Raw genomic sequence first — 72,089 nt, forward strand, 5'->3', positions numbered from 1 at the left:
TGGGCACTGAGTCTTACTCAATCTCGTACCTTGTAGAACTGGCAAGAACCCTTTCTTGGACTGTTCCATTTTGAACCTCTTCAAAACTTTATCAAGGTATGTGCTTTGTGAAAGTCCTATCAGGCGTTTTGATATATCCCTATAGATCTTAATGCCTAGAATGTAAGCAGCTTCTCCTAGGTCCTTCATAGAGAAACTTTTATTCAAGTAATCATTTATGCTCTCTAAAAACTCTACGTTGTTTCCAATCAGTAATATGTCGTTGTTTCCAATCAGTAATATGTCATCCACATATAATATTAGAAACGCCACAGAGCTCCCACTCACTTTCTTGTAAATACAAGATTCTCCAACCACTTGTATAAACCCAAATGCTTTGATCACCTCATCAAAGCGTTTGTTCCAACTCCGAGATGCTTGCACTAGTCCATAAATGGATCGCTGGAGCTTGCACACCTTGTTAGCTTTCTTAGGATCGACAAAACCTTCGGGTTGTATCATATACAACTCTTCCTTAAGGAAACCGTGAAGGAACGCCGTTTTGACATCCATCTGCCAGATTTCATAATCGAAAAATGCAGCTATTGCTAACATGATTCTGACGGACTTAAGCATCGCTACGGGTGAGAAAGTCTCATCGTAGTCAACTCCTTGAACTTGTGAAAAACCCTTTGCCACAAGTCGAGCTTTATAAACGGTCACATTACCATCAGCGTCCGTCTTCCTCTTAAAGATCCATTTGTTCTGAATGGCCTTGCGGCCCTCAGGCAGTACCTCCAAAGTCCACACTTTGTTCTCATACATGGATCCTATCTCGGACTTCATGGCTTCCAGCCATTTGTTGGAATCTGGGCCCACCATTGCTTCTTCATAATTCGCAGGTTCATTGTTGTCTAACAACATGATTGATAAGACGGGATTACCGTACCACTCTGGAGCAGCACGTGGTCTTGTCGACCTGCGTGGTTCGACGGAAACTTGAACTGGAGTTTCATGATCATCATCATTAACTTCCTCCTCAACCGGCGTTGCAATGACAGAGGTTTCCCCTTGCCCTGCGCCACCATCCAGAGGGATGAAAGGTTCGACAACCTCGTCAAGTTCTATCTTCCTCCCACTCAATTCTCTCGAGAGAAACTCCTTCTCGAGAAAAGCTCCGTTTTTAGCAACAAACACTTTGCCCTCGGATTTGAGATAGAAGGTGTACCCAACTTTCTCTTTTGGGTAACCTATGAAGACGCACCTTTCCGCTTTGGGTTCCAGCTTTTCAGGTTGAAGCTTTTTGACATAAGCATCACATCCCCAAACTTTAAGAAACGACAACTTTGGCCTTTTGCCATACCACAGTTCGTATGGTGTCGTCTCAACGGATTTTGATGGTGCCCTATTTAAAGTGAATGCAGCTGTTTCTAATGCATAGCCCCAAAATGATAACGGCAAATCGGTAAGAGACATCATAGATCGCACCATCTCTAATAGAGTACGATTACGATGTTCGGACACACCATTACGCTGTGGTGTTCCAGGCGGTGTTAACTGTGAAACAATTCCACATTGTCTTAAGTGAGCACCAAACTCGAAACTCAGATACACCCCCACGATCAGACCGCAGGAACTTGATCTTCTTGTTACGATGATTTTCCACTTCACTCTGAAATTGCTTGAACTTTTCAAATGTTTCAGACTCGTGCTTCATCAAGTAGACATAACCATATCTACTCAAATCGTCAGTGAAGGTGAGAAAATAACGATATCCGCCGCGTGCCTCCACGCTCATCGGACCACACACATCGGTGTGTATAATTTCCAACAAGTCACTTGCACGCTCCATTGTTCCTGAGAACGGAGTCTTAGTCATCTTGCCCATGAGGCATGGTTCGCACGTGTCAAGTGAATCAAAGTCAAGTGACTCCAAAAGTCCATCAGCATGGAGTTTCTTCATGCGCTTTACACCAATATGACCTAAGCGGCAGTGCCACAAAAATATGGCGCTATCATTGTTAACTCTAACTCTTTTGGTCTCAATGTTATGTATATGCGTATCGCTATCAAGATTCAATATGAACAATCCTCTCACATTCGGTGCATGACCATAAAAGATGTTACTCATAGAAATAGAACAACCATTATTCTCTGACTTAAAAGAGTAACCGTCTCGCAATAAACAAGATCCAGATATAATGTTCATGCTCAACGCAGGCACTAAATAACAATGATTTAAGTTCATCACTAATCCTGACGGTAACTGAAGTGACACTGTGCCGACGACGATTGCATCAACCTTGGAACCATTTTCTACGCGCATCGTCACTTCATCTTTCGCCAGCCTTCGCCTATTCCGCAGTTCCTGTTTCGAGTTGCAAATATGAGCAACAGAACCGGTATCGAATACCCAGGCACTACTACGAGAGCCGGTTAAGTACACATCAATAACATGTATATCAAATATACCTGATTTTTCTTTGCCCGCCTTCTTATCTGCCAGATACTTGGGGCAATTGCGCTTCCAGTGACCCATACCCTTGCAATAGTAACACTCCGTTTCCGGCTTAGGTCCAGCTTTGGGTTTCTTCGTCGGATTGGCAACAGGCTTGCCGCTCTTCTTCGAATTGCCCTTCTTGCCTTTGCCGTTTCTCTTGAAACTAGTGGTCTTATTCACCATCAACACTTGATGCTCTTTACGGAGTTCAGACTCTGTGACTTTCAGCATCGCAAACAACTCGCCGGGAGACTTGTTCATCCCTTGCATGTTGTAGTTCAACACAAAGCCTTTATAGCTTGGTGGCAGTGATTGAAGGATTCTGTCAGTGATAGCTTCTTGCGGGAGTTCAATCCCCAGCTCAGCTAGACGGTTTGAGTACCTAGACATTTTGAGCACATGTTCACTGACAGATGAGTTTTCCTCCATCTTGCAAGCATAGAATTTATCGGAGGTCTCATACCTCTCGATCCGGGCGTTCTTCTGAAAGATAAACTCCAACTCCTGGAACATCTCAAATGCTCCATGACGCTCAAAGCGACGTTGAAGTCCCGGTTTAAGCCATACAAGACTGCACATTGAACTATTGAGTAGTCCTCCTTACTTGCTAACCAAGCGTTCTTAACATCCTGATCAGCCGTAGCGGGTGGTTCATCTCCTAACGCAACATTAAGAACATAATCCTTCTTCCCAGCTTGTAAGATTAGCTTAAGATTACGAGCCCAGTCTACAAAGTTGCTTCCATCATCTTTCAACTTAGCTTTCTCTAGGAACGTATTAAAATTCAGGGTGACTGTCGCGTGAGCCATGATCTACAACACAAATATATTTGAAATGGACTTAGACTATGTTCAAGATAATTAGAGTTTAACTTAATCAAATTATTCGCTAAACTCCCACTCAAAAAGTACATCTCTCTAGTCATTTGAGTGGTTCATGATCCACTTACACTAGCTCAAGTCCGATCATCACGTGAGTTGAGTATAGTTTCAGTGGTAAGCATCCCTATGCTAATCATATCATCTATATGATTCATGATCGACCTTTCGGTCTCATGTGTTCCGAGGCCATGTCTGCACATGCTAGGCTCGTCAAGCTTAACCCGAGTGTTCCGCGTGCGCAACTGTTTTGCACCCGTTGTATGTGAACGTTGAGTCTATCACACCCGATCATCACGTGGTGTCTCGAAACGACGAACTGTAGCAACGGTGCACAGTCGGGGAGAACACAATTTCGTCTTGAAATTTTAGTGAGAGATCACCTCATAATGCTACCGTCGTTCTAAGCAAAATAAGGTGCATAAAAGGATTAACATCACATGCAATTCATAAGTGACATGATATGGCCATCATCACGTGCTTCTTGATCTCCATCACCAAAGCACCGGCACGATCTTCTTGTCACCGGCGCCACACCATGATCTCCATCAACGTGTTGCCATCGGGGTTGTCGTGCTACTCATGCTATTACTACTAAAGCTACATCCTAGCAAAATAGTAAACGCATCTGCAAGCACACACGTTAGTATAAAGACAACCCTATGGCTCCTGCCGGTTGCCGTACCGTCGACGTGCAAGTCGATATTTCTATTACAACATGATCATCTCATACATCCAATATATCACATCACATCATTGGCCATATCACATCACAAGCATACCCTGCAAAAACAAGTTAGACGTCCTCTAATTTTGTTGTTGCATGTGTTTACGTGGTGACCATGGGTATCTAGTAGGATCGTATCTTACTTACGCAAACACCACAACGGAGATATATGGGTTGCTATTTAACCTCATCCAAGGACCTCCTCGGTCAAATCCGATTCAACTAAAGTTGGAGAAACCGACACTTGCCAGTCATCTTTGAGCAACGGAGTTACTCGTAACGATGAAACCAGTCTCTCGTAAGCGTACGAGTAATGTCGGTCCAAGCCGCTTCAATCCAACAATACCGCGGAATCAAGAAAAGACTAAGGAGGGCAGCAAAACGCACATCACCGCCCACAAAAACTTTTGTGTTCTACTCGAGAAGACATCTACGCATGAACCTGGCTCATGATGCCACTGTTGGGGAACATCGCATGGGAAACAAAAAAAATTCCTACACGCACGAAGACCTATCATGGTGATGTCCATCTACGAGAGGGGATGAGTGATCTACGTACCCTTGTAGATCGTACAGCAGAAGCGTTAATGAACGCGGTTGATGTAGTGGAACATCCTCACGTCCCCCGATCCGCCCCGCGAACAATCCCGCGATCAGTCCCACGATCTATTACCGAACGGACGGCACCTCCGCGTTCAGCACACGTACAGCTCGACGATGATCTCAGCCTTCTTGATCCAGCAAGAGAGACGGAGAGGTAGAAGAGTTCTCCGGCAGCGTGACGGCGCTCCGGAGGTTGGTGATGACCTTGTCTCAGCAGGGCTCCGCCCGAGCTCCGCAGAAACGCGATCTAGAGGAAAAACCGTGGAGGTATGTGGTCGGGCTGCCGTGGAAAAGTCGTCTCAAATCAGCCCTAAAACCTCCGTATATATAGGTGGGAGGGAGGGGACCTTGCCTTGGGGCTCAAGGAGCCCCAAGGGGGTCGGCCGAGTCCAAGGGGGGAGGACTCCCCCCCAAACCGAGTTGGACTTGATTTTCTCTTCTTGGCGCATAGAGCCCTTTTGGGCTGTCCCACCAGCCCACTAAGGGCTGGTGTGCCACCCTCAAGGCCTATGGGCTTCCCCGGGGTGGGTTGCCCCCCCGGTGAACTCCCGGAACCCATTCGTCATTCCCGGTACATTCCTGGTAACTCCGAAAACCTTCCGGTAATCAAATGAGGTCATCCTATATATCAATCTTCGTTTCCGGACTATTCCGGAAACCCTCGTGACGTCCGTGATCTCATCCGGGACTCCGAACAACATTCGGTAACCAACCATATAACTCAAATACGCATAAAACAACGTCGAACCTTAAGTGTGCAGACCCTGCGGGTTCAAGAACTATGTAGACATGACCCGAGAGACTCCTCGGTCAATATCCAATAGCGGGACCTGGATGCCCATATTGGATCCTACATATTCTACGAAGATCTTATCGTTTGAACCTCAGTGCCAAGGATTCATATAATCCCGTATGTCATTCCCTTTGTCCTTCGGTATGTTACTTGCCCGAGATTCGATCGTTAGTATCCGTATACCTATTTCAATCTCGTTTACCGGCAAGTCTCTTTACTCATTCCGTAATACAAGATCCCGCAACTTACACTAAGTTACATTGCTTGCAAGGCTTGTGTGTGATCTTGTATTACCGAGTGGGCCCCGAGATACCTCTCCGTCACACAAAGTGACAAATCCCAGTCTCGATCCATACTAACTCAACTAACACCTTCGGAGATACCTGTAGAGCATCTTTATAGTCACCCAATTACGTTGCGATGTTTGATACACACAAAGCATTCCTCCGGTGTCAGTGAGTTATATGATCTCATGGTCATAGGAATAAATACTTGACACGCAGAAAACAGTAGCAACAAAATGACACGATCAACATGCTACGTCTATTAGTTTGGGTCTAGTCCATCACGTGATTCTCCTAATGACGTGATCCAGTTATCAAGCAACAACACCTTGTTCATAATCAGAAGACACTGACTATTTTTGGTCAACTGGCTAGCCAACTAGAGGCTTGCTAGGGACGGTGTTTTGTCTATGTATCCACACATGTAAATGAGTCTTCATTCAATACAATTATAGCATGGATAATAAACGATTATCTTGATACAGGAATTATAATAATAACTATATTTATTATTGCCTTTAGGGCATAATTCCAACATGTTATGGGGATCCCCTCGATAAATCGCGTAGTGCTAAGGCTTGTGCGGCAGGACCCAACATTGGTGTTAATTTGCTAATCACTTAATAATAATCTGCATAGGGAATGGCCTACCCGAGGAATTTAATCAACAACCCGGGCCAGTGCTCCTCATGAGTGTTGGTCCAACCCAGAGCAGGTTATTACGCTCCCCGGGGCAACTCGGTGTTTTGGCATGGTAACCATCGCTCATCTGGCGTGTCCTGAGACTGAGATACGCGGCTCTTATTATTGGGGAACGTCGCATGGGAAACAAAATTTTTCCTACGCGCACGAAGACCTATCATGGTGATGTCCATCTACAAGAGGGGATGAGTGATCTACGTACCCTTGTAGATCGTACAGCAGAAGCGTTAGTGAACGCGGTTGATGTAGTGGAACGTCCTCACGTCCCTCGATCCGCCCCGCGAACAATCCCGCGATCAGTCCCACGATCTAGTACCGAACGGACGGCACCTCCGCGTTCAGCACACGTACAGCTCGACGATGATCTCGGCCTTCTTGATCCAGCAAGAGAGACGGAGAGGTAGAAGAGTTCTCCGGCAGCGTGACGGCGCTCCGGAGGTTGGTGATGACCTTGTCTCAGCAGGGCTCCGCCCGAGCTCTGCAGAAACGCGATCTAGAGGAAAAAACCGTGGAGGTATGTTGTCGGGCTGCCGTGGAAAAGTCGTCTCAAATCAGCCCTAAAACCTCCGTATATATAGGTGGGAGGGAGGGGAGGAGGCAGCCTCAAAACCTAAAGGTTTGGCGAAATTGGAGGTGGAGGAGTCCTACTCCAATCCTACTTGGAGTAGGATTCCACCTTCCCACTTGGAAACTCTTTCCACCTTGTGTTTTTTCCTTCTCAAACCTTATGGGCCTTAGTGGGAATTATTCCAGCCCACTAAGGGCTGGTTTATCTCTTCCCATAGCCCATGAGACCCCTTGGGGCGTGACACCCCTCCCGATGGTCCCCGGCACCCCTCCCGGCACTCCCGGTACACTACCGATGAGCCCGAAACTTTTTCGGTAATGCACGAAAACCTTCCGGTAACCAAATGAGGTCATCGTATATATCAATCTTCGTTTCCGGACCATTCCGGAAACCCTCGTGACGTCCGTGATCTCATCCGGGACTCCGAACAACATTCGGTAACCAACCATATAACTCAAATACGCATAAAACAACGTCGAACCTTAAGTGTGCAGACCCTGCGGGTTCGAGAACTATGTAGACATGACCCGAGAGACTCCTCGGTCAATATCCAATAGCGGGACCTGGATGCCCATATTGGATCCTACATATTCTATGAAGATCTTATCGTTTGAACCTCAGTGCCAAGGATTCATATAATCCCGTATGTCATTCCCTTTGTCCTTCGGTATGTTACTTGCCCGAGATTCGATCGTTAGTATCCGCATACCTATTTCAATCTCGTTTACCGGCAAGTCTCTTTACTCGTTCCGTAATACAAGATCCCGCAACTTACACTAAGTCACATTGCTTGCAAGGCTTGTGTGTGATGTTGTATTACCGAGTGGGCCCCAAGATACCTCTCCGTCACACGGAGTGACAAATCCCAGTCTCGATCCATACTAACTCAACGAACACCTTCGGAGATACCTGTAGAGCATATTTATAGTCACCCAGTTACGTTGCGACGTTTGATACACACAAAGCATTCCTCCGGTGTCCGTGAGTTATATGATCTCATGGTCATAGGAACAAATACTTGACACGCAGAAAACAGTAGCAACCAAATGACACGATCAACATGCTACGTCTATTTGTTTGGGTCTAGTCCATCACATGATTCTCCTAATGATGTGATCCCGTTATCAAGTGACAACACTTGCCTATGGCCAGGAAACCTTGACCATCTTTGATCAACGAGCTAGTCAACTAGAGGCTTACTAGGGACAGTGTTTTGTCTATGTATCCACACAAGTATTGTGTTTCCAATCAATACAATTATAGCATGGATAATAAACGATTATCATGAACTAAGAAATATAATAATAACTAATTTATTATTGCCTCTAGGGCATATTTCCAACACTTATCAGGGTCGTCGACACGTCGGGAGGTCCTGCTAGTCTTGTCTTACCTTAGCGATATATCTTGCGTATAGGAATCCCAGTGAAGCTTTGGTTCTCCCCAGAGTTGAGGTTTTCCTCTAAGGAATCCGACGAGATCACAAGATTCGTGATAGAGGATTACTTTGCGGCCCGTGTACGTTTGTGATGGACTAGTTGGAGCACCCCTGCAGGGTTTAATCTTTCGGAAAGCCATGCCCGCGGTTATGTGGCAACTTGGAATATCTTGTTAACATCCGGTAATAGATAACTTAAACATAAGCTAATAAAATTGCCAACTGTGTGCGTAACCGTGACTGTCCCCTCGAAGATCTCTCTTCGATCGGGAACACGGTGGGGTTATGAATGACGTAGGTAGGTGTTCAGGATCACTTAGTGATCAAGTATTCTCGACCGTTAGTATATAGTCCACCTTCATAAATGTTCTACATAAGTTAGCTACCATATCAAGCTTAGGATGATGCAACCTTAAACACTCTATGCTATCCAACCTAATAATTTGACTAGTTCTGGCACCAAGGTCTTAGATTGCTGAGTCCCCGTGGCTCACGGATTCCTCCACAATACCAACAGGTTCAGGTACCCCAGAGACAGATGATCCCGACGGCACGCAGCTGGCGTGGCAGTATGATGAGGAGACAGACCTCCTGCACATGAACTATCCAGAAGATTGAGGTGTGGTCGTGATCGTGGGCCAGCAGGCAGGGTAGCATAGCCTTTTCTTTGTTTTGTAGTCCGTAGCGGAACTACTTTGGTTGTATGTGTGATGTACTCTGATATTTATGAGAAGGCAATTGAACCCCTGATTGTCTATCTTTATTATTATGTATGTGATGTGTTACCTGTTTGCGAGACGCCTAGATGTGCTCCTTTCCAATTCAGGGCCTCGATCCCCAAATCGGAAAGGATCGCATCTTGGTTGTTACAGCTGCAGACCCACACCACTCAAACCCCCTACTACAGAGAACCATCGATCATTACCAACCAATGTAGAGTATCACGTCTCCATCAGACCACTAGTACCCCAGTCCAATCCACGTGTCTCTCGCTATCCCACTGAAATAGGCTACGATTCTCCGAATTCTTACGCCATAGCCCCTCCATCAGCATGGAGTGAAGTCTTCCGCTAGACTCCAGCTCCACCTTCAACATGACTCCATGTAGCTGGCCGTGCTACCCCACACCCTGTCGACTTCAAGCTCTCATGTGTACACAACCTTGAATCAACCCCGCGCCATAGTCTGTCGAAGCCGCACAAGCCCTCATGCTTGCACCACGTGTTTCCACCTCCCAAAAGTTGGCCACCATCAGCATCACGCTCCTATGTCGTCGTCGCTGAAATCACCGCCATCTTCTGCTTTGACCGACATCCTCGTCGATCCGTCAGACAATCCCATCCGACCCAGCCAAAATTATCGGACTGCAATCATGCTCCACCCTGCGTCGTTTCCGCCCGCATACCTCCGTGCATTGCTTGACGCCTTGTGTATACATGATCCTGACACGAGGCACTTCAGGCTTCCCAAAGCATCTCCGGCGAACTCTCATTCATCACATGAAACTTTCATCTTAACTTGCTTGACTTCCAACGGAATTTTCATTTTGTCCACCATAACGGTCAACCCATGAAAAATAACCATGCTGCAATACTACCCGAGCATGTGTCGAAGTGTACCAACTAAAAAAAAGGACAAATTTAATCCAAGCCATGCTCCAGGTACTGCGACTTCCACACACAACATCTGATGTCTTTTTTAATTGCTACCGAAGGGTCATCTGATGGGTTTTGCCATGATGAATCATCTTTCCGCCAGTTGATTTGCTGCCTTTGTCCGCGTCGCTCGTGAGGACTTGGTCCTTTTTTATTTCCAAACAAATCTCACATGTCTAAACCTCGGCTTGCACACCATAGCACGTAACAACTCAACAGCCATCCCATGCCTTGGGCCACACCAGCCGATCCTCTCTAGCCCCCCCACCCCCCGCCGCCTGGGCCAAACGTGCTTGCTGCCCGTACGCGAGTCTTTCTGGTACCGCTTGCGTCCTGCGCCCGATCGAGTGCCGCCTGCGAACGACGCCTCTTGGTCCATGTGTGGCACGGTTTGCAACCGCCAACGAGTTACGACAGATCGTCTTGATCCGATCCGCTGCCGTCGTACCCGCCGAACACTTCCATTGCTTCTTCCGATCTTCAGCTGCTGCAAGCCGCCGCATGCCCTGAGCTGATCTGATCCGCAGCGATCTACCTCCAGCGTACGCGCACAAGCCGATGACCTTGCCCGCTCCGATTGCTTCTTCTACTCGCCGACCTTTGCTGCTTCAGAAAATTCCATCGATCGTCTTGGCTTTCCCGTTGACTATCACGAGATCGCTCCCTATCGCCTGACACACCATGGATCGAACTAATTTCTTTCGCAGCCTTCGGCATCATCACCTCTAGATCAACAACCACAACCTCAAATCGAACCTTGCTCTGATACCACTTGTTAGAATTAATCCAAGGCACTTCGTTGATCACTCGAGGACCAAGCAATCACACAAGCCCGACATCGAGATTTGTTAACGAGGTTCACCGGTATGGCTACATCTCCGGGGCCTGACTACGGGCGCTCCTCCCCGTGACACCGTCACAATACCGCACCTCGGTCGCCCGGGCGCCGGCACACGTCGCCGGCTCCTCCGCACATCCGTGCTATTATGTTGGCATAGGTTACATCGTGTGTCTACCCCCGCTATATATGAGAGGCCTAGGATACAAGTGTCCTATCAGGACACGACTCCAAATCCTGTGTAAACACAATACTACTCAGAATCCAACTGTAACCTACCTTATACAATAATATTCGACACAACTCTAACAAACAGAAGAACAACAAATGCCGCCGAAGACGATGTAACTGAATACATGGAAATCAGGATATTCCTTAGGGTCAGAAGTTACCGCTTTAGCGATTGTAATGGGAATGAGAGAATGTAAGAGAGGGAATAGCTAACTAATTACTTTATGTGCACCAGATATATACTTCATTCTCATCTTTTTTTAGTATAAGTAAAAGTTTGGATTGGAGTAGTACCTGCAATGATTTTTACACGCGAACCTGCAAATACCAAAGACGCGAATAAGATTTGGTTGTTTGTTTAGTACGTAAAATGGTAATTAACTTGAGAGATAAAAGTTAGATCCAACATTGATATATGACCACTGGCAGTGGGGCCTGGAGAGGATGGGACGAGGATTAGAAGAAAGCTTCCATTACCAACTCTGGTAAGAGAGGAGTCTTTAGTGTCAATTGAAAATCATAAGGGTGTGCCCTGTGTTGGTATTTGATCTAAGGCCCAACGGGCTGTAGAGAAAAGAAAGAAAGAAAGAAAAAAAGGCCAAAGGATAAACATGAAAGAAACGAGAAAGAGAGGGCCACGATCCAACGAACGTGCCCTCGTCACAACAGAAGCGCCCTGATCGGGGGCACCCTAACCAACGTGGTTTTGGTCCCCTGTCGCCAGCGCACATAAAAGGGTTGGGGGCAGCCGGCACCTGCGTGTGAGATCCTATTCGCGTACGGACTACTGCTACCCCCTACATCCCTAAAACCCTAACCGATCTGGGGGAGCGCTGCACGACGGGAAGACCATCACCAAGCTCTGCCCCTGTTCCAGGGCAGTGCCGGTGGCGCCCGGAGGGACGCCGCTTCCCGCCACGATCCTCTACCCCGAGCCTGCATCACGCCTGCATCGAGCAGGCACGGGACATCGCATCGGCCACACCAATGGCCTCAACCATTGGTGGTAAGAACCAATCTCTCTCTCTCTTATATTGTTTAGGTGGTCTAATTACTAGGCATAAGATCCAGTCATATGAATCCTACGGGATTACATCTAACAATGGTATCTTGAGCCGTTTAAGCCTAGATTAGATCCCTAAGATCGATCTGGTTCATGATTATTGGTGTTGTAATGCCACGGGACTGTGCTAGTTTTCCCAAGAATGATTAAACCATGTTCTGTTGATGTGTTTATGTCACGTTTCCGCGCTACGTTTTGATCTCTAGGCACTGTTTTCGGATCATGACTAAGAAAATAGAAGGAGGGGAGTCAAATGTTTCAAAGAAATCATGCCAAAATCCCAAATCAGAGGCAAAGTTTTTGTCTCACCTATTAACGTCGGCTTTCGGATCCGCGCGGCCGTCGCCGTGCGTGCATCCATGGCCGAAACGCCGCTGTCCTCCGGGACGGCGTGCGGGAGGATGCGCGGGGCGGCTGCATCGCATGGCTCTGCGCCTTGCACGTCGCCGTCGCCGATTAGATGAACCACCGGAGCCACGCTCGACGGAGGAGCGCGCGGGACGAAGTCCCCTGCACGCTGCTCCAGCGAGCGCAGCTGCCGCGGCGCCACACCGTGCGCAGCTCCGGCGAGCGAGGCTGCGAGCCGCAAAGGCTGCTGCTGCGGTGCTGAACCCGCCGTCACTGCCGCATGCTGCGCGACGCGAGGGAATGGGGAATGGGGCTAGGGTTCCACCCCTGTCCCGGCTTTCCCTCTGCTGGGATCGTTCCGAGCTGCTCGCTCGATCGGACGGTCCTGGCAGAGCGGTGCCCAGACAGGCCTTCGGCCGCTCAACGGGCCGGTAGCGCGCATGGGCTTCGGCGGCCAGACAGGCCTTCGGCCGCCTAACGAGCCGGTTGCGCGCATAGGCTTCGGCCCGAGTTGTTTTAGGCCACAATAAGATTCTGCGCATTTTCTGTTTTACTCAGTGCATTTTCTAAAGTTGTTCTAAAAATGTTTTTTGCACTGTTGTAAATAGAAAATTAACAGAAGAATAATGTTGACAAATTATGTTTAAGCTTTCTGAATAAAATGGAACCAACGAGAAATTTTATTTGGAATTTTTTTATGAAAATAATGTCTATGTCCTTTATGGCATATTAATGTGATGTTTTCTTTTTGTAATACAACCAACGTTGTTTTACAATTCTGATTCATATATATTTTATTTTATGTTAATTCCTTATTATTTTCTGCCCAACGGTGATATATTTTGGAATTAAATTTTTGCATGAAAATTGATCAACCAACGTAGGTTAATTTTTCTGCAATTTAATTTAGTTATGATGTTCTTTCCCTTTACTTATGATATTTTGAAATTATGACAGCTTCCGGTCCTCGTGGTTTCGAAAACATCGAGCCACGAGCCACTAACAGGAAACAACTTCCAAACATGGAAGGACTCGTTGCTATTGCACTTAGGTTGGCATGAGGTTGACCTCGCGCTTAGAGAAAGTAAACCAGAGGAACCTCCAAAGGGTGCCACTGGGTATGCTGAGCTTAAGAAAGCCTATGACACTAAAGTTGAGCAGTGGGAGAGGTCGAACAGAATGGCACTCCTAATTATGAACTTCTCCATCTCAACTGAGATTAAAGGGGCTATTCCCACTAAAGAAAATGCCACCGAATATTTGAAATCGGTGGAAGAACAATTTAAGGGCTCAGAGAAAGTGTATGCTGATGAGCTTTTACACAAGCTGCTTGCAAAATATGATGGGCAAGGAAGTGTGAGGGAACACATATTAAGTATGAGCAATGCCGCGGCAAAGCTTAAAACCATGAAGTGTGACTTGAACGAAGATCTTCTTGTGCTCCTTGTTTTTAGGTCACTACCCTCACAGTTCAATCCATTTAAGATAAATTACAACTCTCTTGAAACTAAATGGAAACTACCTGAGCTCATTGCACATTGTGTTCAGGAGGAAGAGAGAATGAAAAGTGAACAAAAGGATCAAGTTTTCCATGTTAACTCTGGAAAAAGGAAGCAGGAGAACAATGATCCTGGCAATAATGTGCCCAACAAAAAGCAGTTTTTCAAAAAGACTCCTCCAAAGCCTAAGCAATGCAATGAGGCAAGCTGTTCACGTCTCGCTCCTCCAGCGGCTGCTCCACTCAATCTCAAAAATGCCGCTGGAGAAATGATTTGCAACTTTTGCAAAGAGCCTGGTCATGTCAAGGCAGACTGTCCTGGTTTCCTCAAGTGGCTGAATAAAAACGGTAAAGATGAGATCACTCTCGTAGATGAATCTCTATATGTTGATTTTTCTGAATCTACATGGTGGATTGACTCAGGAGCGACTGTGCATGTCGCTAATTCCTTGCAGGGATTCCATACAAGCCATACCCTAAGAAGGGGTTCAAGAATACTTAATGTCGCAAATGGAAAGGAGGCTGAAGTTGAAGCTGTGGGCTCCCTCACCTTGAAGTTGCACACTGGTTTCCTACTTCAGCTCCAGGACGTACTTTATGTACCTACATTAAGTAGGAATTTGATTTCAGTTTCATGTTTAGATGATTATGGTTTTCATTGTTCTTTCGGGAAGAAACAATGTTTCTTAAAATATTGTAATAAGGATGTTGGTCTCGCCGTTCGACGAGGCAAACTTTATATGTTGAATCTTTTCGAATATCCTATATGTGTGAATCTCTGTGAGCTGAATATGAATGTATGCAATCATGAAAAAAATGGGAGAAGTACCAACCCTTCTTCGAAATTGTGGCACCGTCGCTTAGGCCACATTTCGAGGGGGAGAATGGAACGATTGATTAAAGTAGAAATACTTCCTCCACTAGATTTCTCTGACGCGGGCAATTGCATTGACTGCATTAAGGGAAAGTATGTAAAAACAATTAAGAAAGGAGCAGTAAGAGCCACAAGGGTCCTTGAACTTATTCATACTGATATATGTGGACCTTTTAACGTAAAATCTATGGATGGTTTTGATTCTTTCATTACCTTTACGGATGATTTCTCTCGCTATGGCTATATTTACCCCATACGTGATCGGTCCGAAGCTTTGGACAAATTTAAGATTTAAAAGGCAGAGGTTGAAAACCAACTCGATCTAAAGATCAAGGTAGTACGATCTGATCGCGGGGGAGAATATTATGGCAGGCATGCTCCTTATGGGCAAATTCCAGGACCGTTTGCTAAACATCTTGCTGAAAATGGAATTATTGCCCAATATTCAATGCCCGGTGAACCTCAGCAAAATGGTGTAGCTGAGCGTCGCAACCGCACCTTGATGGATATGGTACGAAGCATGCTTAGTCATGCAAGCTGACCAGTAAACCTTTGGATGGAGGCATTGAAAACAGCTGCACACATCCTGAATCTTGCTCCAACTAAGTCAGCACCGAGCACACCTTATGAGATGTGGACGGGAAAGAAACCGAGCATGAATTACTTGCGTGTGTGGGGCTGCCCAGCTGAAGCTAAAGTATTCAATCCAGAAATTAAGAAGTTGGACCCAAAGACAATTAGTTGTTTTTTCATTGGGTACCCTCATAGAGGAAAAGGATATCGTTTTTATTGCCCAGGTCACACCACTAAGTTTGTGGAAACCAGGCAAGCGGTATTTATTGAGGATAATGAAGTCACTCAGGTTAGGGCAATTGATCTTGAGGAGAAGCGGGTGTATGTCCCATCCCCGACTATCCGAGAGAGCTTTATCCCTATGACTATCACGCACGAGACACCGGCTGGTGATCCCGAACCTGAAGTGGATCCTCAATCTGGCGAGGAGCCTCAGCACAATGAAGATCCTCCTCAGGACGAGGACTCCCAACCAAATGTTGATCCTCAACCTTCTCGGGCAAGAAGAAACACGCATACTAATGAGCCCGTGAGAAGATCGCAACGAGATAAGAAAAAGGCCATCCCAAATGATTATGTCACTTTCACGTGTGAGGATGAAAATGACATCGGGAAGGCACAAGATCCGACCTCATATAAAGAAGCCACTAAAAGTGAAGACGCGTCCAAATGGATGGTTGCCATGGAAGATGAATTGAAATCTATGAGCTCGAATGATGTTTGGGACTTAACAGAAGTTCCCGATGGAGCCAAAAGGGTAGGCTGCAAATGGGTCTACAAAACCAAATATGACTCCAAAGGGAACGTTGAAAGGTTCAAAGCGAGACTTGTAGCAAAGGGTTTTACACAGAGAGAAGGGATCGACTATAACGAAACCTTCTCACCTGTCTCGGCAAAGGACTCCTTCAGAATAGTCATGGCACTTGTAGCTCATTATGATTTAGAGCTGCATCAAATGGATGTCAAGACGGCATTTCTGAATGGTGACTTGAAAGAAGAAGTCTACATGACTCAACCTGAAGGTTTTGTCATGGAAGGAAAAGAACATATGGCATGTCGTTTAAAGAAATCCATATATGGCTTGAAGCAGGCTTCAAGACAGTGGTACCTAAAGTTCGACAAGGTTATTAGAACTTTTGGTTTTAAAGAAAATGAAGTGGACAACTGCATATACGTTAAGTTCAAAGGCAGTAGGTTCACAATTTTAGTCCTATATGTGGATGACATTCTGTTGGCTTGCAGTGATAAAGATATGTTGCAAGAGACCAAGAGATTTTTGTCCTCGAATTTTGACATGAAGGATCTCGGTGAAGCCTCGTATGTCCTTGGCATTGAGATTCATCGAGATAGGTCCAACGGAACAATAGGACTATCACAGAAGGCATACCTTGAGAAAGTACTAAAGAAATACAATATGCATAAGTGCTCTTCTACACCTGCCCCCATAGTCAAGGGTGATAAGTTTGGGACATTCCAATGTCCAAGGAACCAAAATGAAGCTGATCAGATGAAGTCGGTTCCCTATGCTTCGGCTGTCGGAAGCATCATGTATGCTCAAGTGTGTACACACCCTCACTTAGCTTTTGTAACCGGGATGCTTGGCAGATTTCAATCTAATCCAGGACCGGACCACTGGAAGGCCGCAAAGAAAGTCTTGCGTTATATGCAAGGCACTAAAGATTTCATGCTTACATATAAGAAGTCCGATAACCTGGAAGTTATTGGTTACTCAGACTCTGATCTTGCCGGGTGTGTGGATAGCAAGAAATCCACGTCAGGTTATATATTCACACTCGCCGGTGGAGCCATATCGTGGAAAAGCTCCAAGCAAACGATAGTTGCCTCATCTACGATGCAGACAGAGTTTATAGCATGTTTTGAGGCCACTGGGCAGGCTGTATGGCTAAAGAATTTTCTTCCCGGACTTAAGGTGGTTGACAGCATTTCCAAACCACTCACATTGTACTGCGATAATGAACCCGCCGTTTTCTATGCCAATAACAACAAGTCAAGTGTTGCTGCCAGGCACATTGACCTAAAGTATCGTGTTGTTCAACATAGAATCCATGATCAAACCATTAATGTTAAGCATATCAGTACGACACGTATGCTTGCGGATCTGCTCACTAAAGGCTTACCACCCAATATATTTCGTGAGCATGTAGCCGGCATGGGATTATTGGAAGCCTCTTGATTCTGGAATAATGGGACCACTAATATAACCACTCCCCATTAAGTAATATGTATTCCGTTTCGAGATAGGATGAGTGCTATGAGTATGGCGGTTCAATGGCATGACATTTTGTCATTGTAACACCTTACTCTGGTACATCATTCCTATGGAGAATGGACAAATGTTAATGAGCCTAACGATCAAGGGGGAGAATGTTGGTATTTGATCTAAGGCCCAACGGGCTGTAGAGAAAAGAAAGAAAGAAAGAAAGAAAAAAAGGCCAAAGGATAAACATGAAAGGAACGAGAAAGAGAGGGCCACGATCCAACGAACGTGCCCTCGTCACAATAGAAGCGCCCTGATCGGGGGCACCCTAACCAACGTGGTTTTGGTCCCCTGTCGCCAGCGCACATAAAAGGGTTGGGGGCAGCCGGCACCTGCGTGTGAGATCCTATTCGCGTACGGACTACTGCTGCCCCCTACATCCCTAAAACCCTAACCGATCTGGGGGAGCGCTGCACGACGGGAAGACCATCACCAAGCTCTGCCCCTGTTCCAGGGCAGTGCCGGTGGCGCCCGGAGGGACGCCGCTTCCCGCCACGATCCTCTACCCCGAGCCTGCATCACGCCTGCGTCGAGCAGGCACGGGACATCGCATCGGCCACACCAATGGCCTCAACCATTGGTGGTAAGAACCAATCTCTCTCTCTTATATTGTTTAGGTGGTCTAATTACTAGGCATAAGATCCAGTCATATGAATCCTACGGGATTACATCTAACACCCTGCTCGGTGACTTGGTTGGATTACGGGTTTTATCCTACCTCACAGTCACAATCTCACATATCTTGCCCCATCACCCGTTGAAACCACTTCCTATTTCTGAAAATTCCTCAACCTGTCATGGCCAAATCCCTCTTGTATGCCCTCAAAAACCCATATGTTATACCTTGCACTGTTACTGGCAACCAAATGTCACATTGGAGACGCAGAGGCTCCCAGGTAAAACTTTTTGCAGGCATATCTTGCCCCCAGCATTTTTTTTTTGTTTTCACTTCTTATATTTCTCCCCATCAGGTGGTTCTTTGAGCTACTTCGTTCTCCATCTTATATAGTTATATTCTTCACCATGCAAATCTATTTATTTTTGCACAGTAGTACATTACATCAATATTAGGCCAGCTCATGCAGCATCAGGCTCTAGTACTTTATTTTCCTGTATGATGGTGATGGATTCAAGCTGCCTAACTATACGTGTTTTGTCACTGAGATGGACTACAAGCTTTCTTTCTTCTGGGTCGTGGATGACAACTTGGACAAGAGCAGTAGCTGCCCTCTTCCTCGCTGGGATGAGCGACCCTATCTACATGGCCTCCAGCAGTCGGACGGCTTCGTCGTTTTTGATCCTATTTTTGTAACATGGGCTAGCTATGTCAATTGCTCGCGGGTGGTCAGAAACAATAGTGACTGCATACCCGTCGCTTGCCTGAACACGAGGTATTCTTTTGTCTATGTGTTGATTGACTTATTTCTGTTGGGTACCTTGAGCCTTCTTGCTGTTGCGGGTACTTGGCCATGGCTGCTTTGGGTGGTCGGAGCTCGGGATACGATAATGCAAGTGATGGAATTCTGGTAGAGTCCATGAGGAGAGGGAAGGGAGGAGGCGGGAGGGAGCCGGCCGCGGCGGCGCCCAGAGTCCGCCCGAGCTGCTTCCTCCTGCCTTGCATCCGTTGTTCATAATTATTGCATTTTTCACTCTAGTCATGGGTGATATGCTGGAGTTGAGATTTCCAGGCTTGTCTCATATATATTATCTTGCAGGCACCCAAAGAATGGAATCCAAGGAGCCATGTGAGCTTGTTGGCTATGATGTCACTGAGATACAATGTACACTGTTGGTGGTGAACGTGTAGGGCTGTAGGCCATGACGTCAGTGACCTGTTGTGGTTGTGATAATCTGTTGTTGTTATGCTAAATATGATTGTTGGGATTTGGTGATTCCAAGTCATACTGTTATGATGTTGTTGCTGTGATTCCAAGTATGCAGGACATCCCCATCAGTTGTCATTGCGGTTCTTATCGGTGTTGTTGTGGGAGAAGACACAGCTGAAGTTGCCAATTCACTGTTCAGAATTTGATTACAGTCGATATTGTGGGTATTTTTCATGAAGAACAAGCTACTTTCATGATCCTGCTATAGTAGCCAGCATTTTTTCAGCAAGAATGTAACAAGTGTTGGAGTCAATCTGACAAACACAATGCCCAGGAGAAACAAATTATACAGTCAAACAAAACTACAGATTTTCAACCACAAAGCACCAGCAGGTCCTGAATTACGATTGCTGAAGAAAATATCTCGCTAATAGCACGCTCCTAGCATATACAGTATTTTTTTCAGGGGTTCCGCTATTTTGTGTAGCACACTATTTCTTTTCCTTGATTACAAATTTACAATACAGTGTCACAAACAGAAGGGCCAGAAACATGTCGAGCCAAGCACTCAGATTGCTGCAAGGTAAGAAACTAAGAACAGAATCGCATCAGGGATACAAAACTTGGTGAATTATTAAGCAAGGCGACCATCATCCTTCTCCTCACAAATTACAGAGGATACAAGGTGTTCATCAGCGTATGCTAGATAAGCACATCACCACAGATAGACAGACAGATCGAAGTGCACTTACAACTCCGAATCTCCGGAGAAACAACATGGATTCATCCTTGCTATGGAACTCAAAAGACTTGATTAATAAATCAGTCTTGGTCGGAATGGGAGCGGGTGAGGTCTCTCAACGCCTCCTTCCGCGCTTGCTCGCTGTATGCTCTGAGCTCGGCCCGGACCGCGATGGCCTCGTCGTCCACCTCGACGTAGCCCTTGTCATGGAGCTGGCTAAGGACCCAGGCCTGGTACTCGGCGAAACTCTGTCGAGATTCGTAGTACATACGGGCGGTGGCGTACAAGGCCACCTTGGACGCGTCCGTCTCCTCCTCCGGCGAAGGCAGCAAGCTGGGATTTTTGCTCCTCAGGGCCTGGATGAAACGAGGAGGGTGACTGGTGTCCACCGCCCGCGCAAGGATCCGGTCGACCTCCTCCTGCGGTAGCCGCGTCTTCTTCCTCGCCGGAGCGGCCCCGTCTCCTTTGGTTGCCGCCGACGCCGAGGCCGCTGCGACGGCGTCCGCCGCTCGCGGCTTCTCTGAAGCAAATTCTTCTTCCCCCAAAGTAGTGCCGGTCGCCGCAGCCTCCGCCTTCCTTTTGGGACTGCGCACCTTCAGGTTCAGGTGAGACTCATCGCCGTCGCCGGCAGCCGCCTCATCTGCCTTCCTTTTGGCGCTGCACGGCTTGAGAAACTGGCCATCCTGAACGCTGACCGCCGCCGTGATTTTGGTGAAGGGGCCCTTCTCACCGGCCATCTGTGAATCTGTGGATCTGCTCAGCAGCGTCTCACCTTCGCACCGAGATTTGGGGTGGAAGCATCGATATAAAAAGGCCCATGCCGGAGCTGCTCCGGTCCGATCCGGGACTCCGGGTATGAGTCGGAGTCGGAGATGATGCAGCTAGCCCATTTCGAATTGACTGCTCGGCAGGCCGGACCCGACCTTGTTGGGCCACCTTCTCTAAACCAGTCCGCCTGTTTTGGCTGTTTTTTGCAAATTTCCACACAATTTTATTTCCTCCTTTCCTTTTCTCTGTTTTTCCCATGAGTTTTTATTTGGGTTTTTTATTTTTGTATTTTTTTTCTTTGTTTGTGTTAGTAAATATACTTACACCTTTCATTTTCCATACTAGCAAAAGGGCCCGTGCGTTGCAACGGAAAAAAAAAACCACCATCTTCAATGACGATGACCACATTTGTTGATTTGAAACTATTTGACATTGTTAATTGTTCGTAAGTCTATTCAGTTAGCGAAGGTTTTGTTCAACAAATTCATGTTATTACTTCGACATTGCCCATTGCTGGACAGAGTTAATATTTTTGGCAAGAAATCTCTCAATTATAAATGATCCAAATTTATCTATATGTATTATGTATGTCCTCAATAATAATAAAACATTCTGGTCCTCTTCATCTCTAGCAGATCTTATTCAGTGACAGTGATATGCCAACAACCTTTCTTTGATTTCTGAGTTTCAGAGATAGAGGGTGGAGCAATCATGTAGACCATGTCATTGCCACTGCTAGCACCATCACCTTGTTGATCATGTAGACCATGTCGTTGCTATTGCTAGTACCATCGGCGTCACTTCCCCCTTCTTCAAGGCCATATCCAGTAATAGGCGACTCTGACAACTCATCATCATTACAGAGGTGGCTCCTTTCTTCCACAATCTCCTCATGTAACATCTCGTCATCACAAAATCCGTGTGTTTCCTGCCCACTCGACTCCAGAAATTCCTCATCTACATACTGGTGGGCGTCATCATCTTCCTCCAGGGATGGTTCACCTACTACATCCCCATCCTGGTCGTGCTCGAGGAGGCAGATCCGGCGCTGCAGATCCGCGCCCACCACATCCTCCTCGCTGCCATCCTAACCATCGTCGTCGTAGTACTCCCTGTCCTCGCCCTCGCCCTCGAGGAAACCTTCGTCGTCCCCATGGCCATGCCACTCGGCCTCATCACTGTCGGGAAGCGGGATGCCGAGGTGGAGGCACGCCTGCTGGTAGGCGTGGAGCCTGTAGCGGACGCGCACGAGGTGGCGCACCGTCGTCGATGAGGGCGCGAAGGTGGTCGATCTCGGCGGCGTTGAGCGCCAAAGAGGCGAAACTGGCGGTGCTCCATCTGGATCTCAACCTTCTCCCTCTCTGGTCGCCGTGAGGCGCTCCTCCTCCATCTCGCCCTGCAGTATCGTCGTGGTGCCCTCTACCGCCGCTAGGGCCTCCTATAATGTCGCGGTCTCCTCCTCCGCCTCCATCCATGTCGCCCCCTCTTCCTCTCTGTCCCCGCCCCTCTTCTCCCCCTACCCGCCCCCGCCAGTCTTCTCCCCGTCCAGCCTCCACTTCACGGAGTGCCGCCATCAGACTGTCGCGGACGGGCGAGGAACAACACGAGAAGGTGAATTACGCAAGGGATGGCCGGAGGTGGAGGATGCCGGGATATGGAGGGCGGTGGAGAGATGGGATCCGGGGGGAGGGGGCAGCGTGCGACGGCAGGTCTCGATGTGGATTGGATAGGGGTTTTCTTGTTAAAAACGAAATGTTATCTCAGTAAAAACAGGACCGCGGACTAATTATCATAAATTAGGAGGGCTTTTTTGCAAAAAACGACGACGGTGGATTTTTCGACAGAAGATAGAGATTCGACTTTTTTCAGATAAAAGTTGAACATTTTCTCTATCCATGTTGAACACTTATTCAAATACTTGTTTGAACATTTGTCAAATGCACATCAAATATTTTAAGATATAAGTTGAACAAATTTTAAAAAAAACATGATTATTTTAAAAATATATCAAAACATTTTTTTAAACATGCAAACTTATTTGTTAGTGTTATAATATATTTTTAATGTCATGAACATTTTTCATGTGTTATCACTTGCATTAACATATTCTAAAATATATGAACGTTTTTTTAAATGTCACAAACATTTTTTTGAAATGTAAGAGCATTTTTCTAAAACCTTCCACGCACCCCGGCAATGGCTAGTTCTTTGGTGACACTCTAGTCCTTCATATCTCTCATTACGGACTCCTCTCATGTCAAGTTCGGTCTAGCATAACCTCTTTTCACATTATCAACATGATTTGGTTGTCTTCTATTCATTGGAGCTTCCGGAGGACTGTACTGAATATGCTCAAACTATCTTAGACAATGTTGGACAAGCTTCTCATCAATCGGCGATACCCCAACTCTATCTCATATATCATCATTCCATACTCGGTCCTTTCTTGTGTGGCCACACATCCATCTCAACATGCGCATCTCCGTCACATCTAATTGTCGCATATGTCGCTTTTTAGTTAAACAACACTCAGTGCCATACAACATTGCGGGTACAATCGCCGTCCTATAGAACTTGTATTTTAGCTTTTGTGGCACTCTATTGTCACACAGAATGCTAGAAGCTTGGCGCCATCCAACTGTCTTTAATTCGATGGTTCACATCTTCATCGATATCCCATCCTTCGACATCATATCAAAAGATGTCCTTCTAAGGCACCACATGCCCATCAAGGCTAACCTCATCCTACTCCTCGTGCCTAGTAGTACTGAAACCGCACCTCGTGTACTTGGTTTTAGTTCAGCTAAGTCTAAAACTTTTCAATTCCAAGGTTTGTCTCCATAGCTCTAACTTCATGTTAACCCCCTTTCAACTAGCATCACATCGTCACCAAAGAGCATACACCATGGGATATCTCCTTGTATAACCCTTGTGGCCTCATCTATCATCAAGGGAAAAGACAAGGGCTCAAAGTTGACCGCTGTTGCAGCCCTATTTTAATCGGGAAGCCATCAGTGTCGTCATCACTTGTTCGAACACTTGTCACAATATTATCGTACATGCCCTTGATGAGGGTAAGGTACTTTGTCGGGACTTCGTGTTTCTTCAAGGCCTACCACATGACATTATGTGGTATCTTATCATAGGCCTTCTCCAAGTCAATGAAAACCATATGCAGGTCCTTCTTTTGCTCCCTGCATCTCTCCATAATTTGTCGTACCAAAAAATAGCTTCCATGTCTGACCTCCGAGGCATGAAACCGAACTTATTTTTGGACATGCTTTTCATTCTTCTTAATTGGTGCTCAATGACTCTCTTTCTCTCTCATAGCTTGAATGTATGACTCATCAACTTAATTCCCACGGTAATTAGTACAAGTCTGAACATCCCCTTCTTCATGAAGATTGATCCTAATATACTCTGCTCCATTCTTCTGGCATCTTGTTTGCCCGAAAAAAAAGGTTGGAAAGCTTGGGTCAGCCGTACTATCGTTATGTCCTCAAGGATCCAGTCGACCTCCTCCTGCGGTACCCGCGTCTTCTTCCTCACCGGAGCGGCCCCGTCTCCTTTGGTTGCCGCCGACGCCGACGCCGCTGTGACGGCGTCCGCTGCCGGCTTCTGTGAAGCAGCTACTTCTTCCCCCAAATTAGTGTCGGTCGCCGTAGCCTCCACCTTCCTTTTGCGACCGCACTCCTCGCCGGCGGCCGCCTCATCTGCCTTCCTTTTGGTGCTGTTGGAATTATGCCCTAGAGGCAATGATAAATATAGTTATTATTATAATTCCTGTATCAAGATAATTGTTTATTGTCCATGCTATAATTGTATTGAATGAAGACTCATTTACATGTGTGGATACATAGACAAAACACCGTCCCTATCATGCCTCTAGTTGGCTAGCCAGTTGATCGATGATGGTCAGTGTCTTCTGATTATGAACAAGGTGTTGTTGCTTGATAACTGGATCACGTCATTAGGAGAATCACGTGATGGACTAGACCCAAACTAATAGACGTAGCATGTTGATCGTGTCATTTTGTTGCTACTGTTTTCTGCGTGTCAAGTATTTATTCCTATGACCATGAGATCATATAACTCACTGACACCGGAGGAATGCTTTGTGTGTATCAAACGTCGCAACGTAACTGGGTGACTATAAAGGTGCTCTACAGGTATCTCCAAAGGTGTTAGTTGAGTTAGTATGGATCAAGAATGGGATTTGTCACTCCGTGTGACGGAGAGGTATCTCGGGGCCCACTCGGTAATACAACATCACACACAAGCCTTGCAAGCAATGTAACTTAGTGTAAGTTGCGGGATCTTGTATTACGGAACGAGTAAAGAGACTTGCCGGTAAACGAGATTGAAATAGGTATACGGATACTGACGATCAAATCTCGGGCAAGTAACATACCGAAGGACAAAGGGAATGACATACGGGATTATATGAATCCTTGGCACTGAGGTTCAAACGATAAGATCTTCGTAGAATATGTAGGATCCAATATGGGCATCCAGGTCCCGCTATTGGATATTGACCGAGGAGTCTCTCGGGTCATGTCTACATAGTTCTCGAACCCGCAGGGTCTGCACACTTAAGGTTCGACGTTGTTTTATGCGTATTTGAGTTATATGGTTGGTTACCGAATGTTGTTCGGAGTCCCGGATGAGATCACGGACGTCACGAGGGTTTCCGGAATGGTCCGGAAACGAAGATTGATATATAGGATGACCTCATTTGATTACCGGAAGGTTTTCGGAGTTACCGGGAATGTACCGGGAATGACGAATGGGTTCCGGGAGTTCACCGGGGGGGGGGGGGGGCAACCCACCCCGGGGAAGCCCATAGGCCTTGGGGGTGACACACCAGCCCTTAGTGGGCTGGTGGGACAGCCCAAAAGGCTCTATGCGCCAAGGAGAAGAAAATCAAGAGAGAAAGAAAAAAAAGGAGGAGGTGGGAAGGAAGGGGGACTCCCTCCCACCAAACCAAGTCCAACTCGGTTTGGGGGGGGGGGGGAGAGTCCTCCCCCTTGGACTCGGCCGACCCCCTTGGGGCTCCTTGAGCCCCAAGGCAAGGTCCCCTCCCTCCCACCTATATATACGGAGGTTTTAGGGCTAATTTGAGACGACTTTTCCACGGCAGCCCGACCACATACCTCCACGGTTTTTCCTCTAGATCGCGTTTCTGCGGAGCTCGGGCGGAGCCCTGCTGAGACAAGGTCATCACCAACCTCCGGAGCGCCGTCACGCTGCCGGAGAACTCTTCTACCTCTCCGTCTCTCTTGCTGGATCAAGAAGGCCGAGATCATCGTTGAGCTGTACGTGTGCTGAACGCGGAGGTGCCGTCCGTTCGGTACTAGATCGTGGGATTGATCGCGGGATTGTTCGCGGGGCGGATCGAGGGACGTGAGGACGTTCCACTACATCAACCGCGTTCTCTAACGCTTCTGCTGTACGGTCTACGAGGGTACGTAGATCACTCATCCCCTCTCGTAGATGGACATCACCATGATAGGTCTTCGTGCGCGTAGGAAATTTTTTGTTTCCCATGCGACGTTCCCCAACAGTGGCATGATGAGCTAGGTTCATGCGTAGATGTCTTCTCGAGTAGAACACAAAAGTTTTTGTGGGCGGTGATGTGCGTTTTGCTGCCCTCCTTAGTCTTTTCTTGATTCCGCGGTATTGTTGGATTGAAGCGGCTTGGACCGACATTACTCGTACGCTTACGAGAGACTAGTTTCATCGTTACGAGTAACCCCCTTTGCTCAAAGATTGCTGGCAAGTGTCGGTTTCTCCAACTTTAGTTGAATCGGATTTGACCGAGGAGGTCCTTGGATGAGGTTAAATAGCAACTCATATATCTCCGTTGTGGTGTTTGCGTAAGTAAGATGCGATCCTACTAGATACCCTTGGTCACCACGTACAACATGCAACAACAAAATTAGAGGACGTCTAACTTGTTTTTGCAGGGTATGCTTGTGATGTGGTATGGCCAACGATGTGATGTGATATATTGGATGTATGAGATGATCATGTTGTAATAGAAATATCGACTTGCACGTCGATGGTACGGCAACCGGAAGGAGCCATAGGGTTGTCTTTATACTAACGTTTGTGCTTGCAGATGCGTTTACTATTTTGCTAGGATGTAGCTTTAGTAGTATTAGCATGAGTAGCACGACAACCCCGATGGCAACACATTGATGGATGATCATGGTGTGGCGCCGGTGACAAGAAGATCGTGCCGGTGCTGTGGTGATGGAGATCAAGAAGCACGTGATGATGGCCATATCATGTCACTTATGAATTGCATGTGATGTTAATCCTTTTATGCACCTTATTTTGCTTAGAACGACGGTAGCATTATGAGGTGATCTCTCACTAAAATTTCAAGACGAAATTGTGTTCTCCCCGACTGTGCACCGTTGCTACAGTTCGTCGTTTCGAGACACCACGTGATGATCGGGTGTGATAGACTCAACGTTCACATACAACGGGTGCAAAACAGTTGCGCAAGCGGAACACTCGGGTTAAGCTTGACGAGCCTAGCATGTGCAGACATGGCCTCGGAACACATGAGACCGAAAGGTCGATCATGAATCATATAGATGATATGATTAGCATAGGGATGCTTACCACTGAAACTATACTCAACTCACGTGATGATCGGACTTGGGATAGTGTAAGTGGATCATGAACCACTCAAATGACTAGAGAGATGTACTTTTTGAGTGGGAGTTTAGCATATAATTTGATTAAGTTAAACTCTAATTATCTTGAACATAGTCTAAGTCCACTTTGAATATATTTGTGCTGTAGATCATGGCTCACGCGACAGTCATCCTGAATTTTAATACGTTCCTAGAGAAAGCTAAGTTGAAAGATGATGGAAGCAACTTTGTAGACTGGGCTCGTAATCTTAAGCTAATCTTACAAGCTCGGAAGAAGGATTATGTCCTTAATGCTGCGCTAGGAGATGAACCACCCGCTACGGCTGATCAGGATGTTAAGAACGCTTGGTTAGCACGTAAGGAGGACTACTCAATAGTTCAATGTGCAGTCTTGTATGGCTTAGAACCGGGACTTCAACGTCGCTTTGAGCGTCATGGAGCATTTGAGATGTTCCAGGAGTTGAAATTTATCTTTCAGAAGAACGCTCGGATCGAGAGGTATGAGACCTCCGATAAATTCTATGCTTGCAAGATGGAGGAAAAACTCGTCTGTCAGTGAACATGTGCTCAAAATGTCTGGGTACTCAAACCGTCTAGCTGAGCTGGGGATTGAACTCCCGCAAGAGGCTATCACTAACAGAATCCTTCAATCACTGCCGCCAAGCTATAAAGGCTTTGTGTTGAACTACAACATGCAAGGGATGAACAAGTCTCCCGGCGAGTTGTTTGCGATGCTGAAAGTCGCAGAGTCTGAACTCCGTAAAGAGCATCAAGTGTTGATGGTGAATAAGACCACTAGTTTCAAGAGAAACGGCAAAGGCAAGAAGGGAAATTCGAAGAAGAGCGGCAAGCCTGTTGCCAATCCGCCGAAGAAACCCAAAGCTGGACCTAAGCCTGAAACGGAGTGTTACTATTGCAAGGGTATGGGTCACTGGAAGCGCAATTGCCCCAAGTATCTGGAAGATAAGAAGGCGGGCAAAGAAAAATCAGGTATATTTGATATACATGTTATTGATGTGTACTTAACCGGCTCTCGTAGTAGTGCATGGGTATTCGATACCGGTTCTGTTGCTCATATTTGCAACTCGAAACAGGAACTGCGGAATAGACGAAGGCTGGCGAAAGATGAAGTGACGATGCGCGTAGGAAATGGTTCCAAGGTTGATGCAATCGCCGTCGGCACAGTGTCACTTCAGTTACCGTCAGGATTAGTGATGAACTTAAATCATTGTTATTTAGTGCCTGCGTTGAGCATGAACATTATATCTGGATCTTGTTTATTGCGAGACGGTTACTCTTTTAAGTCAGAGAATAATGGTTGTTCTATTTCTATGAGTAACATCTTTTATGGTCATGCACCGAATGTGAGAGGATTGTTCATATTGAATCTTGATAGCGATACGCATGTACATAACATTGAGACCAAAAGAGTTAGAGTAAACAATGATAGCGCCATATTTTTGTGGCACTGCCGCTTAGGTCATATTGGTGTAAAGCGCATGAAGAAACTCCATGCTGATGGACTTTTGGAGTCACTTGACTTTGATTCACTTGACACGTGCGAACCATGCCTCATGGGCAAGACGACTAAGACTCCGTTCTCAAGAACAATGGAGCGTGCAAGTGACTTGTTGGAAATCATACATACCGATGTGTGTGGTCCGATGAGCGTAGAGGCACGCGGCGGATATCGTTATTTTCTCACCTTCACTGACGATTTAAGTAGATATGGTTATGTCTACTTGATGAAGCACAAGTCTGAAACATTTGAAAAGTTCAAGCAATTTCAGAGTGAAGTGGAAAATCATCGTAACAAGAAGATCAAGTTCCTGCGGTCTGATCGTGGGGGTGAATATCTGAGTTTCGAGTTTGGTGCTCACTTAAGACAATGTGGAATTGTTTCATAGTTAACACCGCCTGGCACACCACAGCGTAATGGTGTGTCCGAACGTCGTAATCGTACTCTATTAGAGATGGTGCGATCTATGATGTCTCTTACTGATTTGCCGTTATCATTTTGGGGCTATGCATTAGAAACAGTTGCATTCACTTTAAATAGGGCACCATCAAAATCCGTTGAGACGACACCATACGAACTGTGGTATGGCAAAAGGCCAAAGTTGTCGTTTCTTAAAGTTTGGGGATGTGATACTTATGTCAAAAAGCTTCAGCCTGAAAAGCTGGAACCCAAAGCGGAAAAGTGCGTCTTCATAGGTTACCCAAAAGAGACAGTTGGGTACACCTTCTATCTCAAATCCGAGGGCAAAGTATTTGTTGCTAAGAACGGAGCTTTTCTCGAGAAGGAGTTTCTCTCGAGAGAATTGAGTGGGAGGAAGATAGAACTTGACGAGGTTGTCGAACCTCTCATCCCTCTGGATGGTGGCGCAGGGCAAGGGGAAACCTCTGTCGTTGCGACGCCGGTTGAGGAGGAAGTTAAAGATGATGATCATGAAACTCCAGTTCAAGTTTCTGTTGAACCACGCAAGTCGACGAGATCACGTGCTGCTCCAGAGTGGTACGGTAATCGCGTCTTATCAATCATGTTGTTAGACAACAATGAACCTGCAAATTATGAAGAAGCAATGGTGGGCCCAGATTCCAACAAATGGCTAGAAGCCATGAAGTCCGAGATAGGATCCATGTATGAGAACAAAGTGTGGACTTTGGAGATACTACCTGAGGGCCGCAAGGCTATTCAGAACAAATGGATCTTTAAGAAGAAGACGGACGCTGACGGCAATGTGACCATTTATAAAGCTCGACTTGTGGCAAAGGGTTTTTCACAAGTTCCAGGAGTTGACTACGATGAGACTTTCTCACCCGTAGCGATGCTTAAGTCCGTCAGAATCATGTTAGCAATAGCTGCATTTTTCGATTATGAAATCTGGCAGATGGATGTCAAAACAGCGTTCCTTAACGGTTTCCTTAAGGAAGAGTTGTATATGATACAACCCGAAGGTTTTGTCGATCCTAAGAATGCTAACAAGGTGTGCAAGCTCCAGCGATCCATTTATGGACTGGTGCAAGCATCTCGGAGTTGGAACAAACGCTTTGATGAGGTGATCAAAGCATTTGGGTTTATACAAGTAGTTGGAGAATCTTGTATTTACAAGAAAGTGAGTGGGAGCTCTGTGGCGTTTCTAATATTATATGTGGATGACATATTACTGATTGGAAACAACGTAGAGTTTTTGGAGAGCATAAAAGGTTACTTGAATAAAAGTTTCTCTATGAAGGACCTAGGAGAAGCTGCTTACATTCTAGGCATTAAGATCTATAGGGATAGATCAAAACGCCTGATAGGACTTTCACAAAGCACATACCTTGACAAAGTTTTGAAGAGGTTCAAAATGGAACAGTCCAAGAAAGGGTTCTTGCCAGTTTTACAAGGTACGAGATTGAGTAAGACTCACAACTGATGAAGATAGAGAGCATATGCGCTCCGTCCCCTATGCTTCAGCCATAGGTTCTATCATGTATGCGATGTTGTGCACTAGACCGGATGTTAGCCTGGCCATAAGTATGGCAGGTAGGTTCCAGAGTAATCCAGGAGTGGATCACTGGACAGCGGTCAAGAATATCCTGAAGTACCTGAAAAGGACTAAGGAGATGTTTCTCGTATATGGAGGTGACGAAGAGCTCGCCGTAAAAGGTTACGTCGATGCAAGCTTTGACACAGATCCGGACGACTCTAAGTCGCAAACCGGATACGTATTTATTCTTAATGGGGGTGCAGTAAGCTGGTGCAGTTCCAAGCAAAGCGTCGTAACAGATTCTACATGTGAAGCGGAGTACATGGCTGCCTCGGAGGCGGCTAAAGAGGGTGTCTGGATGAAGCAGTTCATGACGGATCTTGGAGTGGTGCCAAGCGCACTGGATCCAATAACCCTGTTCTGTGACAACACGGGTGCCATTGCCTTAGCAAAGGAACCACGGTTTCACAAGAAGACCAGACACATCAAACGACGCTTCAACCTCATCCGCGACTACGTCGAGGAAGAGGACGTAAATATATGCAAAGTGCACACGGATCTGAATGTAGCAGACCCGCTGACTAAACCTCTTCCACGGCCAAAACATGATCGACACGAGAACTGTATGGGTGTTAGATTTATTACAATGTAATTCACATGGTAATGTGAGGGCTGGATTATTGACTCTAGTGCAAGTGGGAGACTGTTGGAATTATGCCCTAGAGGCAATGATAAATATAGTTATTATTATAATTCCTGTATCAAGATAATTGTTTATTGTCCATGCTATAATTGTATTGAATGAAGACTCATTTACATGTGTGGATACATAGACAAAACACCGTCCCTAGCATGCCTCTAGTTGGCTAGCCAGTTGATCGATGATGGTCAGTGTCTTCTGATTATGAACAAGGTGTTGTTGCTTGATAACTGGATCACGTCATTAGGAGAATCACGTGATGGACTAGACCCAAACTAATAGACGTAGCATGTTGATCGTGTCATTTTGTTGCTACTGTTTTCTGCGTGTCAAGTATTTATTCCTATGACCATGAGATCATATAACTCACTAACACCGGAGGAATGCTTTGTGTGTATCAAACGTCGCAACGTAACTGGGTGACTATAAAGGTGCTCTACAGGTATCGCCAAAGGTGTTAGTTGAGTTAGTATGGATCAAGAATGGGATTTGTCACTCCGTGTGACGGAGAGGTATCTCGGGGCCCACCCGGTAATACAACATCACACACAAGCCTTGCAAGCAATGTAACTTAGTGTAAGTTGCGGGATCTTGTATTACGGAACGAGTAAAGAGACTTGCCGGTAAACGAGATTGAAATAGGTATACGGATACTGACGATCGAATCTCGGGCAAGTAACATACCGAAGGACAAAGGGAATGACATACGGGATTATATGAATCCTTGGCACTGAGGTTCAAACGATAAGATCTTCGTAGAATATGTAGGATCCAATATGAGCATCCAGGTCCCGCTATTGGATATTGACCGAGGAGTCTCTCGGGTCATGTCTACATAGTTCTCGAACCCGCAGGGTCTGCACACTTAAGGTTCGACGTTGTTTTATGCGTATTTGAGTTATATGGTTGGTTACCGAATGTTGTTCGGAGTCCCGGATGAGATCACGGACGTCACGAGGGTTTCCGGAATGGTCCGGAAACGAAGATTGATATATAGGATGACCTCATTTGATTACCAGAAGGTTTTCGGAGTTACCGGGAATGTACGTGGAATGACGAATGGGTTCCGGGAGTTCACCGGGGGGGGGGGGCAACCCACCCCGGGGAAGCCCATAGGCTTTGGGAGTGACACACCAGACCTTAGTGGGCTGGTGGGACAGCCCAAAAGGCTCTATGCGCCAAGGAGAAGAAAATCAAGAGAGAAAGAAAAAAAAAGGAGGAGGTGGGAAGGAAGGGGGACTCCCTCCCACCAAACCAAGTCCAACTCGGTTTGGGGGGGGGGGGAGAGTCCTCCCCCTTGGACTCGGCCGACCCCCTTGGGGCTCCTTGAGCCCCAAGGCAAGGTCCCCTCCCTCCCACCTATATATACGGAGGTTTTAGGGCTGATTTGAGACGACTTTTCCACGGCAGCCCGACCACATACCTCCACGATTTTTCCTCTAGATCGCGTTTCTGCGGAGCTCGGGCGGAGCCCTGCTGAGACAAGGTCATCACCAACCTTCGGAGCACCGTCACGCTGCCGGAGAACTCTTCTACCTCTCCGTCTCTCTTGCTGGATCAAGAAGGCCGAGATCATCGTCGAGCTGCACGTGTGCTGAACGCGGAGGTGCCGTCCGTTCGGTACTAGATCGTGGGATTGATCGCGGCATTGTTCGCGGGGCGGATCGGGGGACGTGAGGACGTTCGACTACATCAACCGCGTTCTCTAACGCTTCTGCTGTACGGTCTACGAGGGTACGTAGATCACTCATCCCCTCTCGTAGATGGACATCACCATGATAGGTCTTCGTGCGCGTAGGAAAATTTTTGTTTCCCATGCGACGTTCCCCAACAACTGCATGGTTGAGAGACTGGTCCTTTTGAACGCTGATCGCCGCCATGATTTTGTTGAAGGGGCCCTTCTCACCGGCCATCTGTGAATTTGTGGATCTGCTCACCGGCGTCTCACCTTTGCACCGAGATTTGGGGACGGAGCTTGGAGTATTTTCACTGCGGAAGTGGAACCCTCGATTCGATCTGATTTGGGGGTGGAAACATCGATATAAAAGGGCCCGTGCCTAACCTGCTCCGATCCGGGTTCGGACTCGGAGCACACCGGCTAGCCCCCAAATGCAGCCCGAGGGACAAATACCCGTGTGAACTCGAATTTGGTACGGTTTCAATCCTCAAATCCTCCTTCGCTGACGTGTCTGCGGGTGCTCTCTGCCACTCCGGTGGCCGACAGACTGGGAACCCGACAACTTCGCTCTGGCCACTACATATGATAGGCTTGGTTTTTCTCGGAGGTGTTATCTTGGTGGTGGAATCACTGCCGCGTCGGAATAAATTGGCTTTGCTTTTCCCCTACCCTGATGATGCTTCGATCGGCAGCGCTGGAAAGCAGGGAACGAGATCCTCTGACGTTGGCGATTCCAAGTCAGAGGGACGGCCTTCGCTTATGCTGCCCGTAATGGGAGTATCATAGCTAGTATCATGCATGCCAACTAAGCAATTTTGATGAGGTGGTATAGAATTAAATAATGAAAGAGAAGGTTGAGTATCATATTATGATACTATATCATATTAAATGATGTGCTACTATGTGTCTTGCATGGCAATAAATAAACTACCCTCTGATACTAACATATGATACTATGCATTACGGATGTGGTATCATACGCTACTATCATATGCATGATACTAGTATATGATACTACCCATTACAATCAACCTTAGCACCGTCCATTAGCCATCAGACGTCCAACTCTCGGATTCGCTCAGATCAGCACAAAAACGAGCGATCCATGCGACTTGCTACGAAGCGAGCGAAGCAGGCGAGGGAAAAAACGTGCGAGGAGATAGAAAAGGGCGTGAAGAGTACAGAGAGCGCGCCAAGCCGATGAGAACGAAATCGCCGGAGCCCAGAGGTGGACGCCCTGCTCTGCTCGTCAATATCACGTAAGTCCTAGTACTATGCTCCTCTCGTGCCTTCTTTGACATCATAAGGAAGGCATGGTAGAACTTGAACAAAAAATTGACCTCATAAGGAAAAAGATGAGCAAGCAAACTTGGTTGGATAGTATACATAAGTTAAAGGAAAAACGGGCTGAATGTTATATGAAGGATGTCTTCACATTAGGAATGAGAAGTACACAATTGAGTGAGAGTTTGAATAATGACTTCAAAATCCATTTCAAAACTTATTTTGATATCATTCGGTTCTTTAAGCATTTTGAAAGAGTGGTGCAAGGGAAAAGGAACAATGAACTTAGTTTTAGTTCTGCTAAGTTTAAAACTTTTCAATTCCAAGGTTTGTCTTCATAGCTCTAACTTCATGTTGACCCCCTTTCGACTAGCATCACATCGTCATCAAAGAGCATACACCATGGGATATCTCCTTGTATAACCCTTGTGACCTCATCTATCACCAAGGGAAAAAGATAAGGGCTCAAAGTTGACCCTTGCTGCAGCCCTATTTTAATCGGGAAGCCACCAGTGTCGTCATCACTTGTTCGAACACTTGTCACAACATTATCATACATGTCCTTGATGAGGGTAAGTTAGTTTGTTGGGACTTCGTGTTTCTCCAAGGCCCACCACATGACATTTTGTGATATCTTATCATAGGCCTTCTCCAGGTCAATGAATACCATATGTAGGTCCTTCTTTTGCTCCCTGCATATCTCTCCATAAATTGTCGTACCAAAAAATAGCTTCCATGTCCGACCTCCCAGGCATGAAATCAAACTTATTTTTGGCCATGCTTGTCATTCTTCTTAATTGGTGATCAATGAAACTCTCTCTCTCTCTCTCTCATAGCTTAATTGGTGTCAAAAAGCATGCCAAGTAATTTCAGCTACCAGATATTCAACGTCTAGAGCAAACCTATCTGCATAGCATACACATTTTAGATATTACATATACAACTTTTGACTGCTATGCACCGTGTAAAGAAAAAAAAAGGAGGGGGGTTACCTTGATTGGTTGGGAGAGGACGGGGCGGCAGGAGTAGGGGTGTCGGGCGGCGCTCCGAACGGGGTGGGATGCGGCTGGGAGGTGGCAGCGGGAGCAATTGATTCTTTGGGATGGGCACCTGGGCTCAGCAGACTGTTAAGCGGCGAGCGGCAGACGGAAGAAGAGCCGGTGGCTGGTGACCTAGGGCTAGGGGTCGTTTGTATAACCCCTCGGCAATCAACAAAAGGAGAGAGAGAGGGATCCCAGGGCGGCGATCTCCAGTGGATGCGCGGGCGGTACCCCGGTGAGATCGGGTCTAGATGGGGAGGCGAGGGAAGGAGACGCGGCTTGTCGCAGGAGGTGGATCGGGAGTTGGAAGCGAGGGGAGAAGGCGTGTGTTCGTGCGATGCGGTTGGTTTCCCTTTTCCTAATGTTTTTTTTTGTCTGTTTTCTTCGGCGATGGGAGGCGGGGTTAGCGCACTGGATTTTCCTTGACGAAGCGGATGTGGTTTTTATTGAACTAATCGGCTGGATTATCGCCTGATTTATGAAGGGATTAAAAAAATCGATGAAACGGTGGAAAGGCTAGCGGTAGGAGGGGGATCATTGGAGGTCGAACCATCACGACAGACAGCAGATCCCCCTTAATAGTAGAGATGTAACCTGTACATCATTGCAATACAAGCTGTAAATCATCTTCCATCACTTATCGGTGGTGTTATAAGAGAAGCAAAAGCTGAAGTTGCTAATTCACTGTTCACAATTTGATTGCAGTCGATATTGTGGGTATTTTTCTTTTCAGCAGACAAGCAGACAAGACAGGAATGTAACAAGTATTGGAGTCAATCTGACAACCACATCGCCCAATACATCAGGAGAATAGAAAAAAACTCATCACACAGTCAAACAAAACTACAGCTTTACAGCCAAAAAGCATCAGCAGAGCCTGAATTGCAATACAGAGCATTCAAAGACAGTATCACAAACACATGGCCAAAAACATGTCCAGCCAAGCACTCGGGAGAAACATCGATCATGGCCTAAAACATGGCCTGAAACTAAGAACAGGACCGCATCAGGGACACATAACTTGGTGAATTATTATGCAAGGCGCCCATGCATCATCTTTTTCGTCACAAATTACAGAGGATACAAGGGGTCCATCAGAGAAACACCATGGATTAGTCCTTGCTACGGAACTCGGACTTGATTAATTAATCAGTCTTGGTCGGAACCTCCTTCCGCGCTTGCTCGCTGTATGCTCTGAGCTCGGCCCGGACCGCGATGGCCTCGTCGTCCACCTCGACGTAGCCCTTGTCATGGAGCTGGCTAAGGACCCAGGCCTGGTACTCGGCGAAACTCTGTCGAGATTCATAGTACATACGGGCGGTGGCGTACAAGGCCACCTTGGACGCGTCCGTCTCCTCCTCCGGCGAAGGAAGCAAGCTGGGATTTTTGCTCCTCAGAGCCTCGATGAAACGAGGAGGGTGACTGGTGTCCACCGCCCGGGCAAGGATCCTGTCCACCTCCTCCTGCGGTAGCCGCGTCTTCTTCCTCGCCGTAGCGGCCCCGTCTCCTTTTGTCGCCGCCGCCAACGCCTTCTCTGACTCTGCGACGGCGTCCGCCGACGGCTTCTCTGAAGCAGCTTCTTCTTCCCCCAAAGTAGTGCCGGTCGCAGCAGCCTCCGCCTTCCTTTTGGGACCGCACTCCTCGCCGGCAGCCGCCTCATCTGCCTTCCTTTTGGCGCTGCACGGCTTGAGAAGCTGGCCATCCTGAACGCTGACCGCCGCCATGATTTTGGTGAACGGGCCCTTCTCACCGGCCATCTGTGAATCTGTCGATCTGATCACCGGCGACTCTCCTTCGCACCGAGATTTGGGGATGGAGCTTGGGATGTTTTCGCTGTGGAACCCTCGCTTCGCTTCGATTTGATTTGACATTTGAGGGTGGAAGCATCGATATAAAAAGGCCCGTGCTCCGGTCCGATCCGGGACTCCGGGTATGAGTCGGAGTCGGAGCTGATGCAGGCAGCTAGCCCAGTTCGAATTGACTGCTCGGCAGGCCGGACCCCAACCTTGGTGGGCCACCTTTCCTTTCCCAATGACAAACTACTTGTATGAAGCCCCAGCCCGCGCCATACATACCTTGTTAGACCGGACCCCAACCTTGTTTTCTTATCTACTAGCAAAAGGGCCGTGCGTTGCAATGGAAAAAAAAATACCACACGCTTTCAATAATAAGTTAACTAACTAATGTACTGAGTCCTATCCTATTTTATTGAGAGATCAATCCGTTCATTGTTAATTCCACCATGATGAGAAATTGAGCGGAACAAACAAAGCAAAACAAATAGGCTACGTGAATTGATCAATGGACTGTTATCTTATTTCACTCATGGGATAGAGAATGTGGAATTAGATGACAAACTGAAGGTGGTGTTCCATTCTCTGTCTCTACAAACAATACAATCTTACATTCAATACATTCATTCATCAGCAAACAAATCCCCACAAAACAAAATTTCTTGTCGGTGCTTGGCACACGGTTGGAGGCATGGGAAAGGGATCTCACCAGATGATGAGTTCCCGCCGAAGGAGGGGATACGATGAGGGGAGCAAGGGTTAGGCGCCTCTATCTGGCCATAAGGAGTCGCCGTTGCCGCACCATAACCTCGAAGTTCCCCGTGTGAGCCATCGAGGCCCGCCTCCACCTGCAAGTACTTCGCTCCGCCGCGCCTTATCCGCGCGCCGCCGCTTTTCTGCATCTTGCAGACGCATCATCCCCAGTCATTGTAGCTGTCACGTTGATTTGATCCAGAAGTTGTGCTCGAGCGCCGAAACGGGGGCAGCAAGCGGGCAGAGGTACGACCGCGGAGGCGGGTGGGTTGAGATCGACAATAATGGTGGTTGAGGTCGGCCGCGGCGGCGAGTGGTGTGGCAGCGGCCTGGGCACATGCCAGGGTGGACCAGGGTCGACGCGATGCGCTCGAGCGCCGCAACGGGGGCAGTGAGCGGGGAGAGGTACGACCGCGGAGGCGGGTGGGTTGAGATCGACAGCGGTGGCGGTTGAGGTCGACCGCGGCGGCGAGTGGTGTGGCGGCGGCCTGGGCACAGGCCAGGGTGGCCCAGGGTCGACGGGAGGAGGCGATGCGTACAAGTATAATTTTTGCAACGAATCATTTTTTCCTTTTGCGTTGCAGATAAATGATGGAGCGCGGGTTGGATAACAAAAATTATAGGGGTTTTTTATAAAAATATCGCGGTGGGTTTTCCGACGGAAGCAATAGCCGCTTTATTATTAGGTATAGATACCTAATATTAGAAGGACTATTGTTTTTCCACTTTTTTGCCTAGCCTAGATTTTGTATGACAAAGCACAAATTCCGTACGCCGTTCAGCTTTTTTTATTGAACTAGCAAATATGTTCGTGCGTTGCAGCAGGTAGTTAAGTTTTCTTACCTGAAACACTATCATTTTAACTGCATTTTGATTTTGACTCGTCATATTGATGGTGTGCACCTACGACCACACTCATGCATCGTCGCTGTGGTGCCGTTCGGCACTGAGGAGGCCGCGTTTATAAATTAAGTATATTTCAAAAGGCATATATGTATGAGAACAGACGTTTGGAGCTCGGCTCCATGGAGGCCGAAATCTTTGCAAAATTCAAAATTTAAACTTTCCGGTTTCAAAAAAATCTGAAAAAATATGCAAGTAAATAAGGATGTTATGTGTATGTGTGTAAAATTTCTGGACGAAATGCCTTGAAATACGATCTTCACAAAAAAGACAAATTCATGACCTGAAACAATGAATAGTGTCATGTGTAAAAAATCCTCAGTTTTGTCTTTATTATACAACCCTCATTTCAATGTATTTTTTCTGAAAATTTACACACATGTGTGTTACGCCTTCACTCATCTCTAAATTTTTTACAGATTTTTTTGAAATGTAAAAATATGAATTTTCATGAAATGTGAATTTCAAACTTAAAGGCCTCCATGGAGCCCGGCCACCAAAGGCATTTTTTCATATATGTATAGCCATCACATGCAATAGATGGAACCTAAAAAAAAATCAACTATTAACATTCATTACTATTAGATGAATAATACTTGTGATATTTTTAAAATAAACCTTCATGTACTTTTGATGTTCATAAATTTTATAAGTGCATGTACATTCTATAAAAATTGTTTCTGTATTCACTACAAAAAAATTATAGTTCGTTGGTAAGAACGGATTCTATCAAGAAAAGACATGTACGTAAGGTCTTAGGTCATGAAATATGTACAAAGAGAGAACACAGTGCTAGTACATCATGCCCAAGGATTATAACATTTTCCAAATATTGACGTTTAAGTTTACATGTTATAATACAGATCGTCGATACAAAATAGAGACAAATATTGATTAACATTGTACCTTATATAGTATTTAAAAAATATTTAACATGTAAAATAACAACATATTCAAACTCTAAACATTTTTCTAATCAAATTTCTTATATAACATGTTATTGAATTCACGGTTTAAAAGATATTGTTATTTGAAAATACATATATATTCCGAATAAACTTCCGGGTTATTAACACATATGTCAGGGGCATTTATGTGAAAGTATAAAAAATGAATTGTTTTGACTAAAAGATGGAATGCATGTTATTTATCGTAAAAGTCGGGGTTTTTTGTGTAAAAGGCAAAAAAAGTTCGGTCTCACTTAAAGACGAAATATGGGTTCATTTCATGAAAATAGAAGGGTTTTTTTTTGCAAAAATACCAAAAAAAGAAACGGTTCGTCCATGTCACTAATGTCCGACTCCGGGTTGATATGGGAAAAACATAGTAGATATTCTGTAAATGACTAATGACGTACGGGTAGGAGCACTCCATCCTTTAGTAATAGGTATAGATATACTCCCTCCGGTCCTTTTTAGTCTGCATATTAGCTTTGTCCGAAGTCAAAGTATCTCTATTTTGACCAAATTTATAGAAACATGTCACAACATTCACAATGTCAAATTAATATTGTTAGATTCATTGCGAAAGTTAGTTTCATGATATGTATATTTGGTATTGTAGATGTTGATATTTTTTAATATATATTTGATCAAACTTTGTAAAGTTTGACTTGACCCAAATCTAATATGCGGAGTAAAAAGGATTGCGAAAGGTAGTTTCATGATATGTATATTTGGTATTGTAGATGTTGATATTTTTCAATATATATTTGATCAAACTTTGTAAAGTTTGACTTGACCAAAATCTAATATGCGGAGTAAAAAGGACCGGAGGGAGTACATAACCAATGCAAAAAAGTGGAAAAACAGTCGAAAGAGGGGGCGTGATCAAGGATCGAACGTAATACCTTTCCGGTTTGAGCGATCGTGACAGCCACTCAACCAGATGTTGTTTCATGATTCAGTGTTGTGCTGGTCTGTAAATATATACTCGAAGTTCCTAAGTTCTCTTTTAAAAACATCCAAAGCTTCCAGGTCTTCTTTTGGTTCATAAAAAATTATTAATTTTTTGATGTATTTGGACTTCATTTGATAGTATAAATGTAAAAAGTCAAAAACATGCAGAAAACATCAACTAGGAGTGGGTGCTGGGTTAATTGATTAATGCTAAAAAATTATACAAATCAACAAGTAAATGACCCAAAAACATTCTAAAATAATAATATAATAATATAGAATAATAAAAAATTATAGATACATTGAATACGTATCTAACCACCGGAACGACTGAGGAAAACCTAGACTGGTGGACTCGGCGGTTTCCTAAGTTCGATGGACCATTCCACAATCGAATTAGGAAAACTCAGTTGGTTTTTCATGAAACCAGGTACTAAACATAATGGGTTGAACTAGTAAAGTGCCGAGCGAAGAGAAAAATATTGTTATTGCTAGGATTTGAACCTCATACACAAAAGATCCTTTCACCTTACCGCACATCGACTGTTGATCGTTGGAGTTGAGGCCACGGGACCCCTGCGGGCCCCATGTCGCCAGTTGGTGTGCCCTAGTTCCAGACCAAGTGGCCCCACAAGTCATTCTTTTGCCTGGTCCAACCATCGAGTCTATTTCTTTATGTATACGAGCGTCGTATATTTTCTTGGATTTTTCCTAGGTGGAAAATTATTTCCTTCATTTTGGCTCATTTTAATCCTTTGATAGTTATCGGACGCTTTCCCCATCTTGTTGCAATCTTACAAAATAGAAGGAAGAAAGGAAGAAGAACAATAATATAATGTGTAAAACATGGTTTTAATTGAGCTGTTTATATTTAAAAAATAGTGATGCAAAATGGACTTAACAGTTCCCTCAAGTTTATACTCTGCTTGTCCACAATAAAATTCCAAGCTTAGTAAATAGGAGACCTGCAATCATTGTTTAAAAATCTGGACGAGCCCACCAGTAACCAGCACCGATGGACTCAACAGTTTCCTAAGCTCGACAGACATTTCCACAATCAACCCATCATGATACCTGGTAATTTCCTAAGATCGGCGGACCGTTCTGCAATGGAACCATGAAAATGCATCTGTTTTTTTTTTAAAACAAGATACTAAAATGCCACCCAAAGAGAACGTGTAAAGGTGATGGACTCGATGAGATGCCCTTGGCCTCTTTGTTTCTTGGACCACATCCTTGATGGGCATGGGCCATATACATAGTTGGGCCTACCTTGTTGGTATAAATCCACAATGCCCAAGATGCCCTTGTAGCTCAGTCACGAGGAACCTCCAGTCGACGCCTTCAGCTCGACGGACTGTTATGTAATCGAACCATGAAAATCCAGCTAGTTTTTCAGCTAAGTGGCCATACTTGTCCCAGTAACCAACTGAGTTATGTTTTCTTCTTTCTTTTTATTCACATTTTTTATTTATATATATTTCGAAATATTTTAAAGTTATATTTATATTACAAAAAAACACTTTACATTGTATTTTGAAAATTGAAACATGTATATAATTTTTTTCTAATTTGTACGAAAAATGTACAATGTGAATGACAAAAAGTAGAAAATGTTAATCATGTGTATAAAAATTGTTAACATCTGTATGAAAAATGTTTGTGACATTTTATTTTTTTCTTAAAAGCATGTGACATTTAAAATAATGTTTGTACAATATAAAAAGAAGTTTGCATGGTTCAAAAAAAAGATTATTATATTTAAAAAAGTGTTCCAACGTGTATTTGGAAAATGTGAACATATACTAGAAAAAAGTTCAAAACATGTTTTTGTAAAAAAAATCATATATACGAAAAATGTGAAACATTTATAAAAATGTTTTATATGTTTAAAAAAATGTACAATGTGTACGAAAAAAAGTAGACATCATAACAATGTAGTTGAAAAGTGTTAAACGTGTGTACGAAAATGATCCTAATGTATACTAAAAAATAAAATGTTGACATGGGTTGTAAAAAGAAAGAAAAATACAAAATCGGTGAAAACAGAAGAGAGAAACAAAAACCAAGAAAGTAACACAGAAAAATGAGAAAAAACAAAAAGGGAAAAGGAAAGAAAACTGACGAGGAGACAAAAAGAACGAAGGAAAAAGTAAAGTAAAAAAGAAAAAGAAAAAGAAACAGAGAGAATCCATAGGAAACCACCAACAGCAATGACACAACACAATCTCAGCCATTGACCCTGGCATTGGCATAGAATGAATCAAGAATCATGGCTCTGAACTAATAACAGAACGGCAATGCAGTGATGCAACTAATAGCATCATGCATCAACAAAAAAAATCCGTAAGCAGGATCCTAGCAGAACTCGCATAGTTGACTGCTGCAGCAGCATATGATCCATGTCTATCTATTTGCACACCTTAAGAAAGGAAAGAATAACGTATGGGTCAACTGAAATGTTGACGTCTGGACTATCTACTCTCTGTCTATTGTTGTCACCTGTACTGTCTAGTGTTGCATCTGCACCCCTAACAGTTCACTCCAGAAACATCTCCGGAATCGGGTAGATGGTGCCCTTTGCTTGGCGGGTCTTCTGGATGATTTCGCTACATACCGTCCTATGATCCCGTATCGACTTCCATGCGGCAGCAATCTCATCCTTTTTAGCAGCTGTAACCTTGTCGGAGCAGTACCGCAAATCCTCGGTCAGCACGCTGATTCTTTCAAGCAACACGAGCATCACATCATATTCCTCAAAGAGATCACACTTGAGTTCCCACAGAAGCTCTGCGTTGGTCTTTTCTTATCAAGGTCGCTAGCTGCAAAGTAGACACGCATCAGAAGTCTGATGCATAACATCCAATGGCAAAAAGAAGAGATGCAACAAGCTCAACAGAGCTAGGCTAGCTTGACCGTACCCTGCAGGTAGCACACATCTTATTAGTACGCCCTCCGCATCAAAATATAGGACATCTTTTAGGCTTAGATTGAGATTGAAAAACGAACGTCTTATATTCTGATACAGAGGGAGTAGAAAACAGAACAGTGAAGCTACAGGAACGACAGGCAACTCTCTCTGGAAGGAAAATGATTCTGCTAGTGAGTAAGAAAAAGAAACATATTTGCAGCGCATTTTCTTAGAGAAGTTTGATTAATTTTTTTTCCTGTTGCCAACACAAGAGACGCTATAAAATAAATTTCTCGGAACCCGGTTATATTTCACAAGCCTCTTATAAATTTTCCTCCAGAAGCACCTTGTATCTATTGCTTTGCTTTGCCTATGATATGAAGCCTTTTTCTTTTTGCACGTGATGTTTCTCCATTATGTGCGAATAACCCATGAATATGTATGCAGAGAACAGGACTAGCTAGATAGAGCTTTAAGGAAAGATTTCTAGATATAAACCATGCATGAAACCAAAATAGCCATCCTGTATGTACAAAAGAAGTTTCACAGGCCATGTACTTGGGATCATGGAGCTACAGTTCGTGCTAATCAAACTGCAAAACCTAGTACTACTTGTCAAGCCCAAGATCTTTTTTTTAGAAAAGGGTCAAGACCAAGATCTGGACAGGGGTTAATTGACAAATTTAACCAACGTCCCTGTTCCATTTTCATTGAAACTGAAACAGCAAGAGTGGCATTGCTATCACGCGCACTATGCTTGACCAAGCACCCGGAACGGAAAGAACCTCGGGCGCACCACCGTGCACATACCTGAAGCGCCGGTGTGGACGCGTGACACCGCTTCCTCCTTGCCGGCGTTGGGGATGAGCTCCTTGCCGTTCTTGGCGAACTCCCCGTTCAGGTCCAGGTCCAGGTCCAGCCCCTGTCCCCCGCGACAGCTCGTCCTTGCCGTTCTTGGCGAACTCCCCGTTCAGGTCCAGGTCCAGGTCCAGCCCCTGTCCCCGCGACAGCTCGTCCTTGCCGTTCTTGGCGAACTCCCCGTTCAGGTCCAGGTCCAGCCCCTGTCCCCGCGACAGCTCGTCCTCGCCGTTCTTGGCGAACTCCTTATCCAGGTCCATACCCTGTCCCCGCGACCGCTCGTCCTCGCCGTTCTTGGCGACAAATCCCGGTGACCCGCCCCGCTGTCGTACATCTGGTCGTACTGCCCGTCCAGACCTAACAAGAAGGCCCCGCACAAATCTTTACATTGAGAACTCAGAAGCCGCCGCGGCAAAAGAAGGGGATCCATCGAAGGTCGGGTGCGAGTGCACGTACCTGGGCTGGCGTGGACGCCTGGAACCAGAGCCGCGCCGTCGTCGGCGGTGGGGTCGATGACCGGGAAGTTGTATCTCGGAGGCGCGCCCTCCTCGCCGTGGACGAGGCGCAGGCGGGGCGCCTTGCGACGCCCAGCGTTGTCGTCGGAGCCCCGGGCCTGGTGCAGACGGCGCTTCGGCCTCGCGCGCGCCTTGCCAGAGAGGCTGGGTGGCGGGGGAGGGGCGGGGGCCATTGATGCGAGGTGGGGTGGCGCTTGCGCTTGCGCTGGGCTGCGGGAGAGCGAGGGGATTTTGTTTTCGATTTCAGTGCCGTTGCCTATTTGATTTGACGGGACGGCAGCAACTAGTTGGGGGTTATCCCTGGCTCGACTCCCAGCGGGCGTTCGGGCCAGCTGACGCGTGGAGCAAGCGGACGAGGCAGGGGATTTTTTCTTCTTCTCCCTTTGGAAATCTCATCGGGCTAAAATGGAGTAATGGACACTTTTTCAAGGAATGCCATAACGTGCAGACCGCAGAGGGGAAACCAGCTCCAAGACAGTCAACATGGTGACCGCTAGCAATGTTGATGGGTATGGTAATTCACCTATTGTGCTTTCAGTATTTCAATCATCTTCATGATGGATTGATTCAGGATCTAACGTTCATGTTGGATTTACTCCCCAAAGAAAAAGGGTGAATCAATATAGTAGCTGATGAAAACCATGCAAATTTTCGTCTTTAGTACTACCCACACAAAAGCATGTGTCGGGGTGGCCGTTTATTCAAACTTTTTCCTGATAATTTTAGTTATATCATCGGGCTAAATGTCCCTCTGGAAATCTCATCGGGCTAAATGTCGCTCGAAGAGCATGGCATTTCAAACTTTTTCCTGATAATTTTAGTTATATCGGGGTGGTCGTTTATTCAGAGCAACATGATATTTTCTATGAAGATGGTAATTTTGAGCCTTCTTTTTAGTAAACTAATAAAAGAGTCCGTGCGTTGCAACGGAAGAGAAAATAACACACGCTCTGAAGGCAATATATTTTTACATGGCATCACATTTGTGTTGCCGACGATGGTTTTAGTGCTCACACAATGAAAACGCGTTTGAATATACAGTCACTCGGAATAAGATGAAAAATATGTTGTTTCTCCCCACAAGGTTTTCCAAAGGTGTGCATGTGTTGTTAACGATGTTTTCTTTCCTCTGAATTTGGTTTTAATTTAATGGATGTTTATTGCAATTCGTATCGTCGCCGGAAAAAGAGAAAAAAAAGGACCGTGCACTACAGATTAGTTTGCACCAAAAATAATATTTAAGAAGTATTCAAGAGCTAAAAATAACATCATATTTAGATTCTACACATTTTTTTAATCAAATTTCTTATATAACATGTTAAAATCGGAGTTACGGTTTAAAAGATATGGATAATTTTATTTTAGATAAAATGTGGATTGATTAACTGAAAAGTTAGGGTTTTTATGCTCAAATACGAAGGACGGGTTGATTACCTGAAACATCAGGGGTTTTTCGGAAAATGCAAAAAAAGATTCGTTTTCTGACTTAAATCCGGAGTGCGGGTTGATTACGTGAAACATCACGGGGTTTTCTGAAAAATGCAAAGAACGATTCGTTTTTTGACTCAAACGGACTGGGGGTTGAATACTGAAAAAGCGAGGGGTGTTTTTGTAAAATAACCGCACCGGACGACAGAAGCGCTCCGCGCTTTATTATTAGGGGATACGATGTCGGTCTGAATAAACTGTCATCCCTTGACCAACTAAAACTGCCGTAAAAACATTCAATAATGCCACTGTTAGATTTAATGGGTTTGGCCTCGCCTCGCCACTTTTTTTAAGTGTGTGTTGAGAAGAGAAAGGAGATAATCACACGCGCTCTCTCGCTCGCCTCGCCTGGCAGGACGGCACGACTTCCTTTTGCCGTTTTATTTTTTATGTCTTGGCACACAAGTTGAGAATTTCTTGTCCGATAAGTTTACGACTTGGAAATCAAGTCGGTTTGAGACGTGGTCGCGACACGGAACCGACCATGGTCCTCCTATATATGCTGCTTACCGTGGTCGGTCAAAGACACACCGAAAACATCTAGGGTTTTGCCTCGTCTCACAACTTGCGCTGCCATTGTAGTCTACCTCATCTCGAACATCGGGGTGCGAGAGAGTAGGTCTCCGAAACCGTTCGTCTTTGCGATCCTGCACCGGGAGAGGACGAATTAGGTTTTTGGAAGCGCTTTGCGCGACTGCTCAAATTCGTCATCACGGGTTGTCTACCGTCCAAGTCGGGCAGTGCTACTCATCGTCGTCTTCATCGCCATCAACAAAGGATAATCACCAACATCATCGTCAACACAGCCGCTCCTGCTGCAACTAACGAACAATACGTTACTCATAATCTGTTTATGTTGATCATTGTAGTTGTTGTTTCTTGCACGGTGATGTTGTGCATGTTCAGTTGCTCTGCCGGATTGCTGGAGTATTGCATGCTATATTATGTTTTAGTCGTGAATTATTTAGTGGAATTAATCATGAACTTGTCTAATCTTCCAACAATCCAAAAACCTAATTGTAGGCAATTTCTTGAGTTAACTATGGTTGGATTTGCTGATGCACTGAGGCCGGATAAGTTTACCGGTGTGCACTTTAAGAGGTGGGAAGTGAGATTCACGCTTTGGCTTTCTTCTCTGAAAGTTTTCCATGTTAGTGTTGGCATGCCAGAGGGAGCTTCTGATGAAGATCAGAGAAAGTTCCAGGAAGCCAACACTATGTTTGTGGGATGCGTTTTGAGTGTTCTTGCTGACCGTCTGTGTGATGTGTATATGCACATACAAGATGTAAAGACACAGTGGGATGCAATGAAGGCTAAATTCGGTGCTACAGGTGCATGCAGTGAACTGTACATCATGGAGAATTTTCAAGACTACAAGATGGTGAATAACCGTTCTATGGTTGAACAAGCTCATGAGATACAGTGTATTGTGAAGGAACTGGAACTCCTTAAATGTGATCTACTCGATAAATTTATGGCTGGGTGCATGATTGCAAAGTTGCCTCCTTCATGAAGAAACTTCGCCACTTCTCTCAAACATAAGAGACATGAGATATCAGTTGAAAATCTGATTGCATCTCTTGATGTTGAAGAGAAAGCTCGGGATAAAGACACTACTGAGGAAGGAGGTGAGGTTCAACCTACTGCCAACATGATACAAAGGTTTCCATAGAACAAGAACAAAGGAAAGAACAAGCCTGTTTTCAACAAGCCTATAAAGACTAGTACCTTCAAGAAGAAGAAGTTCAACAAGGCTGAGCTAGAGTGCTATGCCTGTGGGAAACTCGGACACTTTTCCAAGGAATGCCCAGAACGTGCAGATCGCAGAGGGAAAACCAGCTCCAAGACATTCAACATGGTGACCGCTAGCAACAATGATGGGTATGGTAATTTACCTACTGTGCTTTCAGTATTCCAATCATCTTCATGGTGGATTGATTCAGGAGCTAACGTTCATGTGTGTGTTGACGTCTCTTTGTTTACTTCTGATCAGGTCGCGAGGGATTCTTCCGTCCTAATGGGGAATGGGTCGCATGCTTCTGTTCGTGGCATTGGCACAGTGGATCTGAAATTTCCTTCGGGAAAGATCGTGTAATTAAGAAACGTGCAACATGTCCCTACTATGAACAAGAATCTAGTTAGCGGCTCCCTTCTATGTCGAGATGGGTTTAAGGTAGTTTTAGAGTCAAATAAAGTAATCGTGTCGATATTTGGACAATTTATAGGCAAAGGCTATGAGTGCGGAGGCTTGTTCCACTTTTCCCTTTCAGATTTTTGCAATAAGTTAGTAAACCAAATTTGTGCTAGTATTAATGATGATACAAGTGTTTGGCATTCTCGTTTATGTCATATTAATTTTGATTTAATGTCTCGGCTATCCAGTATGAGTTTAATTCCTAATTTCACACTTGCCAAAGGTTCTAAGTGCCATAGTTGTGTGCAATCGAAGCAACCTCGAAAGCCTCACACGGCTACCGAAGAGAGAAACTTGGCACCTCTAGAACTCATACATTCTGATCTATGTGAGATGAATGGTGTGTTGACAAAAGGTGGAAAGAGATATTTCATGACTTTAATTGATGATGCGACTAGATTTTGCTATGTGTATTTGTTGCAAACCAAAGATGAAGCTCTCGATTATTTTAAGATCTATAAAGCCGAAGTTGAAAATCAACCAGAGAGAAAGATCAAGCGTCTTAGGTCGGATCGTGGTGGAGAATAATTTCCCAAAGTTTTTGATGAATTTTGTGAGGAACATGGTATCATTCATGAGAGCACGCCTCCCTATTCGCCCCAATCAAACGGGATTGCCGAGAGGAAAAACCGCACGTTGACTGACTTGGTGAACGACATGCTAGACACTGCTGGTTTATCTAAGGCATGGTGGGGGAGGCTTTGTTGACTGTATGTCATGTTCTGAATAGAGTTCCTAACAAAAATAAAGAGAAAACCACTTATGAATAGTGGGTTCGGAGAAAACCATCACTTTCTTATTTGCGCACTTGGGGATGTTTGGCAAAGGTCAATATTCCTATCCCCAAGAAACGCAAACTTGGACCAAAGACAGTGGATTGTGTTTTTCTGGGTTATGCTCATCAGAGCATTACTTATAGATTTCTAGTAATTAAATCTGAGGTTCCTGATATGCATGTAGATACTATAATGGAATCTCGTGATGCAACATTTTTTGAGAATATGTTTCCTATGAAAGATATGCATAGCATTGCTAGATTTTCTTCTGAGTTAAATATTAAATCTAGTACATTTGATGATTATATTGAACAAACACCCGAGGAAGTCCATGAGAAGGATAAGGATGAAGCTCCTGTAAGGAGCAAGAGACAAAGGGTTGCAAAATCCTTTCGTGATGATTTCATCATATACGTTGTGGACGGTACTGCCAAGTCTATCGAAGAGGCATATGCGTCTCCGGATGTAGGTGATTGGAAAGAAGTTGTTCATAATGAGATGGACTCAATTATTTCTAATGCAACTTGGGAGTTAACTGAACGACCTTATGGTTGTAAACCTGTGGGTTGTAAATGGGTGTTCAAAAAGAAGTTAAGTCCTGATGGTACTATTGATAAGTACAAGGCGCGACTTGTGGAAAAGGGCTACACTCAGAAAGAAGGCAAAGATTACTTTGACACCTATTCAGTTGTTGCTAGAATGACCACCATCCGGGTGCTACTTTCCCTGGCTGCCTCTTATGATCTGATCATTCATCAAATGGATGTAAATACGGTTTTCCTAAATGGAGAGTTGGAAGAGGAAATTTATATGGATCATCCTGATGGGTTTGTGGTAAAAGGAGAAGAGAAAAAGGTGTGCAAGTTGCTACAATCTTTGTATGGTCTCAAACAAGCACCTAAGCAATGGCATGAGAAGTTTGAAAGAACTTTGACTTCGGCGGGATTTGTCATTAATGAGGCTGATAGGTGTCTTTACTATCGCCATGGTGGAGGCAATAGTGTCATATTATGTTTGTATGTGGATGACATATTGATCTTTGGTACAAACATTGTTGCGATCAATGAGGTCAAGTCTTTCCTATCAAAGTATTTTGACATGAAAGATCTGGGAGAAGCCGATGTGATCCCAAACATCAAACTTATTAAGGATGAGAGTGGGATTACTCTAATGCAATATCAGTATGTTGAGAAGAACAAGAAATAAATGAGAGATCAATTAAGATACTCTCAAATTGTTAGTTCACTCATGTACTTAGCTCGTGCTACAAGACCAGACATCTCTTTTGTTGTGAGCAAATTGAGTAGGTTCATGTCCAACCCGGGTAATGATCATTGGCATGCACTAGAAAGGGTCTTGCACTATCTGAGAGGTACTATGAGTTATGGAATTCACTATTTAGGTCGCCCGCTGTTGTAGAAGGATATAGTGATTCAAATTGGATCTCCGATGTTTATGTACTCTATGCTACAAGTGGGTATGTGTTAACTCATGGAGGTGGTGTGGTGTCATGGAGGCCTTGCAAGCAAACCATATTGACAAGGTCAACTATGGAAGCAGAACTAACTGCTTTAGACACAACCACTGTAGAGGCAGAATGGTTGCGTGAACTCTTGATGGACTTGCATGTGGTTGAAAAACCCGTACCGGCTATTCTTATGAATTGTGACAACCAAAAGGTTATCGCTAAAGTAAATAATTCTAAGGATAACACAAAGTCATCAAGACACGTGAAGAGACGTTTGAAATCTGTCAGGAAGATGAGAAACTCCGGAGTAATAACTGTTACGTCAGACAAAAACCTGCCAGATCCTTTTACAAAGGGACTATAACGAAATGTGATAGATATTGCATCGAGGGAGATGGGTATGATACCCATATACTTTACACCTTAGTAGTAACCCAACCTTTGTAATCGGAGATCACGTGAATTAGGACCTGGGAAAAACAAGCTATTGGTTAACAGAGGAGAGTAATAAGTGACCGTCTCTAAGTGAAGATGCAAAACTCTCAGAGTTGTAAGGATTAAGTGTTGTAAGGAAGGTTGGCAACATGCCTTAATGTGATTCTATTGGCTATTATAGCAAAGATGTTGTCCTACAGAGCAATCTTGAAAGAACACACCTATATGAGCTCCGATTGTAAAACGTCACAATCTAGGAGATTTGGGTAATCTCTAGTAAGCTCATGAAGAGACCAAGGAGTACGACGTATATGCTCCAAACCGCGGGGTAGCCTACTGGAAGCCAGGTACTGGTGAAGACTTTGAGTGAAACTTGTTCACACAAAACTAGCAATTCAAGGCATAGTCCATTGTCAAGTTGTGGATAGATGTAGCTTAAAGTTCTAGACAGAAGTTCAACTTAACAGTCTCTTTTGAAATACTGGTATATTAAACAAGTCGAGAAAAAAGGCAAATCTCTAAATGGGTATTTGAGATCTGGTGGGGGTTGTTAGATTTAATGGGCTTGGCCCATCTACAAATTCTGAAATCTCAAATTAAGCCCATGAATAAAATGGCAAATGGTGGTGTGGTGGTGCTAAAGTTTAGTCCCATATCGCTAGTGGAGGAAGAGTTGGACTTCTTTATATTGTGAGTTCTCCCCGCCACTCTAAGTGTGTGTTGAGAAGAGAAATGAGAGAACCACACGCGCGCGCTCGCTCGCCTCGTCGGACGGGGCAGGGCGGCGCGTACGTGTGACATGCGCGTGAATGGTTCGCCGAATTCCGGTCTGATGCCTTGCGAGGGCGCGGCTTCCTTTTTCCGTTTTATTTTTTATGTCTTGGCACACAAGTTGAGAATTTATTGTCGGTAAGTATACGACTTGGAAATCAAGTCGGTTTGAGACGTGGTCGCTACACGGAATCGAGCTTGGTCCTCCTATATATACTGCTTACCATGATCGACCAAAGACACACCGAAAACATCTAGGGTTTTGACTCGTCTCAGAACTTGCGCCACCATCATAGTCTACCTCATCTCGAACGCCGGCGTGCATCAACGTGCGAGAGAGCAGGTCTTCAAAATCGTTCGTCTTTGCGATCCTACACCGGGAGAGGACAAATTAGGTTTTTCGGAAGCACTTTGCGGGATTGCTCAAATTCGTCATCATGGGTCATCTACCGTCCAAGTCGGGCGGTCCTACTCATCGTCGTGTTCATCGCCATCAACAAAGGATCATCACCAACAGCATCGTCAACACAGCCGCTCCTGCTGCAATTAACGAACATTACGTTACTCATAATGTGTTTATGTTGATCGCTGTAGTTGTTGTTTCTTGCGCGGTGATGTTTTGCATGTTCAGTTGTGTTACTTCTCAAACAACAACGCCAGAAATTGACACGTTGACGGAGATTGGTCTTGCGTTGGTTTTTTCCTTGAAGAGGAAAGGGTGATGCAGCACAGGAGCAGTAAGTATTTCCCTCAGTTTGAGAACCAAGGTATCGATCCAGAAGGAGGGTCTCGTCAAGTCCAGAGTACCTGCGCAAACACAAACAATCTTGCACCCAACTCTTCAAAGGGGTTGTCAATCCCTTCAAGATTGTTTGCAAAGTGAGATCTGAAGGCGGAAAGTGCAACGAAGTAAAAAGGTGTAAGACTGAAAATATGGTGTGGAGTAGACCCTGGGGCCATAGTGTTCACTAGAGCCTTCTCTCAAAATAGCAAGTATTACGGTGGGTGAACAAATTATTGTCGAGCAATTGATAGAACCGCGCAAAGTCATGACGATATCTAAGGCAATGATCTAGCATATAGGCATCACGTCCGAGACAAGTAGACCGATACTTTCTACATCTACTACTATTACTCCACACATCGACCGCTATCCAGCATGCATCTAGTGTATTGAGTTCATGAAGAACAGAGTAACGCTTTAAGCAAGATGACATGATGTAGAGGGATAATCTCAAACCAATGATGAAAACCCCATCTTCTTACCCTTGATGGGAACAACACGATACGTGCCTCGCTACCCCTTCTGTCACTGGGTGAGGTCACCGCACGGTATGAACCCAAAACCAAGCACTTCTCCTATTGCAAGAATCATATATCTAGTTGGCGAGAAAAAACCCACAACTCGAAGAGAATTACAAGGATATGAAATCATGCATAAGAGAGATCAGAAGAAACTCAAATAAGATTCATAGATAATCTGATCATAAATCCACAATTCATCGGATCTTGACAAACACACCGCAAAAGAAGATTACATCGGATAGATCTCCATGAAGATCATGGAGAACTTTGTATTGAAGATCCAAGAGAGAGAAGAAGCCATCTAGTTACTAGCTATGGACCCGTAGGTCTATGGTGAACTACTCACGCATCATCGGAGAGGTCATGGTGTTGATGGAGAAGCCTTTCGTGTCCGAATCCCCCCCTCCGACAGGGCACCAGGACGTACCCCAGATGGGATCTTGCGGAGACAGAAGCTTGCGGCGGCGGAAAAGTGATTACGATGCTCCCCTGATTTTTTGGGAATATTTGGGAATTTATAGGCGCAAGATCTAGGTCAGGGGACCTCCAGGGGTCCCACAAGCCTGCATGGCGCGCCCCCTGGCCGCGGGGTGGGGGCTTGTGGGGCCCCTGGGGCTCTTCTGGCTTGGCTCCCAAGTCCCCCGATCTTCTTCCGTTCCAGAAAAAATCTTTTCGGGGTTTTTCTTCCGTTTGGACTCCGTTTCAAAATCTCCTCTGAAAGGGGTCAAAAACATAGCAAAAACAGGAACTGGCACTTGGCACTGAATTAATAAGTTAGTCCTAGAAAATAAATAAAAGGCATGCAAAACATCCAAAATTTGACAAGATAATAGCATGAAACCATAAAAAATTATAGATACGTTGGAGACGTATCAAGCATCCCCAAGCTTAACTCCTGCTCGTCCTCGAGTAGGGAAGTGAGAAAGAATGAATTTTTGATGTGGAATGTTACCTAGCATAGTTGTCCTTTGCAACTTCTTTCACGTGGCATGAATATTCAGATCCGTAAGATTCAAAACAATAGTTTGCTATTGACATGAAAACAGTAATACTTCAAGCAAACTAGCAAAGTAATCATGAACTTTCGAAATAACAAGGCCAAGGAAAGTTATCCCTACAAAATCATATAGTCTGGCTATGCTCCATCATCCTCACACAACTAATGTAAATCATGCACAACCCCGGAATTGGCCAAGTAATTGTTTTTGCACTCTTACTTTCTCAAACTTTTTATAACTATCACGCAGTACATGAGCGCGAGCCATGGATATAGCACTATAGGTGGAATAGAGTGTGGTGGTGGTTATGAGACAAAAAAGGAGGAGATGGTCACATTGACTCGGCGTATCAATAGGCTACGGGGATGCCCATTAATAGATATCAATGTGAATGAGTAGGGATTGCCATACAAGAGATGCACTAGAGCTATAAGTATGTGAAAGCTCAAGAGGAAAACTAGTGGGTATGCATCCAACTTGCTTGCTCACGAAGACCTAGGGCAATTTTGAGGAAGCCCATCATTGGAATATACAAGCCAAGTTATATAAAAGATTCCCACTAGCATATGGTAGTGACAAAGCAAGAAACTCTCAATCATGAAGAACATGGTGCTAACATGAAGCACAAGTGTGGAAAAAGATAGTAGCATTGTCCCTTCTCTCTTTTTCACTCATTTCTCTTTTTTTTATTTGGGCTCTTAGGCCTCTTTTTTTCTTTTCTCTTTTTTTTTGTTTTTGGGCTCTTTGGCCTCTTTTTTTTTATTTCCTCACATGGGACAATGCTCTAATAATGATGATCATCACACTTTTGTTTACTCACAGCTCAAAGATCACAATGATGATGACTCATAGGAAATGCCTCCGGCAGTGTATCGGGATGTGCAACGATCTAGTATGATCATTCAATGGCAATATGAGAGTGACGGCACAAGTCATGAGACGTAACGGTGGTAGTTGCATGGCAATATATCTCGGAATGGCTATGAAAATGCCATAGTAGGTAGGTATGGTGGCTGTTTTGAGGAAGGAATTTGGTGGGTTTGTGCACCGGCGAGAATTGCGCGGCGCTAGAGAGGCTAGCAATGGTGGAAGGTGAAAGTGCATCTATACCATGGACTCACATTAGTCATAAAGAACTCACATACTTGTTGCAAAAGTTTTAATTAGTAATCAAAACAAAGTGCTAAACGCATACTCCGAGGGGAAGGGTTGGTAGGTGTAAACCATCGCGCGATCCCGACCTCAACACAAAGGATGACAATCAATAGATCAATTATGCTCCGACTTCCTAACATAGCGGTTCACCATACGTGCATGCTAAGGGAATCACTAACTTCAACACAAGTATTTCTAGATTCACAACACCCTACTAACATAGCTTTTAATATCATCGAATCCATGTCTCAAAACTAATTGAGAGGAATCGAAACTTTTCTTTCTACTCAATGCTCATGAACATGGAGGTTTTTGCATCCTCTTTGGGTACCTAGCACATTTGGGACTACTTTCATAGCATAAGCCAACTACCAAATCATGCACCGCCGTGCTCTAAAGATATAAGTGAAGCACGAGAGCAAAAGTATCTAGCTCAAAAGATATAAGTGAAGCACAATGAGCAAAAGTATCTAGCTCAAAAGATAGAAGTGAAGCACAATGAGTAGTCTAGCAAAATCACGATGAGTGCATGTCTATCTCTCTCAAAAAGGTGTGCATCAAGGATGATTGTGACACAACAAAAAGAAAAGACTCCTATGGTACAAGACGCTCCAAGCAAAACACATATCATGTGGTGAATAATAATATAGCTCCAAGTAATGTTACCGATGGATTGAAGACGAAAGAGGGGATGCCTTCCCGGGGCATCCCCAAGCTTAGGCTTTTTGGTGTCCTTGAATTTTGCTTGGGATGCCTTGGGCATACCCAAGCTTGAGCTCTTTCCACTCCTTATCTCTTTGTCCATGAGAACGTCACCCAAAACTTGAAAACTTCACAACACAAAACTTAAACAGAAACTTGTGATAACATTAGTACAAGAAAACAAACTACCACTTCTTTTGGTACTGTAGCAAACTTGAATTCCATATATATTGATGATGGGCTACTGTATTCTCACTTTCCCATGGCTAGTACCCCCCCCCCCCGATACTAACCATAGTTTCATCAAAACAAGCAACCAACTCAACAAAAACAGAATATGTCAAAAACAGACCAGTCTGTAGCAATCTGTATACTTCGTATACTTCTGGTACCTCAAAAATTCTGAAAAATTACGATGGTCTGGGGAAAACGCATATCAATCAGAAGCAAAAAGAATCAACTCAAAATATCTTACTGAATAAAAATAAAAAATCATCTCGTGAGCGAAAAGTTTCTGTCTTTTTCTAGCAGGATCAAACAACCATTACCAAGACTAGTCATAAAGGTTTTGCTTGGCTCAAACACAAAAAGAAACACAAAAAACACAATAACAATAGAATTGTGAAAGTGTGGGAGCAACAAAACAGAAAGAAAAATATAAATTCATTGGGTTGCCTCCCAACAAGCGCTATTGTTTAACGCCCTTAGCTAGGCATAGAAGCGACAGAATCACGTATTGTCGTCTCTGGTGCTCAAACCATAAGTAGCCCTCATCATGGATTCATAAGGCAATCTTATTTTCTTTCTAGGAAAGTGTTCCATGCCCTTCCTTAAAGGAAATTGAAATCTAATATTGTAGTGCCCCAGATGTAACCTTGCCTTATTTGGAACCTATTGCATGTGGGTCCACCTTGTCAGTGTATTGATGATAGCATTTGTGCCATGACCTCATGTGGTGTCCCTTGTTTCTTTTCCCTTCCTTCCCATGCATGCATGCATAGCATATAATTGCATGCCCTTGTCTTATGTTGTTGCCATATGATCTTAGCATTTCTTGTGATGTGGTGGTCTTGGGAATAATTACTTTGTGATGTTGTGTGCTGTTGAGGTGTTCTATGATGCAATGTGATGATGGTCCTAAATGTAGTGAGCTTGTCTTGTTGCAACCTCTCTCTCTCTCTTTTAATTCCCCAATTCAAAATTCACTTGTCCCAACCTGTTTCAAAAATGCCCAGGATTTAGTGTATTTGTGGAGGATGCCAAGGTGTGTATTTGCTGATTTGTATCTTGGTTTTAAGGGTGCAAATAAATCCAAAACACTAAATAAATTACTGTTTTGAATTTATTCAAATTGCTCCAAATATTTTTTTTCTATTTTATTCAAATAGGTCATAATTCCTTATGACCAGGGGCATTTTTGCTTTGATTTTTACCCCAACAGAACTGCCAGTGGTTTTAAATCCTTTGCTGTGTTTATTTAAAAGAACAAACCCCTCTCAGGCCCCTCCTCTATCTGTCGCCAGTGGCAAAGCGACCAGCGCGGCCCAGCCCAACTCCTTCCCAACTCACGTGCGCGGTGCTTCGTCCTCCTCCCTTTCCAGCGAGGCATGCAACCCCACATGTCATCCTCTCTAACCCCCCTCTGCTCCACCGAGAGGAACGACAGCACATGGCCGACGGGACGCCCTCGCGCTCCTCCTCTCCTGCTATTTAACCCCATTGGCGTCCGTGAAGTCGTGTTAGGGTTCCTCCCCGCTGCCGCAACACCCAGATCCCGATCCCCCCCTCTCTCTCTCTCGCCACAACAAGTTCAGGAGGGCACGGGATCGCCATGGCCGACGGGTAGAAGCTCGTCGTCGCCGTCGATCTACTTCCCCTACCTCCTCTACGATGACTCCAGCAGCTCGAGGACGCCTCCAGGAGCCCATTCCCGGCGCGAGATCGACCTTCCCCACGCTGCGTCCACTGCTTCCCGGCGGCGCATCCCCTCTGATGAGTAGCTTCCCCGACGGCCTTCCTCCACTACTTCCTCTACAAGCCGTTCCTCTCCTCGACTCGTACTCGAGGTAGCGCTCCTCCTTCTTCCTCCCTGTCCTAGATCGGGTGCAGTAGTAGTAGGGTCGATGTGTGCTTTCTCTCTCTTGCCGGCGCCGCCGCTCGCCGTCGCTGCGCCGTAGTAGAGCCTCTTGGGTGCAGCTAGCACATGAAATGAGCCGTGCGTGTGTGGGCTTACTCCCCCCCACGAGTCGTTGATTGATTTGACCCATGTCGCCGGCGCGGGCCTTCCCCTGTTCCGGTCTGCCGCCGGCAGTAGATCAGCAGAGGGAACCTCCTTCAGTTCGTTTGTTGCGCATGTTAGATCAGACACCGTAGCGTAGCCCAGTGGTTTGTTCCTGTTGTGCCTGATGCAGGTGCTGGGTTCGACCCCCCCGGCGGCATCTTTTTGTTTCTTTGATTTCTCGGCACAGTATACTGCAGGGGTTGCCTTACCTTCCCTGAACTCTCTGTTCTTTCGATTAGTTGACAGTAGCAGAGTGGTAGGGGGAAGTTTGTGGCATCAGAGGGTACTGGGTTCGAATCCCAGGAAGCCCCCCTTTTGCTTTTCTCTTTTGCTGCAATTTTATTTCCTCTTTGCTATTGCTGATCCTGTTACAACCATAGGTGGCCATGGCATCTTGATTCTATTTTTTTTCTTTGCTGATATAATCATGCTAGGTGATGTAGTGTGTGTGGATGTGCTTGTGAGAGGTGCATGTGTGTGTGAGGCCATACAAATATGGAGTTAGCTATACATGTTGTGTGTGCATGGTGGTGCTTCCTAGTAGTTTATCCCAGGTGAAGCTAGCAAGTGTAGTGGTAGCTTGTGTAGGTTCTTCTTTGTTTTAGGTACTAGCATTTGTTGATGCACTAGGTTGTGTGTTTGTAAGTGGAGTTGACCTTGTTCTAGTTGGTTGCTAAGATAACATGTGTATGTGTAGGTGTTGGTACTTCCATGACGTGTGGCTTACTATAGGCCTTGCAATTTTGTGTGTGGTTCAAGAGCATTGGTAGTGGGTGTTGTGGAGTTGATGTGTTAGTGAGGACCAGCCCCACCTTTGCAAATCATTCTTGCACCTTCACATTTCCATATGTGAGAGGGCATAGTGACTATTGTGGGTGTGATCTACTTGGTAGATGTGCTTGTGGGTTGTTGTGAATGACACAAACATGGGGTTCAAACCGCCATGTCACTTTGTCATTGTGCACATGAGCTCAACCTTTGTATTTGTTGTTTTAGTAGGAACTACATGAAATGATGCCCATTCTCTAGGCGTGATTTGGAGTAGTTCCCTCTCCCTTAATTTGTGATCACTTGTTACAAGTAGGTGCCCACATTTTATATATGATTTTAGGGTAGAAACTCCCAAGGAATCCAGTGGCGAAGTTAGTTTTTTCCATTGGGATACTTTATGGAGTTGACATATTCAGATTTGTTGCAAGTTTGATCTTGGTTTCCATGGAATAGGTGGAGCCCAAGGGCATGTGTTTTTGTGTGATAGAAGTAGGGGTTTTGCTCTAAACCATAGTGGTGTCATTTATCACTTGGTGTTATTTGCATGCAAACTATGCCTAGACAAAGTGGGCATGTGGCTGAAAAAGTCCAGCTTAGTGAAATCTGGAATTTCACTAAGTCTGGGAATCTGGAATCATTTTCTTCTCCTATAGATGAGGATGTGCTGGTCATTGTGTTGAGAACTAGCCTTAGTTCACTGCTAGGATTTTGGACCTGATATGTTTGTGAAGCTCCCTGGCAAATTTCATCTCATTTGGAGTCCAGTAGGTTGTGTTTTGATTGCTGTCAAAAAGCTTCAGAACAAATACAGAAAGTCAGGTGCAGGAATTTTCACTAAGTCCCTGAGATCTGATGGTTTTGGGAAAGTTTGTGGCCTTGTATCTTCTAGAGTTTAATTCCTTTTGCTGTGATTATTGCTGGTGCTTGTAGTGTTCTTGGTGGGCTACAGCCACATATATTATTTGTCATATTTGGAGGGCTGTAGCTATGTTGCATGTAGCTCACAAAGAGCTAAGATGCAGATTGGGGCAGATTGAGTTGTATAGTCATTTTGATCATTGTGTGTGCTTAGTTGATGTTGTGGTGTTCTTCCTTTGCTCCAATCCATTCATGTTGGGTTGTTATATGTCTTGGCAACCTGGGGATACCAGATTTGTGCCAATTGTGAGTGTGGTGTTGATTCTTACACGTAGGGCTTCATATCTTGTTTCGTTGATTCCCGTTGATCCGTAGCTCTGTTTGCAATGTTATTTATATGGTTTTGCATCGTTTCCATGAGCCGCATCTGTTCATGCCATCCTCATGCATGTCAAAATAGCTTAGAGTACAGTTCTGTCCAGAAACTTGTAGTAGTTTTTTTTGCTTGTTCTAGTGATAGAAATAGCGATGCATGCTCAATTTTTCATGTCATGCATCATGTGATTGTTGCATCTTGTGGTGCTGCTGTTCATTGGTTGTTATTCTTATGTTGGGTAGCACCGGGATCGGGGAACGAATACGTGGAGTCAGGAGAGTACGTGCAGGACGAACCGGAACCATTCCAAGCTAAGGATATCACAGGCAAGATGATATGACCTTGATTCCATCTCTAGACTTGTTATGCTAGTTTCGTTTCCATGTCATATTGCTCGCTGCCTACCACTGAAATTAAATTGCCTTTTCATATGCCATTAGCCCAAACACTGTTCCCCTTCCTAGCAAAACTTATATGGCTAAGTAGGGGTTGCTCAGCTACTAATGTTAGCGTTGCTAGATGCAGGAGCTTTGACTCATGTGATAACATGAGCTTGATATCATTATCTTAAATTCGGTTACTTAATTAATGCACCTATATACTTGGTAAATGACGGGAGGCCTAGCCTTTTGCCGGGTGCTTTGTTCCGTTATTGCCGCCTTAGTTACCGGTTACCGGTGTTTGATTCCATATTGATCGCTCCTAATATGTTCGGGGTTGTTATGGGGACCCCCTTGATAAATCGCGTAGTGCTAAGGCTTGTCCGGCAGGACCCAACATTGGTGTTAATTTGCTAATCTCTTAATAATAAACTGCATAGGGAATAGCTACCCCGAGGATTCTAATCAACAACCCGGGCCAGTGCTCCTCATGAGTGTTGGTACAAACTAGAGTCGTGTGCGGGGCCTACCTGGGGCAACTCGGGAGATGTCTATCAGGCCACTGTACATTGTGCTCATTCGGCGTGTCGTGAGACTGAGATACGCGGCTCTTATCGGGGTCGTCGACACGTCGGGAGGTCCTGCTAGCCTTGCCTTACCTTAGCGGTATATCTTGCGTATAGGAATCCCAGTGAAGCTTTGGTTTCCCCAAGAGTTGAGGTTTTCCTCTAAGGAATCCGACGAGATCACGAGATTCGTGATAGAGGATGCCTTTGCGGCCTGTGTTTGTTTGTGATGGACTAGTTGGAGCATCCCTGCAGGGATTAATCTTTCGGAAAGCCGTGCCCGCGGTTAGGTGGCAACTTGGAATATTTTGTTAACATCCGGTATTAGAGAACTTTAACACAAGCTAATAAAATTGCCTACTGTGTGCGTAATCGTGACTGTCCCCTCGAAGATCTCTCTTCGATCGGGAACACGGTGGGGTTATGAATGCCGTAGGTAGGTGTTCAGGATCACTTAGTGATCAAGTAATCACGACCGCTAGAGTAGACCACCTCCACTATTGCTTTACGTAAGTTAGCCACTAAATCAAGCTTAGGTTGCTGCAGCCTCATACACCTCACCCTTACCCTACCTAATAACATGACTAGTTCTGGCACCAAGGTCTTAGATTGCTGAGTCCCCGTCACGGATTCCTCCGAAACTCCCAACATGTACAGGTACCCAGAGACAAATGATCCCGACGGCACTCAACTGGCGTGGCAGTACGACGAGGAGACAGACCGCCTCTACCTGAACTATCTAGAGGACTGAGGCGTGGTCGTGATCGTGGGCCGGCAGGCAGGGTAGCATAGCATTTTCATGTTTTCTAGTCCGTAGCGGAACTACCTTGATTGTATCTGTGATGTACTCTGAGTTATTAATGAGAAGACAACTGAATCCCGAATTGTCTACTTTTATTATTGTCTGTGCTATTTTACTTGCTTGCGAAATGCTTAGATGCGCGTCTTTCCTATTCGGGGGCCTCGACCCCTAGATCGGAAAGGACCACATCTTGGTCGTTACAAGTTGGTAATCAAAGCCTTACGACCATAGGAGCCTTTGTGTGATCGTACTAGGCCGAGTCGAGTCTAGAAAATGTTTTGAGTCTTAGTCATATCGGAGAGTAGGATTCTTTTTTCTCCTCTTTTATGCTCTGGTGAGGTTCCCGTCTTAGGAAATCTTTAGCTCTACTCCTTTTCTCGCTCAATTTTTTTTAGGATCACGCGGGTATTTGTGAAATCTATATGATTTCGATGTGACGGAATCCTGTCCTGGTGCCTCCTATCTGCTCTAAGTATCAGGGGAGTTGAGCTCCAGGGATTATCGCGCACATCGCCATCATTCAGATTTCTGAGTATCTAAGAACGGAGGGTGTTCGTTATTGCTTCAATACTGGTAGTGGTGAAATAACCCCGATGTCCCCAGTACTGGTGTAGATTGTTCGGGGGTACTACCACACTTGGTATCGTTGTGATCACGAGGATCTGTTGTAGATGAAGGTCCGAGATGCTGGTTTTGTGTTGAAGGATGTGATACAGGTGACGGGTTAGTTTAGGAGTGTGACGCCCTCGGCTTAATCGTACGCTAACCATACACGCAAATGCGTACGATCAAACCCAAGGACTCACGTGAAGATATCACAACACAACTCTAGACACAAATAAAATAACATCAGCTTCATATTACAAGCCAGTGGCCTCGAGGGCTAGAATACGAAAGCTCGATAAACACACGAGTCAGCACAAGCAACAAATATCTGAGTACCGACATAAAACATGGGGTGCCTTAGAGAAGGCTAGCACAAAAGATACAATGATCGAACGAGGCGAGGCCTCCTGCCTGGGAACCTTCTAACTACTCCTGATCATCAGCGGCCTCCACGTAGTAGTAGGCACCGTCGGGGTAGCAGTCGTCGGCGGCGGGGACCTCCATCTCCTGGGCTCCATCATCTGGTCGCAGCAAAACGGATCAAGGGGACAAGGGGGGAGCATAGCAGCGGTGAGTACTCATCCAAAGTACTCGCAAGTCTTACATCAGAACTATTCTAATTATGCATCAGTATCAAAGAAGGGGGTTATATGTGGACTGACTGCAGCAATGCGAGAATAGAGAGAGAAGGCCTAGTCCTATCGAAGACTAGCATCTTCAGGGTCTTGCAGCAATAGACGAGAGTAGAACAGGGGTAACACATTAATAGTCATATTGTTGCAGCAATATTAAAGTGAGGTCACGCCTAAGGATCCTCCCTCGACTCCCTGCGAGGAAGCAATCCCGAGGCAAACTAATTCCAGTTAAGTAACAATTGTAGTTGTAAAAGATCGGGGCACAACTCCAAGTCGTCGTGTAACCGTGGACACGGCTATCCGAATAGTTAATTTTCATCCCTGCAGGGGTGCACCACATGTCCCGTCACGCTCGATAACACTCTGGCCGGACATACTTTTCTGGGTCCTGCCCGGCCTCGGAATATCGACACGTCGCAGCCCCACCTAAGACTAATCAGAGAGGCCAGCCCGCCGGTCTAAATCCTAAGCACAAAGGGTTCGTGGGCCCAGTTCCCCTTCACGCTCCTGCACGTGGCGTGGGCGGCCGACGTCAGTCCTAGCATCCCTTAATCACAAGCGCGATGCATCTCGGGACCACTCGGGCGCGCGCCGCTACATTGCTGGCATCTGAAAAGCTTCGGCTGATACCGCGACGCCGAGTACCCATAATTCTTCCCGCGTAGCCGGTTAGTGCGAAAAGGTCTCCGACCAACCCAGATCAAATACCCAAATCCATTAACATTTTAATTAGGCCATCAACACAGTCTCACGGGAATCCACCCGTCTTACAACTAATCACCAATGATCCCAGTAACATGGTCGAGTAACTGTGTGGTTGTAACATCGGGGGGAATCCGAGGTATCACCCTTGTTGGATTCCGAACGATGTACCCGTCAAGGTGGGCTTAGAGGAATCACCCTCGGGGGTCCCACACTCGCGGGGTGGCACGACAGAGACGTCATCGGGAATGGTGAAAGAGGAATCACCCTCGATAACCACGACCGACTAGCTATACTACAGAGATATCATCAGGAGTACTTAGTGAGGTGTCACCCTCGGTACCCGATAGTATCTCTGTAGCGTCGTACAACAAAGGGGGGTGAATGTGTTGTGTCGGGTCTGGCTCGTCGATCAGAGATCGAGATTTGAAAACAAGCGGGGCAACTGGACTACGGGGTCTGAGGGGATGCCTGCTCCACCTATACTAAGCATATTAAAGGTACAGGACTGAAAGTAGCAGTTCATCAAAAACAGGCTATGCATCAGATATAGGAGCTAACTACAACAGTAGCAAAATACTAATGCAAGCAGTAGAAAGAAAGACATAGGCGATATAGGAATGATCAAGGGGAATTTGCTTGCCTTGCTGCTCTGCGGCAAAGGACTGATCGGCAGGGTCGTAGATGTACCCGGCAGCAGCGTCAGTCTCGGGGTCTACCGGTAAGAAGAGGGGGAAGAAACAATAAATAATAGCACCGATGCAACACAAAGCATGACATGGAAAGATGCAGGCTAGACATGAGCTAACGCAGCAACAGCCGTCATAGACGGGTCGGAAGAATATCTGACGATATTTTCCGGGTCTCGGGCTACTACCGGTTATACTGGAAACGAAGGAAAAGTTCCAAGTTTGCTACGCTAGGGACGCGTGACAGACGAACGGGCCGTGTATCCGGGTTCGTCTCGTTTTGCTGATCAACTTTCATCTTGAAATTATTTTGATCTGACTTACGGATTATTTTATATTACTTTTCAAAATTTTATTAATTATTTAGGAATTAAAAACAGATTTAGCTATTTTAATGAAATCCTATTATGACATCATCGCGATGTCATGCTGACATCAACATTTGACTGGTCAACTGACCTGCGGGTCCCGAACGTCATAGGCACAAGTTTTATTTAAGATTAAATATTAATTAATTAGATTAATTTAGTGGGGGACCCACGTGGCAATTTCTCATTATTCTAATTAATTGATTTAACTAATAAATTTATTTAACTAATTCATTAACTCATTAATTAATTATTATATCTATTTATTTATTTAATAAAAACATTATTTTTATTTTTATTTTAACTATCGCGTGGGGCCTCCCTGTCATAGACAGCGGGTGCATTGGCCCCACCGGTAAGTGACCTAAGGCCATTTACTCATTTCATTAATCACAAATACATAACCATCCACATGTCGTATTTCTCCACATGCCTATATACGCAAATACATACATAAATACGGGTATCAAATACATACATACATACATACCGAATACAACATTTGTTTTTTTTCTATTTTCTCTCAAAACTCTCATCTCCCTCTGTGTTAACAGAGAGACACAGAACTCACTTTCTGCTAACTCAACATAGAAGAACCAAATGTTCAATCCTTCCTACCGGAGTCTACCGTCGACGGATTGGGGTCCCGTTTGCCGGAACGGAACCGGGACGGCGAGGAGAACGACATGGTGGGAGGAGCCCGAGGAGGGGCTCACCGACGTTGACGGGAGGGGCCGGTGAAGCCGGAGTTCGCGGGAAGGGGCGGAGGAGACGGCGTGGAGGCGGACGAGGCGGTGACGGTGACGGTGATGGCGCGGTTCCGGTGAGGACGGTGGTGATGGTGGTGACGCCCCGACGAGGGTCTCCCGGAGCCGTGGTGGTGGTGGTCGCCGGAGTTGGTGAAGGGGGCCGGCCGACGGTGGAGGGCCGAGGTGGCCGGGGCCCCTGCCGGCGGGGTGGAGGCCGAGGGGGGGGGGGGGGCTCGCCGACGGGAAGAAGGAGGCCGAGGGGCTCGCCGGCCGGGATTAGAGGGGCCGACGGGGGGAAGGCCATCGGCGGTTGGAGGAGCAGGGAGCCGACGGGAGGGGAACCGAGGGAGAGGGCAGGGGGATCGGGCGGTGGAGTGGGGAGGGGGTCGCGAGAGGGGAGAGAGTTACGGGAGAGAGAGGTCTCTTGTGGGGGAGGGAGTCCCGGGATTTGGCGTGGGGGTGGGGGCTCTCGTGGGGGTGAGGGGCTGGGACGAGGGAGTGGGGGGGGGGTGGCGGCGCTAAGGGGAGGGAGAGGGAGCGAGCTAGGGGGCTCCCTCGCCAGGGGGCGCTAGGGTTTGAGCGGGAGGGGGCGCGGGGGGGGGCCTGGCCAGTTGGGCCTTTTGGCCCAGCTCGGCCACGGGGGTGGGGGTTGCTTTTTATTATTATTATTATTTCTTTCTTTCCTATTTATTTTACTAACTGATTTTTCTCTTTAAATACTTTTTCTTTATACTTCCTTTTATCACTATGATTTTCTTAATACTTTCTTTTTTTGCATATATATTCTTTTGATATTTAACATGAATTTATAAAATACTTTTCTTTTGTTTTCAAATGTTTGGATCCGGACAGACTCGAATCAACGCGGGTCTGAGATGGAAATTCGATGACGTGGCATCATTAGCGGGTGATCACTGTAGCTTAATCACAATAATTACTGTTGCAAAAGTCGAGGATGTCACAATTCTCCCCTACTAACAAGAATTCTCGTCCCGAGAATTAAGAGGTAGAAGGAAAGAGCCCGGGGTATTCATCACGAAGATGATCCTCGCGTTCCCAAGTGGCTTCATCTTCAGAGTGATTTGACCACTGCACCTTAAGGAACTTGGTGACCTTGCGGCGAGTCTTACGTTCAATTTGGTCGAGAATGCAGACTGGATGCTCTTTATAAGAGAGGTCTTGTTGCAACTCAAGCATACCATGATCCGCTGCTCGGATAGGATCCTTGAAGCAGCGACGGAGTTGAGAAGCATGGAAGACATCGTGAACCTGAGAAAGGTTCGCCGGTAGTTCCAAATTGATAAGCCACTTTTTCTCGCCTTTCAAAAACAATGAAAGGACCAATATAGCGAGAAGCTAACTTGCTCTTGATCTTAAAACAATGTGCACCTCTCATTGGTGTGACGTGAAGATCAGCCTTTACGCCAGGTTGATATACCATATCTTGATGATGACGGTCATACCGACGCATCTGACGAGACTGAGCAACCTTCAGATTGTCATGAATACTGTGGACTTGATCTTTAGTATGTTGGATAATATCCGGACCGAAGAGTGGTCGGTACATTGAACGGTGGCTCGAGAATTTCATACGAAGCCAAGTGTAAAGGATACTTTGGAGTCAAAGATGTACAAGAGAGTCAGGTTTCAATCCTGTGGAACTTTGGGTTATGGGTCCACCATGTGGGCCGAGAGTAGACAGAGGGGTGACATATTACATGGTCTTGGTAACAAGACATGTCAAAGGATAACCTGTCAGTTATGTTGGCAACATCGTCGATACCAAGGGCGGGGAACGAATAGAACCATTTTCCCTGCTCGTTGAAACGAGGCGGGCCAATAGGCAAGGTTCTGTCCACCGACGGCTACCGGAATGTTATCCACAATAGTAACACGGTCTTACTGACAGAGTTGTACACCAAGAATTTTACCTAAGCAGGGAATTAACACTGCTTAGATAAGTTATGCCACAATAAAAATCAAACAGACCAATGGGAAGGGAAAATGTGTTCACACACACAAGTATTAGAGTATACCATTCCCGAGGAAATCATAGAGTATGGTATACATGATAGGTCATCCAGTACATAACCATCTTGGTAAAGAGACAAGAAGAATCATCATGTTTATCCATACCATGTGGTTCGGATAATTGATCAGGAACAATTTAGCATCGCGCTTCCAATGTTCCTGTTGAATTTAGAGTACCACATCCGTGCTTTGGGGTAGCATCGACATGGTCATCAGATAAAGGTTGGACTTATGGATATACAAAGAGGAACCAGGAGGGACAACTTACAAAGCTAAGTCATACAATTTCCTCATGGTAGAATGGCGAACCTTACATATGGAAGGATTTATAACAATAGGTCCTCCGACCCAGTGTGCGAGACAAGACATCACTGTAACGGTTTTCCTAAAGACCAAAGTTATAATTATTGGGAAATGTTCCAACCATCATATCTGCCAGAGAATTAGATCTGATTGGTGCCGGGACACCTCACACTCAAGATGACTGAGAAGAAAAATGAAGATGCAAGATTCTCATGATATGAACTACACAAGCAATTCTTGAATCAAGAGTTTGATTTAATACATATGAACACAATGTCAAGACATTCGTGCCCACATAGAATTTGTACGTCAAAATGCAACTGGGTTCTCATTTGGTCACCATCATCGAGGATAACAAGGCTCCATGTGTAAGTATGGATTAGCTCTTATGAAAGAACTTCTTTTCCTTGATCAAATCAGTCAGTAGCTTGACGTGCTAAGAGAAATTATATGGAGCGAGGATAGCAAATCTTCAAAACATATAACACTTCGCACATGCGTGAATGATTTGGTATTTCACGAGAGGAAGCGAAACAAAACTTTCCATATTCACGGCGGAAAGAGTGCACGTGATCTTTGGGAAATACACTCCTACTATCCACATATTCTTCATGAGCTAGGCACAAGGATAATGATTTCAAGAGCTTCATCGTGGTACATAGAGGAGTTGAGGGTGTGGCTGATAGGCTCAACAGCAATCCCTCAAGGTTTTACCAGTGTTGAACTTCCAAAATTTATAATATTAAGGAGATAGCATTTGTAAACTCAAATGGTATAATGTCGTATGCTCGAGGGATCAACAACAATTAAACATTGGTTGAAGGGTGCACTCGGAAATACGGGTTGAGTAGAACAACCAATGCTAAAATGATGAGTCAACACCCAACACACCAAGAAGGAAACAATCAGTTGTTAACCTCAAGGAGATAGGGTTGACAGAAGTATGGGAATCACACATCAGAGTTCATTTGTCGGTATACCGGTTAGAAACAACACGGGACCAAGAAATAAATGGTGATGGCAAGAAGTATTACTATATCAAGAATTCTTAATACGCGTGCAATTTTCACGACATTCTTGACATACCAGATAGTAATACTCCAAGGTAGAAGATAACATAAGTTGGACAGTGAGTAACACAAAGTACAACACAAAACATGAACACGTTTGTGTTGGAAGGAAAGCAACACGGGTGTCGATGATAATACAAATCATCGAGGGAAAAGGGATGGTATTTCTCAACATGCATTCAATTGTTACCCTCCAAGAGCTCCGAATGCTGATGGTGATCACGACACATTTGTCGAGAAATTTCATGAAGATGTAATCGTTTAGCGACGACATCAAGCAAGGGAATGATGAAGCAAGAGGTTGTCGGAAACACAGATAAGACTGCTCGCTTAGAATTGAGATTGCCTTTCAAGACAACCAACATGAGGTGGAAAGCTCGATGCAAGCTTAACGCACAGTTGGTATTGTGTTCCAGGGATGAAGGGTATAGATGTTGGAAATATGCCCTAGAGGCAATAATAAAATGGTTATTATCATATTTCCTTGTTCATGATAATCGTCTATCGTTCATGCTATAATTGTATTAACAGGAAACAATAATACATGTGTGAATGAATAGATCACAATGTGTCCCTAGCAAGCCTCTAGTTGGCTAGCTCGTTAGTCAATAGATGATCATGGTTTCCTGATCATGGACATTGGATGTCATTGATAACGGGATCACATCATTGGGAGAATGATGTGGTGGACAAGACCCAATCCTAAGCCTAGCACTAGATCGTATTGTTCGTATGCTAATGCTTTTCTAATGTCAAGTATCTTTTCCTTCGACCGTGAGATTGTGCAACTCCCGGATACCGTAGGAGTGCTTTGGGTGTATCAAACGTCACAACGTAACTGGGTGACTATAAAGGTGCACTACGAGTACCTCCGAAAGTGTCTGTTGGGTTGGCACGAATCGAGATCGGGATTTGTCACTCCGTGTGACGGAGAGGTATCTCTGGGCCCACTCGGTAGAACATCATCATGAGCTCAATGTGACTAAGGAGTTAGTCACACGATGATGTGCTACGGAACGAGTAAAGAGACTTACCGGTAACGAGATTGAACAAGGTATAGGTATACCGACGATCGAATCTCGGGCAAGTTCTATACCGACAGACAAAGGGAATCGTATACGGGATTGATTGAATCCTTGACATCGTGGTTCATCTGATGAGATCATCGTGGAGCTAGTGGGAGCCACCATGGGTATCCAGACCCCGCTGATGGTTATTGGCCAGAGAGGTGTCTCGGTCATGTCTGCCTGTCTCCCGAACCCGTAGGGTCTACACACTTAAGGTTCGATGACGCTAGGGTTATAGGGAATTGTTATACGAGATTACCGGAAGTTGTTCGGAGTCCCGGATGAGACCCCGGACGTCACGAGGAGCTCCGGAATGGTCCGGAGGTAAAGATTGATATATAGGACGGATGGTTTCGGACACCGGAAGTGTTTCGGGCATCACCGGTAACGTACCGGGACCACCGGGACGACCGGAGGTGGTCCCGGGGGACCACCGAAAGGGGGTGACGACCCCGGGAGGCTAGATGGGCTAAGTGGGGAAGGGAACCAGCCCCTAAGTGGGCTGGTGCACCCCCACCCAGCCCATGTGCACCAGAAAAAAGGGGAAGGGGGGAACCCTAACTAAGGTGGGCCTTAGGCCCACCAGAGGGGTGCGCCACCCCTCCTCCTTGCCCTGGCCGCCACTCCCCCCATCTGGGAGGGCTGCCGCACCCCCTAGGGTGGGAACCCTAGGGGTGGCAACCCCTCTCCCCTAGAGGCAATAATAAATTAGTTATTATTATATTTCTTAGTTCATGATAATCGTTTATTATCCATGCTATAATTGTATTGATTGGAAACACAATACTTGTGTGGATACATAGACAAAACACTGTCCCTAGTAAGCCTCTAGTTGACTAGCTCGTTGATCAAAGATGGTCAAGGTTTCCTGGCCATGGGCAAGTGTTGTCACTTGATAACGGG

The 72,089-nt window shown here is 45.4% G+C and overlaps 2 protein-coding genes and 1 pseudogene across 2 annotated transcripts; all 3 read right to left on the reverse strand.

The window, feature by feature from the left end:
- Positions 1-20,164: 20,164 nt before the first annotated feature.
- On the reverse strand, positions 20,165-21,188 carry LOC123409877. The gene has a single exon (XM_045102747.1). It carries the CDS (start codon positions 21,133-21,135, stop codon positions 20,479-20,481), a length of 657 nt encoding a protein of 218 aa, XP_044958682.1. The 5' UTR covers positions 21,136-21,188; the 3' UTR covers positions 20,165-20,478.
- Positions 21,189-21,804: 616 nt separating this feature from the next.
- LOC123408228 lies at positions 21,805-23,487 on the reverse strand (annotated as a pseudogene).
- A 20,130-nt stretch (positions 23,488-43,617) lies between these two features.
- LOC123408229 (translation initiation factor IF-2-like) lies at positions 43,618-46,125 on the reverse strand. The gene is made up of 4 exons (XM_045101385.1): positions 46,105-46,125; positions 45,582-45,850; positions 45,078-45,482; positions 43,618-44,178 (listed from the first exon to the last, which is right to left on the reverse strand). Exons 1-4 carry the CDS (start codon positions 46,123-46,125, stop codon positions 44,175-44,177), a joined length of 699 nt encoding a protein of 232 aa, XP_044957320.1. The 3' UTR covers positions 43,618-44,174.
- Positions 46,126-72,089: the final 25,964 nt, after the last annotated feature.

This window comes from Hordeum vulgare, chromosome 7H, assembly GCF_904849725.1.
Source record: "Hordeum vulgare subsp. vulgare chromosome 7H, MorexV3_pseudomolecules_assembly, whole genome shotgun sequence".
NCBI lineage: Eukaryota > Viridiplantae > Streptophyta > Magnoliopsida > Poales > Poaceae > Hordeum > Hordeum vulgare.

Excerpts from the sequence above, each read along its gene's own strand:
- LOC123409877 (XM_045102747.1), bottom strand. The coding sequence starts at position 21,135 with ATGGCCGGTGAGAAGGGCCCCTTCACCAAAATCACGGCGGCGGTCAGC.
- LOC123408229 (XM_045101385.1), bottom strand. The coding sequence starts at position 46,125 with ATGTTGACTGTCTTGGAGCTG. Across the intron at positions 45,851-46,104 it reads TGTTGACTGTCTTGGAGCTG|CCCAGCGCAAGCGCAAGCGC; the intron begins GTTTCCCCTCTG and ends GCTCTCCCGCAG. Across the intron at positions 45,483-45,581 it reads AGGCGTCCACGCCAGCCCAG|GTCTGGACGGGCAGTACGAC; the intron begins GTACGTGCACTC and ends CCTTCTTGTTAG.